This window comes from Gordionus sp. m RMFG-2023, chromosome 4 (assembly GCF_954871325.1).
Source record: "Gordionus sp. m RMFG-2023 chromosome 4, tfGorSpeb1-WG-v2, whole genome shotgun sequence".
Lineage (NCBI taxonomy): Eukaryota > Metazoa > Nematomorpha > Gordioida > Chordodea > Parachordodidae > Gordionus > Gordionus sp. m RMFG-2023.
Genome location: NC_088778.1, coordinates 26,066,753 through 26,138,841, shown reverse-complemented (window position 1 = coordinate 26,138,841; position 72,089 = coordinate 26,066,753). Strand labels below are relative to the sequence as shown.

The 72,089-nt window shown below is 25.9% G+C and overlaps 1 protein-coding gene across 1 annotated transcript; it reads right to left on the bottom strand.

Moving 5' to 3' along the window:
• Positions 1 to 21,265: 21,265 nt before the first annotated feature.
• On the bottom strand, positions 21,266 to 35,781 carry LOC135929097 (uncharacterized). Its single transcript, XM_065465602.1, has 14 exons — positions 35,595 to 35,781; positions 35,204 to 35,355; positions 34,971 to 35,084; positions 33,486 to 33,544; positions 29,980 to 30,202; positions 27,769 to 28,066; positions 27,595 to 27,647; positions 27,328 to 27,379; positions 27,067 to 27,252; positions 26,217 to 26,836; positions 25,848 to 25,901; positions 25,257 to 25,367; positions 22,498 to 22,632; positions 21,266 to 22,125 (listed from the first exon to the last, which is right to left on the bottom strand). The coding sequence occupies exons 1-14, from the start codon at positions 35,729 to 35,731 to the stop codon at positions 21,395 to 21,397; spliced, it is 2,925 nt and encodes a 974-aa protein (XP_065321674.1). The 5' UTR covers positions 35,732 to 35,781; the 3' UTR covers positions 21,266 to 21,394.
• Positions 35,782 to 72,089: the final 36,308 nt, after the last annotated feature.

Below are 72,089 nucleotides of genomic sequence, written 5' to 3'. Positions count from 1 at the left end.
TAGAGGGTTCGAACCCTGATTCTGGTTAAAGAAAGTTTAACTCTATTTAGTGGAAATTTTGCTAACGCAAACTTAGTCGAAACAGATTTTCTGGAAGGGGTCCAAATTGATCTCTGTTCTCCTCCACCAGACAATTTTAAATTTCTGAACCCGAATCAGGGTTTAGAAAAAAGAATTCCCCAATGTTAAAAAAAGTTAATAAAATGGAAATTCAACATACGAGAAAATATGATGCGCATAAATATATGATTAAATAGACTATACGGAAATATCGATATTTTTCAGTTTAATTAAAAATTTGAATAATTTTTTATCTGAAATATAAAATATTTGTTACCTCTATCAAGTAATAATTGGCATCCAATTTTGACTAATACTAAATCATCTTTTGAGCATGATCCGACGAAGTTATTTCTTTGATTTGTTAATTTTAAGTCATTTATCACCTTTTCCACCTAATGAAAGTCGGCAGAATGAGGTTTTGTTGAATAAAAAAATATATTGGGAGAAGGGAAAAGGGGGGGGGGGGGTATAATGTTTCCAGAGCTATGTCTTGTAAATTAAATATCTTAACCTATTATTAATTTGAAAATCATGTTACAGTTACAAAAAAAAGGTTAAATTTAAAGTTAATATAATTTAGATACATTTGATATACACATACACACCCTCCTACTAAAATTAGCTTTACTTATTTAAAATTTTTATACAAGCAATTAAAAGTCAAAAACGAACCGACGACATTTTGTTTAGCCGATACAGATGCCAAAATCGATACCACCCTCATGGGGCTCAAAAAAAATTATTTTTTAAATTTTCTGAATTGCTTTTTTCTTCTCAAAAGTGTCCTAAATTTAAATTTGAATCCGTTATTTTAAAGAGAATCTGGTGTCTATAATTTTTAAAAGAGGGTTAGGGTTTCAAACTTCTTGACATATTATTATAAAAGGGAGAAATGTATGTATATAACTTTCTCCTTCTTTTCTAAGGGATCCCTGATATTGTGCAGAGTGGCGAAATAAATGAACATTTCCTCGACCGTCAAAAAGTCTATCAAATTGGGATCATTCTTTATATGCGCGGCCAGATATTTGATCTTACTACGGGATACTAAAGTTCCCGACCAAGAAAACTTTCCGAAAATATCCAAATTATTGACTGTGTTGCAATCCATCAACACTTTGAATAGTAGGGAGATGCCACAACCTAATTTGCATAATTAATTAAAAGGTCTTTTTTATTAAAAAAATTTAAACAATATTTCTCTATTCGTTTTAATATAATTTTTATTTTTTAAATTTAACCCCACCAGTCACTATTCATAAGCAAAATGTATAAAAATTAGTGTTGACTAGTAAGGCGTTACTTAATATATTTTTTTTCAAAGTATAACCTTATAAAAATTTTGTGTAATGCGTTACATTTGTTCGCTAAGGCAACGTAAACGCAACGACGTTACTTTTTTTTGAGTAACGTAAACAGTTTTAATTAAAATATGACTATTCTTATTTTTTTTTGTTGGACAATTCATTATTGCTTACGAAAAATAAAAGGCCTTTGAATTAAACGTAAATTTCATGATATTTGACTATCACAAAATGAGTATAAGTTTATATTTTTAATAAAAGAATACTTTTATTTCCTAATAACAATAACATTTCGCCCTCGAATACCTCCAACGATATGTTATCGAGCAATGTTTTGCGCCACCTATTTTTCTCGTACGAATTCGATCTAAAGGATTTGCGGGAAAAGGGTAAAAATGAGGACAATAATTTATTCATCCTAAAGTTCATGGAACACTCCACCACTAGTCTATGGACAGAAAAGATTTTTTTGTTCGCCCTAGAAAATTCCTCCTTAAATTCGGACCTCTTCAGATTGGTGATATCTGTATCAATAGAGGATCCTGAAATTATTTCTATATCATCCTTATAATCGGGAACTGATCCTTTGGAGTTCGCGGTTGTGGATATGTGCTGAAAAATTTTTGCATTTCTGAATGACTTATTTTTCTTGGAATCTCTTAAGCTGTAATCGCTACGATCCGAGGTGTGAGCAAATATTTCCCTATTTTTAACGTAATTAGAATTCGGCGGATTTTCATTTTTAGATATTTTAGACGGTAATTTTTTTGAGGGGCCTTGGTTATCTTTGAAACTATCCTCGTTGTCCTCCCTAGAATTTTTTTCGTTATGCAGAATCCCAGGATGCTGATATCTTTTGAGTTTACAGGCGTAACCTCTTTCATCCACCAGGGTAGGTTGGCATATAGAACTCCCGCAGTCTGACGTCATTTCATTTGATAACGAATTTTTGTACAAATTGAGGTTTGTAAATAAAGTTTTTTGCTGCCGGTTAAGCATCGCGCGTTGCTTCTTGGTATTGATGTGACCTTTGATTTTCGAATAATGATGGGTGAAGATTCGTTTGACGCTGTTGTTAACCGCCCTCTCCGACAAGGATGCGCACAATTCTTGTAGCGAGTTTGTTGTGGTAGTCGGCGTCGATCCCCCTAGATACTTGAGCGAACTATCGGAATAATTTCTATTTTTTTTCTTGCCCTTAGGATTATTCCTACAATACTGAAAAGTTTTGGAGCGAACGAATTTTTGGTCGTTATTGGTGCTGATAATATTGCCAACCCTTTTTTTATCGAAGGAAGAAAATCGGCGCTTTATCACGGATAGGTCGAATTTCCTGGGATTGAAAAGATATAATTTATCGGCAAAATCGTTGGGATCGCTCTGTGGAATATACACGTGACGTCCCGTTTTAAAATATTTTTGGGATGATGATGACACCGGGTCATTGGTAGAATTTAAACTAGAAAGGGAATAAGTTTTGTAGGACAGCTGGCACGCGTCAATCGCTTTGGAGAAATAATTTTTTTCGTATTGGGCATTGTTAATCGTATTTTGTTGGTGGGGTTGGTACACAGAATTTATCATTTGCTTAGGGGTTTCAATTTTTTCAAACCCATTTTTTTAAAAATTAAAATTTCATTATTCGCTTTCTTCTTCTTTTTTTCCGTGAAATACATTTATTATCCTTTTCTCTCTCTAAAATATATGTGACGAAGGTGTTGTAAAGGTAAGGAATATTTAATTAACAATCGGGATCTTATTTCATAAAAAATATACTTGATAATTTGAAGAGAATTGTGATCGCCGCCTCAAAAAAAAAAATAGGTGAATATTTGTCATTTCATCCTAATTGTCGTTCCAGCAGGGGATTTTTTTTCGATCTCTTTTTCCTTTTTTCAATTTGGGGAAAAAGACGTGAAATGTATAGATCTCTCTATTTTTGTCACTGTCATATATAATAAATGGTTTAACTTTACATTAATTGCTAAAATGAAGAAGACAATTATTATTTTTTTTTTTATATATATAATATGAAAATGATGATTTTTTATAAAAGTATATTTTTTTTTAAATATTAAATATGTACAATATTATGAAGAAAAAAAAATAATTGCCTCTTTTAATCATACAACCCCCCCCCCCCCCTCCTTCCTCCAATAATTGAGACCGATTTTATTTGTTTGAAAGTTGTACTATATACATAAAATTATCTACTAAACTTACAACCATGATGAATGGCAAAGATCAAATTATAATTATCTTTTTCTTTCTCCCAACTTCTTTATTGTCATATATTTTTATTTTTAACTTTTTTTTTGTGACGAATGTGGTATAAAGGTCAAATTTATTTTTCATTTGTTTGAAATAAAAATTTAAAAAAAAAACATTATTTCGATTTCGTAATGGTTTAATTTACCATTCGTAATTGAATTTGAAATGAAAAAGAAAAATATAAATTGACACAATAAAATTTCACTTTATATAATATATTTTTATATACACTAATAAACTACATATTCTCTATTTTTTATCATTATTTTATTTATTTATATATATTTGTTTTCAAATAAATTTATTATATATTTATAAAAAACTAGAAAAAAAAACTTATAAAACAAATCATGAAACCGAACCTTTAAACCGGTATAGTTGAGCCTGAACCGTTAAATCATTATTTATTCGAACCTGAACAGAACCGCTAAAAATGCTAGTGAACATAAAACATTGTGAGATTTATTAACATCTAATTATATCCTATGGTTAAAAATTATTTTTATTCAATTTTGATTTGATCGATAAGTATTAGCATGGATTTTATAAATTTTTGTGTATTGCTCTATTCCACGAATAAAAAATGACTAAAATTACAAATATATATATATATATAACTTGTTATAACATTTACATACTGTCATCCTCAAGTCTAGAGCGACGGTCAGAAAGTATAAGCTATGACTAAATGTTGTTCAACACTAGCCCGCAAATGTAATATTAATTTAATATTCATATGTTTTATATAAAAAAAATTAACAAAAATATTCATTTGAGTGTTTGTAAATTTAAAAAAACACATCTAAGTATTAATATTTATTTCAAAAATATTATCTATAATAGGTGGCGTTTTGATCTGCCTAGGGCCAGTCTAAAATATAACAGTTAGTAGTTGGAATAAAAATTATTTAGGGGATAAGTGGCATAAATGGCCATGCTTGGACTGGCCAGGCCACCACTCTTTAACTTTTTATCGATTGAATCAAAATCTCTCAAAATTGGTCAAAATGTGTAAGGATTTCAATAGGTTTTTTTATCATGTTATGATGAAATATATAAATTAGATGAGTGGTTAATTTTAAGCATTTTTAAGATCCAGATAACAATTTATAAAATATTATCATTAAATAGATGAATCTGATAATAAAATGAAATGGTAATATTAACTATTTATTATAATTTATAATATAATTCTTGAATAATATCTTATCGCCAGTTGAAACATACCATGCTTAGACTGGGTCAGAAAATAAACTTTCATATAAGCTCATCTAACCCCATAAACGATTATATAGATAAACAGCTTTGATTCAAATTTTATTTTAAAGATTAAAAATTGAGCTACTCATTGATATTAAAATATTTCTTCGTTGAAGCTACTAATCTTGTTTAATGATAAAACCTTTCGGCACATCTCACAATGAAATATATATTCTGTGTTAACATTCGAGACTAAAATATTTTGCGAATCCAGGAAACGGAATTTCCATATTTTCATCATATTCCAGGGAAGTTACTCTGTCGATATGATCTATACCAAAATTATCTTCAATAATAATATCTTCGTCGACATTTTAAATTTTTTTAATTAGATTTATAATGCAGATTTTTTAAATACAAATTTTAATATTTCAAAATTAAATAAAATAAAAAGATTCTTAGAATTATTATAACTATATTTTAACAGTTTTTATGCTCATTTATATAATTGAATTCTAAATTAGTAGCGAGCTACCGCTATCGATATTTTTTTAAAGTAGTGGGCTAAAGCTACCGCTACTGAAAAAAGCAGCGGACTAAACCTATCGCTATTGAAAAAAGTAGCGCGCTATTTTAACAACACTGCCAATTAAATAATATGTCCGAATTTATTTCATTAATAAAAAACATAGAAGATAAATTTTTATTTTATGCAATCGATGATGATAACATGATAAATTTTAAATTGAAATTTATAAAAAAAATATATATGATTTATCATAATTTTGATCAATATTTCTAGACTTGAAAAGAAATCAAATAATTTAGTATTAGATTTATATTGATATAAGTTTGACACTCATCAAATTTTTGAACAATTTTTTTAAAAAATTTACTGTCGGTATTTTAAAATTTAATATTAATGATTATACCAATATAAAATGTTATTATTCATTAAATATAACAATACTGCTGTTAAGTGCCCCAGTAGTAAGTGATTAGTATGGCTAAAATGTCTTTACACAGAGAAAAGGAGGGTGCATGAATTTTTAATGTTTTTTATCATTTCCATAATATATTTTATATATGAATTATTAAAATCTAATAACCATTTTTTAATTATATATTTGGAACCCCAAATTAAGCATTATGCACACCTAACTTAAGTATAACGAATATTGTATCAAGATACGTCGTTTAAAAAGGTATATATATACATCTTTTAAGTAATGTACAAATATATAAATCTATTTAAAAAGTATCTCATGAAAAATTTCTAATAAAATTGATATTATTTCCCATGATATAGAATTGTTTTTTCAGTCGCATCACTTACCTCATATATCCTCAGAGCATATTCAGGAGGCAGACTCCCCATAAAAACCTATACCTACTTCCGAAATCTCCTTAGTTTACCATATATGATTTGATTTATAAGATGATTTTTTAAAAAAAAATAACTGTTGTCATAATTTTTGCTTATTATCGTTTAAATTATTATTTTTTAAATATCAAATCCAATTGAAATCATAAATAAATTGTATATGTTACAAGTCAATTCAGCACCAAATATTCGTTTTTTCTATAATTCCAATTCGTTTCTCATAAGAATATTTTATAAACCTATTATTTAATGATAAAACCATTTTATTTTTAAAGAAATGAAATTTAAAATAATTTTAACTATTTTGTTATAAAAATAATATAATATCTGTTTTAAATCTCAATGGTTAATCTTGCTTTAGGTGATTATGAAAAAGATGTTTTCTTATATTGAAATTCATATTTAACATCACCTCATAAATATATAAATGATCATCTTAGCGCTGCATTTATAGCTAAAATAGAAATAATAATTTTATATAATATTTAAAAAAATATATATACCTTTTTATCAAATTCGCTATTATTTTTATAAACGTATTGTATATTTTTTTTATCAAAGCATCGCAACATAATGTTTTGCAAATTTTATCGTAGTGTTATCATCATAACGCTTCATATTTATAAATTTACACTTAACTATTGCTTTATTTTGTAATAACGCAACGCTTGAACATAACGCGTTTATTATAAATGAGTCCTTTAAAGAATGGTTTTTTAATTTTCAAAGGTATAAATATAAATCTGCCTATTAATATAATTAGAAATAAAATTAGCTCTTTTATACGCGTTGTTGATCGTTCTGCACCATGAAACCGATCATATTTTTAGCCGGAACGTCACACGCACGGAAAAATGACTTTGCCCCAGATCTGGTTTTAATCAGTTTTTCTTTTATAAATCTAAAATTGATAAGCTTTAAATTTTTTTAGTTGACAATTTAAATGATATTATAGAGAAAAAATTAAATATGCCGTTTCGCAAAATAAATAGTAACGATTTTTATATTTTCTTATTATTAATATATCATTTTTTTAAAAAATCGCCTATCTGATCAAATACAATGTAACGAACAATTTTCAATTATTTTATTATTGAATTTATGTAGTAATTTAACATTAAGGACTTGACTTGACAATGTTACGAAAAATATTTTTAAAAAACCTGGCTTAATTTAATTATTAAAGAGTAACTAAAATTGATAGAAATTCAATTTATTAAAGAAACAAAACAGAAAGAGAAGAAAATTTTTTCTTAATGAGGACAAAAACAATATAATTAATAATTTTTAACGCCGATGATACCTAAAAGGAACGGAATCAGAAACCCAATTATTTTTTATTAAAAGGCAAAATTTTGCATATGATGTATATTAAAAGTCAAAATTTAAGATAAATCTCTAGTAAATTTAAATTATATCATACGGATAAAAGAAACTACTTTCCCCAATGTCCGAATGTTATACAGGAATAAAATCCCCAGTAAGTATTTTTACGCTTGATTATATTCCTTTCTTTTATATTTTACCATGAAAATAAAGTAAAAGATAAATATGTTACCCAAATTCTTTTTAAATTACCTTGATTAGAACTATAAAACCAGTCTCTGACTGAGGAAGAAACCTTCTCGAAGATTGCTAGTATGCTTGCGGATGTGAGATCCTAAATTCTTGAAGAAAGATGTATGATGAGGAATCTTCCTTTACAGGATCTACAATGTATAATGGCTCTTCCTTTGCTGTCTATGTTAATTCGTCTACCAGAGCAGATAGAAGGTTATTGCACAATTTCGGGTTAACTTTAGAGCTGAAAGGGCCCGGATCCATTAAGCAATAAGTGAATAAAGAACGGCCTTTAATAACGTGCTAGAGAATTCAATTCAGTAGCATGCTACAACACCCCTGTCCCATTCTGTCTGTTGAATTCCGTCAATGGGACATCATCTTGAGTGTGGGAAATGATTGGGTTTGGAAAAACTGCTCGAAATAGACAGTGATAGCAAAATCGCTGGAAGATCTAATCCCCAAACCACCACTATTAGTTGGTAGTGAAGCATGAACCTATGTTGTTGTATTGAATTTATGTTTCAAGATATCTTCAAGTGTATCTTTAATTACCTCTTCATAAATGCTGAGAAGAATTGGAAATTTAAAAATATTAGGCGCAGAGCATAATGGATCCCTGGAATATTATAGATGTTTTCAATGAGGAAGTATGGCAAGGGAGCAACTCAAGAAGATCACCACTCCTATGGAACATATCTAGAGTAGTATGGAGGAAGACACTGATGGTCGAGATATTTAACTAATGTGGAACCTAGATGTATTAGCTCCTCATAAGAGGATATATGAGACCAACCGATCATCCTATTTCCTTGATAATGTGTACGCCTTTATTGATTTTCAATCGAAATCCACTTATAATTCCGTTATCTAAATACAGAGGTGAAGTGAAAGTGAGCATTTTGAACTAATGGTATGAATCATTTTATTGATAGGCAAAATAAAAGGTATCCTAGTGGATCACCTTGTTTTCTCGGTTGAAAGTATTTATTGAGAAATGAATTAGAAAATAGATGGAAATTTGGTGTAGCATGGGAATGATGTGCTCACTGATTGTAAGAATGAGCTACGGGAGAGGGTGTTAAAACATTAGCAAAATCAATCTTGATAAGTATTCCATATGCTCTCTATATGAAGACGAATAACATGATGAGCGGTTTACATTCGACAATGATTCTATCCCCAATCAAAATGGTGTTGAAAGTGAGAGGCCTTCAGTGGATTATATCATTTTAACCACAAGGCTACGGAAAGTTGAACCAATGGCTATTGGTGTGATTTCTTTACTAGGCTTCTGTAAGGCAATAGGAGACAAAGCTGAGGACATAATATAAGATTTAAAATTTATATTTTTGTGATTTTAGGAAGAATTAAAGTTTGTGAGCTGATCAATGAAGAAATTTTACAATAGTGGAACATGGGCCTGATCCCATCAAGGCCGTGCAAGGCCGTAAGAACGGTCCTGGTGGAAAGATTAGATTGTCTTCTATACTTCGTCTGAAATGAAATCGGAAGCACATTGAGAATAAAGTTAAGTGATTAATGTTGAAATGGAAGAAGATTGTTTTAAAAAGAGTTTTATGTATATCTCATCTGCCTGGTGGCCAGTGAATCATAAGAAGAGACCAATTTGAAAGCATCTTAAAAATTTAAACAATCCATTTTCTTTTAAATCAGTTTTACTTTAGACTCAAGAGGCGAACCTTTTTTTGTTATAAATAATTGTGGAATCTTAAACTCTTGGAGCTGGGAACAAGCGTTGCAGTCGCCATCTTTAATTTGTTAAGTTAAAGAAATTCTTGAGTATTTTGTCAAGTAAGCTAATAGTGTTTTTAACCAATAAATAGGGATTTAAGTCATTCCGCCTCATATTAGGGTTAGGTAGTAAAGAGGAAATGCAATCAGAAGGAGATTTAGCTGTATCCGCTTTGCGAATTCTAGATAGAGATCTGATTTGAAGGGGGTTCTTGAATGTGCTGCGAAGCGGGCAAGCATTCTGGGAGAGATGTGTATTTAATTTTTTATTTAGAAAGAAAGCAAAATAAAGGGTATATGGTTGTAGGGTTTACCTTAGAAGTCTGCAAACCCCGCCCTCCCATACTTCGGGATTGATCGGGTTTTCTAAAATATTTTAAACATTTGGCAGGATGTGGGAAGGTATAAACTTTTTAAGTAATGGACGGACGTGGGGGATGGGGGGGGGAGGGTGGATAAAAAATTTTTCAAGCGAAATGAAGATAACAGAATTCAATTTTTTATGGTTTTAGTTTATATTATTAAATATAATATATGTTTAATTAAAAATGCATTAAAATAAATAAATAAAGATCTAAACCAGCTATTAAAATAATTTTAAACATTAGGCGGATGGGTAATTTTTTTTAAAAAAAATTATAAATAGATGTGTGGGTTAAAAATATTTCAAAATAATAAGTGAGTCAGCAGTAATCATAGATCATTGTAAAGTCTATATTTCTCAGTAATTATTGATATGAATAAATGTAATTCTGACTTAAAGCTATCCATAACCTCCCAGTAATGATGATGTTCTAATCATTTTATCCCCTTCTGAATGAAGTTTAACAACATGAGCTAACTAAGAGTTACTCGAAAATTTTATAATTCATATTTATTCTGAAATAATTTGAGCGTAGTGTTACTATTATGAAGGGAATCAATCTTGATTATGAGTGTATACGATTATTTGTAGTTTCTACTTAATATAAATTTAATTTAAATTTATATTAAGTACAGATATTATTTAGATTCAATGATCTAAGGTTAACTAATTAAAGTTGTAGTATCCTTACCATGTATATTTGATTTCAATATTATGTTCAAAAATTGTTGTAATGTCTTAAGAGCAAATATATTATGTATTATATACATAAGGAATTTACTTTACTAGCACTATTGCAGAATATAATTAAATCCTCTATTCGATCATTTGTAATAATTTTAAAATAAATTTAACATTCTTTTAATATTTATTTAATAGGAAAATGATATGACACAACATATTAAATCGATATTAGAATCTATCCAAGCATTCCTAGCCACAATTAGGCTCTGATAAAAACTATTTTGATGACACTGCGATTTACTTACAGAGAACATCTCCTGCGCATTTCTAAGTCCAGTCTACGAGATTAATTATGCGATAATAAAAAAAATAACACTTACTATTCTCATCTCCTATTGAACTTTTGCTAATTTGATTAATAGATTTAAAAAAAGATTAAATTATTTTTTAATTGAAAAATTAGTTTTTATCAAATAAATTATGTTATTTCATTGTTAATACAAATATCGATTAAAAATATAAATAAACTACCTTATTTATAATATATAATATATAATAACTACTTACTGAATAACCCTCTAAATTTTTTAGTACCAAATAAAATTTAAGCATCATGAAATTCAATTGGATAATTATAAAATGGTAAAGTATTTCCTAAAGTTTTAATTTAATTAAATTTAATTTAATAAAAGACAGTTGATTTGAAATTTTTAAACAGCATTTCTATTTCTTTTCTTTTTATCTCTTATTTTATATCTTATCTTTTCGCATCTTTCTTTTCTCTCTACTAAATCAAATTATTTACTAAAACGGTATGGGTAAGTTCCACTCACTTATATTGTTTCATCTGGGTACAAGGTTTTTTGGTATACTTGAGAAAAAATCGTTTATATGAAGGGTAGGCCTTTATATAATTCAAGCTCGCTCATTTTGGGCAGGTCTATGGCCAACATGCTAGATTAGATCATTTATTATTTTAATGACTATCAGCAAAATGAATGATTAATATATATTTTATAATGAAACGATTAGCTCTTATAACTGTCACATGTTCTGAATAACGATAACGTAAATAGACTATCTTAAATTTCTCTCTAAATCAACAGAAATCATTTACAGAGGAACATGCCTAAACCCTGCTGAGTAGAAATAAGAGATAACACAAAAGCTGTTTTAATATTTGTTCAAAGTTATAAGTATTCATCACGTTAATTTTCTTATTTTCAAGAAAATTTTAATATTCTTTTTTATCATCATGTTTAAAATTTGATTGAAATATTTTTTTTACTATTTTTTGATTGTTGATATTCTTATTATCATCTTTACAAAAATCATTATAATAAATTTGATAATAATAATGAACGAATATGTCAAAACATTACGCTATAAGGAGTATTTCCCTACTAAGTCGATCCTAAAAACGCGTGATAATTCGGATTATAGTAGTGATAATAGTAACGAGTCTGTAGATAATAAAAATAATGATAATATAGCAATAAAATTCGCACTCAATAACAGAGTGCGATTTTATGATAAGGATAAATCTTCATCAAATATTTTAAAATGCAGGTCGGATACTGAGATCTGCAAAATGGATCCATCAAAGGCTGCTGAGAAATTCTATTTTAATAGGATATCCAGTAACCCCAACATTCCTAGATCTGATTATCTGGAGGAAAATGAAGTAATTAATGTTACATTTGAATATCGTATATATTTCAATAATTGTATATTGTATTATTATAACACTCCTACATTTAATATTATTTTATAGAGGTTAATCAAATTGCATATTATTAGAAGTTAAATTGGATAATTATATAAATGTATATATACAAAAGAATTACAAATAAAATTCATTATTGTTTTTAATCGATATAATAATTAAGGCAATCGATAAGTATCAAGAGGATTCATCCGCTTCCTCCCAAGAGGAAACATCTTTTTCTTCCCATCCTATCCCTCTCTCGGATACACGACATTTACGTATCTGGAATCGAATCAAAAGATTCTTCACTCCATTCTGTTGCTGTTGCCCAAATACCGGCGACTGAGGACAATAGTATATTTATTATTATATTATATAATATATTTTAGGTTGATAGGGGAGCTATAGGCTCATGTTTGTAGGTAGTAGGGATGGGATTTGGGAGAGGTTGGGTGTTAATGTGTTATAGTATTAATGTTTACAATATAAGGTTTGGGGTTTTATTAGGGGAATGGGGTTGGGGTGGGGTGGTATTTTGGTGAGATTGAAATAAATATATATTGTTTAAAGTTAGAATAGGGGGTAGGGTTGGGGTGGGGTTTAAATTTAGATATTTTCTCGCCTATTATTTTCTTTTTTATTCTTATCTATTCATTTTAGTTTCATTTTTACTTTTCTTACATTTCTCTATTATTTATAATTTTCCCTTTTCCTTCCTTCAATTTTCTTATTTCATTTTACTTTTTTTTCTATTTCCTTTAATTTTCTTTTTTCTTTTATTTTTCCTCTCTTTTCTATTTCTTTTTATTTTACTTTTAATTTTTCCTTTATTTTTCTTTTCACTTTTTTTAAACTTTTTTCTTTGCTTTTTTACTTTTCTTTTCTCTTTTTTAGCCTTTCCCTTTTCTCTTTACTATTCTCTTCACTTTTTATTTAACTATACTTTTCTTTTTTCTTTTATTTCTATTTTTTTTATTCAGAAATTTTTTTATTTTTCTGTTCTTTTCTGTACTCTTCTTTTAGATTCTTTTTTCTTTTATTTATGATTTTATTTTATTTTTGTTTTTAATTTTGTTATTTTATATTTTTGTGTTAATTTTGTTATTAGATTTTTATTTTGTTTTTATTTTTGCTTTTTTTTATTTTTGCTTTTTTTTATTTTTGCTTTTTTATTTTTCTTTTTTTCTTTTTTTTTGTTTTTTATTTTTGCTTTTTTGTTTTTATAATTGTATGTGATTTTGATATTTTTATTTCTTTTTTTATGTTCTTGATATTTTTTTGTTACTTGTGATTTTTTAGTTATTTTTGATTTTTTTTAATTTTCATTTTTTTTTGTTTTATTTTTTGTTTTTATTATTCATTTTGTTTTTCTTTTTGTAATTATATGTTTTTGTTTTAATTTTGTTTGTGTTTTTAGATTTTTTTTGTTTTTATCATTGTATTTGATTATAATATTTATATATTGATTTCTTTTTTTTGTTTTTTATTTTAATCTTGTTATTATATTTGCTTTTTTTTGTTTTTTTTTGTATTTGACTTTGATTGTTATTTTTAATTTTTATTTTGTTTTTGTTTTTGATTTTGTTTTTATTTTTTTTGTTTTTAATTTTGATTTTTTTGTTATGTTTGTTTTATTTTTGATTTATATTATTAGTTTTAATTTTTGGTATGTGTTTAATTTATTAATTTTTTTTTAGTTTTTTTTTTTCATTTTATTTTGTTTTATGTTTTTCATTTTTTGTCATTATAATAGATTTAATTTTTGCTTTTATTATTATATATTTGATATTGTTTTTATTTTTATATTTAATTTATATTTTGTTTTTGTTTTGTATTAATTTTTTTATTTTGATTAATTTTATGTTTTATTTTGTTTTTTTGTATTTTTGTTTATTATTATTAATTTTTATTTTCTTTTGCTTTACATTTTAATTATTTTTGGTTTTTATTTTTGATTTATATTTATATTTTTATTATTTATTTATATTTTATTTATGTAATTTATGTTTATGATTTTAATTTTGTTTACTTTTTTTTTGTTTTTCATTTTAAATTTTTGATAAGATTCTTATTGGTTAATTTTTGAGAGGATTTTTTTAAAGTTTAGTTTTTGAAAGATTTTTTTTTTTAAATTTAGTTTTTGAGAGAATTTTTTGAAATTAATTTTTAGACAGGATTTTTTTTAGTTTAGTTTTTGACAGTATTTTTTTAGAGTTTAGTTTTTGAGAGGATTTTTTTAAAGTTTAGTTTTTGAAAGGATTTTTTTTTTTAAATTTAGTTTTTGAGACATTTTTTAAAAATTAATCTTTAGTAGTTTAGTTTTTGACAGTATTTTTTTTAAAGTTTAGTTTTTGAGAGGATTTTATTTTTAAAGGCTTGTTTTTGATTAGATTTATTTTAAAGGTTAGTTTTTGAGAGGTTTTTTTATAGGTTACTTTTTGGGATAATTTTTTTTAAAGTTTAGTTTTTGAGTAAATCTTTATTTTTTTTATAGGTTAGATTTTGAGAGGATTTTTTTTGTAAGTTTATTTTTTGACAGGATTATTTTTAAATGTTAGTTTTTGATAAGATTTTATTTAGAGAGGTTTTTTTATAGGTTAATTTTTGAGAGAATTTTTTTTTAAGTTTAGTTTTTGAGAGGATTTTTTTTTAAAGTTTGGTTTTTGAGATGATTTTTTTATAGGTTACTTTTTGAGAGGGTTTCTTTTAATGTTTAGTTTTTGAGAGGTTTTTTTAAAGTTTAGTTTTTGACAGTATTTTTTTTAAAGGCTTGTTTTTGATTAGATTTATTTTAAAGGTTAGTTATTGAGAGGTTTATTTTTAAATGTTAGTTTTTGATAATATATTTTTTAAAGTTTAGTATTTGAGAGGTTTTTTTATAGGTTACTTTTTGGGAGAATTTTTTTTTAAAGTTTAGTTTTTGAGATGATTTTATAGGTTACTTTTTGAGAGGGTTTCTTTTAATGTTTAGTTTTTGAGAGGATTTTTTTAAAGTTTAGTTTTAGTCAGTATTTTTTTTAAAGGTTTGTTTTTGATAAGATTTTTTTTAAAGTTTAGTATTTGAGAGGTTTTTTTTACTTTTTGAGAGAATTTTTTTTAAAGTTTAGTTTTTAAGATAATTTTTTTATAGGTTAGTTTTTGAAAGGATTTTTTTTTAAGTTTAGTTTTTGAGAGGATATTTTTATAGGTTATGTTTTTTTACAGGATTTTTTTTAAAGGTTAGTTTTGGATAAGATTTTATTTAAAGTTTAGTTTTTAAGAGGATTTTTTTTTAATTTAGTTTTTGAAAGGATTTTTTTAAAAGTTTTGTTTTTGAGATAATTTTTTTATAGGTTACTTTTTGAGAGGAATTTTTTTAAAGTTTAGTTTTTGAGAGGATTTTTTTATAGGTAACTTTTTGTGAGGATTTTATTTAAATATGATTTTTTATTACTTTTTGAGAGGATTTTAAAGTTTAGTTTTGAGAGCATTTTTTTAAAGTTTAGTTTTTGAGAGGATTTTTTTATAGGTTACATTTTGAGATGATTTTTTAAAAAGTTTAGTTTTTGAGATGATTTTTTTATAGGTTACTTTTTGAGAGGATTTTTTTTAAAGTTTAGTTTTTGAGATAATTTTTTTATAGGTTACTTTTTGAGAGGATTTTTTTTAAAGTTTAGTTTTTGGGAGGATTTTTTTAAACGTTTAGTTTTTGAGATGATTTTTTTATAGGGTAGTTTTTGAGATTTTTTTTTACGTTACTTTTTGAGAGATTATTTAAAGTTTAGTTTTTGAGAGAATTTTTTTTATAGGTTAGTTTTTAAGATAATTTTTTTATAGGTTTCTTTTGAGAGTTTTTTTAAAGTTTAGTTTTTGAGAGAATTTTTTTTATAGGTTAGTTTTTAAGATAATTTTTTTTATAGGTTACTATTGAGAGTTTTTTTAAAGTTTAGTTTTTGAGATAATTTTTTATAAGTTAGTTTTTTTAAGATAATTTTTTTATAGGTTACTTTTGAGAGATTTTTTAAAGTTTAGTTTTTGAGAGGCTTTTTTATAGGTTAATTTTTGAGAGGATTTTTTTTATAGTTTTTTGAGAGAATTTATTTATAGAAAATACTGTCTAAAACTAAACTTTAAAAAAATCCTCTCAAAAACTAAACTTTAAAAAACCTCTCTCAAAATTTTATTACTTTTTGAGAAGATTTATTTAAAAGTTTAGTTTTTAAGATGATTTTTTTACAGGGTAGTTTTAGAGATAATTTTTTATAGGATACTTTTAGAGAATTTTTTTATAGTGAAAATTTTTTTTTAAGTTTTTTTTTTGGGAGGATTTTTTTAAAGTTTTGTTTTTGGGAGGATTTTTTTAAAGTTTAGTTTTTGAGATGATTTTTTTATAGGGTAATTTTTGAGATAATTTTTTTATAGGTTACTTTTTGAGAGGATTTTTTATAAAGTTTAGTTTTTGGGAGAATTTTTTTAAAAGTTTAGTTTTTGAGATGATTTTTTTATATGTTACTTTTGAGAATTTTTTTAAAGTTTAGTTTTTGAGAGGATTTTTTTTAAAGTTTAGTTTTTGTAAGAATTTTTTTAATTGTTACTTTTTGAGATAATTTTTTTATAGGTAACCTTTGGTGAGGATTTTATTTAAATATGATTTTTTATTACCTTTTGAGAGGATTTTTTATAAAGTTTAGTTTTTGAGAGGATTTTTTTAAAGTTTAGTTTTTGAGTGGATATTTTTATAGGTTATATTTATGAGAGAATTTTCTAAAAGTTTAGTTTTTGAGATGATTTTTTATTGAGTAGTTTTTGAGATAATTTTTTTATAGGTTACTTTTTGAGATGATTTTTTATTAAAGTTTAGTTTTTGGGAGGATTTTTTTAAAAGTTTAGTTTTTGAGATAATTATTTTACAGGGTAGTTTTTGAGATAATTTTTTTATAGGTTACTTTTTGAGAGTTTTTTTAAAGTTTAGTTTTTGAGAGGATTTTTTTATAGGTTAGTTTTTAAGATAATTTTTTTATAGGGTAGTTTTTAAGATAATTTTTTTATAGGTTAGTTTTTGAGAGTTTTTTTAAAGTTTAGTTTTTGAGAGGATTTTTTTATAGTTTAGGTTTTAAGATAATTTTTTTATAGGTTACTTTTTAGAATTTTTTTAAAGTTTAGTTTTTGAGAGGATTTTTTATAGGTTACTTTTTGAGATAATATTTTTATAGGTTAGTTTTTGAGAGTTTTTTTAAAGTTTAGTTTTTGAGATGATTTTTTATTGAGTAGTTTTTGAGATAATTTTTTTAAAGTTTAGTTTTTGAGAGGATTTTTTTATAGGTTACTTTTTGAGAGGATTTTTTAAAAGTTTAGTTTTGGAGATGATTTTTTATTGGGTAGTTTTTGAGATAATTTTTTTATAGGTTACTTTTTGAGAGGATTTTTAAAGTTTAGTTTTTGAGAGGATTTTTTTATAGGTTAGATTTTAGGATAATTTTTTTATAGGTTACTTTTGAGAGTTTTTTTAAAGTTTAGTTTTTGAGAGAATTTTTTTATAGGTTACTTTTTGAGAGGATTTTTTAAAAGTTTAGTTTTTAAGATGATTTTTTATTGAGTAGTTTTTGAGATAATTTTATTATAGGATACTTTTTGATAGGATTTTTTATTAAAGTTTAGTTTTTGGGAGGATTTTTTTTAAAGTTTAGTTTTTGAGATGATTTTTTTACAGAGTAGTTTTTAAGATAATTTTTTTAAGGTTACTTTTTGAGAGTTTTTTTAAAATTTAGTTTTTGAGAGGATTTTTTTATAGGTTAGTTTTTAAGATAATTTTTTTATAGGTTACTTTTTAGAGTTTTTTTTAAAGTTTAGTTTTTTAGAGGATTTTTTATAGGTTACTTTTTGAAAGCATTTTTTTTAAAGTTTAGTTTTTGTAAGGATTTTTTTAATGGTTATTTTTTGAGATAATTTTTTTATAGGTTAGTTTTTGAGAGGATTTTAGGTTTTTTTAAATCTTTCACATCTATGTTTCCTCTTTTTTTCTTTCTATGCTCCCCTAAAATCCATCTCCCACCTTCACGTGGTGGGGAGCGAACAGCAATAGCTGACTAACGGGAGCTCTGGTGATCAGGTAAAGTTAGAGAAGAGTTATTTGACTAAACCAGCCTTAAGATATTAAATATAAGTTTAAATATTTTAAAATGTCTTGTGTTACTATATTCGTTAGGTAAAAATCCGTAATAACATCTACCTAAAACTTTTAATAGCTAACTGAAATTTTCCTATGTAATAGTAGAAATAACAATAAATATCGGCTTGTACGAGTCTTGGAATTTATTTGTTCTATCATGAGTAATTTAGATTAACGTCACTTTTGCTAGAAACTAATGATTTCTGCAACATTATATGTAAAGTGGTATCATAAGATAACCTAATCCTGGTAATGTCATCAGAGTAAAAATATAAATTTCAGAGGATGATGGATCGAAACTAACAAAGATAATTATTTTAATATATATAATATTAAAATGTTTTAATCAACATTAATTCAAGGATTTAATATTTATTCAAAAGAATGGAAATATAATACTTTATGAAAGATACCATTAGACGAAAAAAAAATAATAAAGATGTTTAGAAAAATTAAAAGATGTTTGGGTGTTTGATAGAACTTTCAATGATGTTATTTGAAGAGATCTGAAACTTTTAAACTGGGTATAAAAACAAGTTAATGTTCATTGCAGAGTTAAATGAAAAAGTAAATAAATTATCACACATTAGGTTATTTTCAGTGTTTCATTTTAATAGTTGTAAAGAATATTTTTAGAAAGATGCGTTAGATGATTATATAATTTTTTACCTCGATAATATAATGGATTAAAAATATTTTTTAAATATTTAAAAGAAATTGAGTAGTGATCTGCATCGGGCCTATTTTTTTAAGCCCGGCCTAAATTTTTTTTAAAAATGTTTGCCGGCCCGGCTGGAAATTTTTTTAAAAAGTTTTCCGGCCCGGCCCGAAATTTATTTTAAAAAAATTTATCGGCCCGGCCAGGCCCGAATTTATTTAAATAATTTTTATAATTACTTAAAATAAAAGACATATGTCAATAAATTAAATCAAAAATTCTATATAAAATAGATAAATTTAATAAAATTTCCAAGGTCCCACCTGGCCTAAAATTTTTTAAAAAATATTAGGGCCCGGCCCGAACCCGATTATTTTTAATAGAATTGAGCCCGAGCCCGGCCCGAAGACCGTTCGAGCCGGTCCGGACTCGGGTCGGGTACGGTCCGGGCCTAACTTTGCAGATCTAATTGATTATAATTTTGTTATTAGGAGATATAATTAAATATTAAACAAAAAACTAATATTATATAAAATGCAATTATAAAATATTTTAGTTCAATTTAAGTTATATTGAGAAAAAGAATTCAAATCTTTTTTTTTGTTTAATATGCGGCATGAATATATCAAAAATTCAATACGGAAACTTTCTTAACTTTAATGTAAAAAAAAGAAATAAGCTTTTTTTAATGTAAAAATAAAAACATGTGCCTAAATATAATTCTCGATAATAAATTTCAAAAGTTTTAACATAAGATTTGATTAAAATTTATAGACTTCTATAGTTTTTTTCAGGGTTGGCAAGTTGGTAAATTGACCGGAGGAGTATTTGACCTGTCAAATACGGTAAACTCTAAAAAATTTAAAGGTAAAATAAATTAAAAAAATGTTTAAAAAAGGGAAAAACGATGTAAATACATGTGATCGCAATGTTTGCTTATTTATTGTGTCCACAATATCAAGAGGAGAACTCACTAGTAGTGAAATTAATGAAGTATGTGATATAATTCAAGAATTAGCTATTTTACAAGGTAGTGATGACCAAAATATTTTAAGTGATATAATTAATCAGAAGCAAAAACAGCATGTTTAATATAGCAAATTAAGTAGTAATTTCCAGAAACAATCAATTCCGACCTCTAGTTAATAGATTAAACTTTGTCCACCCTGACCATTAAGAACAATTCCTAGTTCTACTTCTTCTTTAGAAAGAAATAGGTCGATTTGGGTTAATATTCTTATGAAAATAGAAATCGATTGAAGATCTAAGACATCAGGAAAATTGATTAAAAAATATTAAAGAAAATGATAATATTGAATATGAATCAGAACAAAACTCTGCTACAGATAGCTGATATTTGACCGGTCAAATGCACAACCCTGGTTTTTTTTATTTTGCGAATTTTTAAACCAGATCTAGGACTCAGTCTTAAATAAAAAAAATGTGGGGAAAATAGAATAATTTTTTTTACACTTGTTCCGACTTATTTATAAAATGGAATTTAGGAAATATATCGCAAAACTCTATAGGTTATTTTATTATTCTCTATTTCAATTAATATCCTTAAATTTATAACTAATCAGATTCTTTTTTTTCTTTCTTTCTTTTTATTGAAATGATTCTCATACCCTTAACTTTAAAAAAAATCCTTTTATTTAACAGCGCTCAGGCCAGCTTTGAAAAACTAATGTAATTTATCTTTAAAAAATATAAAGAGAAGCAAATATGAAGAAAATGTTCTTGATAGTGATAATACAAATTTTCCATTTTAAAAATTGAAAATATTTTCCAATTAATATAAAAACAAAAAGTGGCTACAAATTTATTTGTTCGATCTGTAAAAAAATATACCCTCAAATAAATCTAGTAGCGATAACTTCAAAAACACCTAAAGGTAATTGTCATTTTTAAAATTGTAATAGTATTTTTATTTTGCAAGAATGTTCATGCCAACAGTTTTAACGAGATAGAAAAGCATCTTAATAATTTTGGTATAGGGGAGACTACATCCAAAAAGACCAATTCAATTCAAGCTAAATTGATTAATAATATTGCACATGCCAATATTTCTCAGAACCTGGCTGATAAAGTAATTGTCGAATCGTTTATTCTAAAATTATATTCTAAATTTTCCCCCAAATAAAATAAAAAATAATAATTCATTTTATTATTATTTAAATCTGTACAGAGAAGCTAATTTACAAATAAATATAGTACAAAATACATTAAATAAATAGTTATGCATCGTAATTATCATTTTTTATCAAGTGTCAATTATAAAATTAAATCACATTATTATTTCCTTAACTTCCTTTTCTTAATTGAACCGTGGCCAGAGTCATTCGTTCTTTTCCTACGTTTGCTAGACGATTTCGATTTTTTGACCCTTTTATGTATGCTACGATTAACAGTCGTCGGCTCATCGTCACCGCTTAAAACTATAATTTCCCCCTCTTCCATCTCAATTTTTTTTAATGAATTTTGTGTTACGATGCCTTCTTCAATTTTTTTAATCTCGATTTGTTCGCATACCAAATTAACACAGTTACCCATTATAGTACTATTGCTATTATTATTATAAATATTGGACGAGGAGCTCTCATCTGCCTTGGGAGATTCATCCCGAACTTCTTCAAAAATGTCCATGGATTGTCGGGCTCTGATTTCAATCAAATCTCGCGCTTCTTCCGTGGTTTCCTTGATAAGAGGATCGAGCGAAATATTTGAATTATCATCTGTGTTAGGTGGTTTCTTAACGGCGGGGATGGTCATCTGCTTGTTTTTGAGCATTTTGACGAAAAGAGCCGCTTTTTTCTTGCGCTCAGCCCTGACACTAGTAGATACGTCAATAGAGGCGTGCATTTTGGAACTGTCTATATGGGGTCGAGCCATTATAGGAGCCCTCCGGGACTTGCTAGAATGGTGTTGGGAAGAGGTTTTGTAATGAGAGTGGGATAGTGAGTTAAGGATATGTTCTGGATCATTTTCGATTATCAACTCGATGTCGATAGAGGAGTCTGGGTTTTCTAATTGAATGATAAATTTGTGTTTTTTTATCACAAATTGTTATAATCAAGTTGATAAGAAGTTATTCATGCAATAATATTTAACAAAAATCACAATTCTAAAATATAGTCAACTGAAAAATGATATAAACTTTAAAAAAAGGGGGCATGTTAGTCAAATTACAAAAAAATCATAATATTTAAAGAGATCTATCGTCAATTCAATTATAGCTCCCGATGGTTAAAAATTTAAATTAAGTTCAAGGCGAATAAAGCAAGGATGCAGTTTCAAAAAGCATGTTCATTTAATCGAGTTACGACTATGAATACCGAATATAAAAGATCGAGATAATTATGGTTAATAAAAATTTTGAAGAATATTATTTTTCTTACTAATAGAAATGGTTGCATTGTTAGATTTCTTGATATCCTTGATATCTATGTAGTCTTCAATTGTTGGTACTCCATTTAATTTCAACGTTTCCCCATCCAAATCGTGGGCATCCTCCTTAATTTCTTCTGTTTTTGCTAAATAACAACATTTTACATATTATTTTTGATCAAATATAATGGCTAGTTAGCAATGTTAATTAATCGTAATCCCAAAAAAATAATAGCAAACTCTGCGGGAAAGACAAACAAATATTAATAGTATACAATTTTATTTATACCTAACAATTCAATCACAATTTATGTTAAATATCAAGTACTTTTCAAATCCTATGGGGTATATAAATAAGCCGTGACTAAAAACAGGAAATTATGTATTATATAATGAAAATAAAATTATTGGCCTAAAACTATTATAATTTTAAGCTTTTTTCTCTCAAAATGATGAAATAAAATGTTTTTATATCTAGGAAATATGAGTTTAATATTTACAAATTACTAACGTATCCTAATTCCTGATCTAGAATATGATGTTTAAAATTAACTGCATGAACCCACTTATTTTTTTTATTATTAAATAGAAACCTAGATGATTTTAAAAAAAATGATAATCATTTTTATTCAAAGCCACATCATATTCTATATTATAATAAGTGAGCCGGAATAAAAATATAGAAAAAAAAGTCAGATATTAACATATGCCTGAAAATTAAAAAATAGTAACAAATTATATTAATTAAAATTATTAAGAATTATATTTTTACTCTGGATATTATATATTAAAATTCAGATTTAACTTAATTTTATATACAAATTGTTTAAGAAAATTTCAGAATGTGCATATGGAAAAGATATATCCTTATTTTTGCCGAACAAAAAAAAATTTTTCCGTGAATTTTTAGATTTATGTCATTCTATATTATAAAATATATATTCATATGTTGTAAATTAAACCACTATTTTTGTTATATAAAAAAATATACAAATCAAATTTTTTAAAAATGCTCCATCTTGCAGTAATTTTTCTGTTACTTTATTTTCTTATTATAAAAATTGTTTAAATATTGAATTTTATACATTAATTAAAATATATATTTTTAAAAATAATATATATTATATCTATTAGAAAAATGTTAGATCTTACAATTTATATTTATATGCGATTTAAATATAAAAAAATTCATTAATACATGAAATATTTAATATAATAAAATAATTATAAACATAAACTTATTAAAATAAAGGTTGTTCCATTGCAAATGGTTGCCAAATGAAAGATGATTTTATAACATTATAAAATTGGGCGTAGAGCACTCTATGTTATAATGTAAGTTTATGTTTGCAATTCACTATAAGCATGTCAAAATAATACTAATAGCTTGTCAAAGTTAAACCATTCCAAATAGCGTTTAAGCTATTCATTTTTCTTAATCATTATCTCAATATTACTTATTGAAAAATTATTAACAACTTTGATGAGCTACTAGTAGATAGATTGACAGCCTGCTGTGGTGAACTATTGGTAGGATATAAGAATCATTACTTTTGTTTCCAAAGATTAGTTAAAAAAATTAAATATATTTAGAAATATTAATATTGAGATAATAATTAATAAAAATTATTGCTTTTCTGGTTCTTTTTCATGTTGGTTACAAATTATTATGATAAAAGGCAAATACAAATCATAATTTTTAAAAAATAGTAGTATTTAAAACACATTTAGGGAAACTCTGGTAGTAATAACACTAGAGGAGACATGATTAGAGGATAAGATTAAGTGAATCTTAAAAGAATCAACTAGAGGTCTGCAATAAGCGGATTTTAACCTTAACGTCCTCCCGCCCATTGTTCTAAAACATTTAACACGCCCCCCCCCCACATAATTTTCTTAAATCACCCACTTGCCCATTTATTTAAAAATTTTGTTTGACCAACTCGCCAAATGTTTTAAAATTATTTCATTGGCTAGGTCATTTTATTAATTTTAATGTATTTTTATTACTTATAAAAAATGATATAATCTGTAATGCTTATTTTGGCTTAAAAATATTTCAAATTCACTTGCCCATTGTTTTAAAAATATTTTTTAACCTGCCTGTTCTCTCGCCCAATGTTTAAAATGGGGAGGGGGGGGCAGGCTAAACGTCACCCATTGCATACCTCTAAGACGCAATAGAATTTGGAAGATAACAATATTTATTGGGTTAGATATAGATAGATATTAATGTTGGGGATTTCAGTGCCACTATCGGTTTAGAAAAAAAGGATCAAAACTTCAAAGGATAAATGCAGATATGAAAAGAAATAAAGACGGCAGTGTGGAAATGATGAGTTATTAAAGGAAAGATAAACGAGTGTCAGATTTACAAACTACAGGACATATAAAAATGGGTTGCAATAAGAAATTACTACTGTATGGAGAGGGGGTAATAATTACAAGGAATAATAAGACGACAAATGGGACAGGACATCTATCAATATAAATCCTACACAGATATGTGGTTATGTGGAGAGAGTCGGGGGCAAATGTTGATGGAGCATGGTAGAAGGATAAAAGAAACAAAGATCTAAGAGCATACTTTAATGCACATTTGATCCTCTTTAAGTCAATCAATCATTCCCTGCCAAAATCTCATTTAAAAATGCATATTAACAAAACTAAAACCCAACCTCAATTAGGTGATCATTTCACTATATTATATGTCAAAAAATTGTTTTCTGCTATATATTTCTTTAGAAAATATATATTTAAAAAAAAAAACGTGTAGATTCATCCTCTTCCGATGAAGGGGATTCATATAAAAGCATGGTCAGCTGTTTGAAAGGTAGAGATTGTTCGCCTTTTCTGGATCGAATACTAAAGCATATAGGATCTATAAAAATAATGATAATTTTAAATTAGTATATAATATAAAGTTCCGGGTTATAATATTTTCTACTTTTTGGCGCCTTTCAATTTCAGGCCCATGAAATTTTATCATTTAAATGTTTCCGTTTTTTTAACTTTCTAGTTCCTCGAGAAAAAAATAATTAAAAGTGGGTTATTGGGGTCTGAGTATAAAATAAATCAATGTCAATCATGGATTTTATAATTCACAAATCAATACTTACATAAATTACTATTTAGAATTTATAATCATTAATAAGTTTGAATAGAATGTAAAATTAAACAACAAAGTGAGAAACATTAGTATTTTTAAACCTTCATGGTTGAAATATTTTTTTTGATCTTCTTAAAAAGGGGTCTTGGATTTTATGATCTTCAAATATCTTTGACTCAAAATTTTTGGCAAATAAATCATCCAATTTCATTACATAAATTATAACAAGTAAAAGTGTAAATAATAAATTACCTGACGAATTGAGAATATCAACCTTTTTCAATTCTTCCCTTTCTTCCTCTTCTTCTAGAAATTAGAAAAAATTAATTTGATCAGCTAGTAGTTTTTATATAATTGGTTTTTTAAGTTCATTCAATATTACTTTATCAGCCAATGTTATAGCTCATAAAGATAATTAAAAAAACTTTTAATAACCTTGATAAATAGGTCTTTTAATAAAATGGCAAATAAATTCAAATATAAATTTTTTTCTCCACTTATAAAAATTGTTTTTAAAATAGTTTTCTAAAGTTTAAAGGTTGTTAATTATTAACCTTATGAAATAAAGAAAACGATCTTAAAAATTAATAGCTATCTTAAATATAATTTTACAAATCATACTTTTTCTTTGAACTTCTATTAAAACTGGTTTAAAATGCAGATGCCAACATAGTCTTTCCTTGTCCCTCAAGTCACTTTCTTCAAACTTGATTCCGGGAATATCAGTAATATTATCTGCTACATCAGCTCTAGGGTTTTCGGCCTCATCATTGATTTTTATCTCACTAATAATAACAGTGTCAATAAGGTTTTCTGGGATTTGGACTGAATTCTTAATCATTTGCTCATCATCGTTAACGTCTGTATCGTGAGAAATCTCTTTCAGATCACTATTAACATCCTGTCCATCTATTTCACCCAAATTTACTTTATTGTTAACATCATCGATCTTAGATTCTGAATGATCATGGGAATCTTCAGTATTGGGTTGAGGGAGACCCTGGTTTTCATCAATCACATTTTGTTCTGCAATTTGAGTGGTTTCAAGATTGTCGGCATTATAACCCTCGGATGGATGAGAAGGATTATCGATTATTGTATCAGTAGTCGGAATTGGTTGGAATTGTGATTGCAGTTGTTTCTGTTCAACATACGAGGATTTAATGGATTCAAAGAGACGCTTTATCTCAAAAACGTAATAAGGGAAATGAACGTGGGAAGGGTTAGTAAGGAAAGCGAATCTATATTGATATTTCAAAAAAAAAATGGGGGATATATTTTATAATAGGCTTGCAAAAAAATTTATTTAATGTATATTTGATCAAATGTATGGTGTTAATATTACCAAAAACAAATATTAATGGGTGATTAAATAAAATGTATATATAGTTTGTATTATGCATTAAATATTACTTTTTAAACCTAATTTCATATTAATTTATATTTATAAATGAATTGAGATTAATAAAACCGAAAATCCTGAGTTTTGGAGGCGATTTCTCTTTCGAACACCGCTCCGTTTCTCACGACGTATTCGACGAGTTTATTGATGACCATTTTAGTGTGAACTTGAATGAAGCATGGTCTAATCTCCAGGAATTGAGAATATGCCTCGTAAAAATTCAGTCTAATAGCATCGCGATCTTTCTTTTTGATTCTGATGATAAATGTGGATTTTTTTTTAAAAAAAAGAATATATCATTTTAAATATTTCTAAAATAAATTAAATTACTTTTTTTTGGGCTCTGACGTTTCGGTTTTAGCATTCAAATATATTACGAAATCTAAAAAAAAATAAAGATTTAGATAATCAAATTTGGTAGGAAATAAAAAAACTGATCTAAAAAAGTCAATAAGAAGGTGATCATATTCGGAGGTTTGATTTTGTGAAAGCTATTTTTATAACTCAAAATAAATTTTAAAAAAAATAAAATTTCGGCTAAAATAATCTATATTCGTATTATTTTTTTTCTTAAAAAAATAATTAGAGAAAACATACCTTCATCATTTGACAGATCTTCCTCTTCTCTCGAAGCCTCTTCGTCTTTAGACCTAATTTAAAATATAAAAAAACGGTAATTGGAACTAATTTATTCATGATGGTATTTGTAATTTTTTTCATTGGTCACGTTACATCCAATAAAAAAATAAATTCTAGTTATGTGCACTTTACTTAAAGAGTTGGTCTTGTTGCTTGATTTGTGACACGAGTTTAGAGTAAGGGTCATCTCCGGTTCTAGACGAGAGTATAATTTTATCCAAAAGCGACTTTTGAAATTTTTCGATTTCTAGTTGATCATTAGCGGAGACTATTTGGGATGGCATAACGCTTTTGGTGGAAGAAGTAGTTAAAGTAGCGGATTGACTATTTGTCTGGGAGAGGTTTGATTTAAACAAACTAGGGTGAAGATATCCCGTGTCGGAGTCGCTGTCAGAATCGGATGTATCAACTTTTTTACTCGGATGAAGGACTAATCAAAATAATATTACGTAATACAAGAGTTAAAAGCCTGAATCAGAACTTTAAGAACCGGAAATGCAAACCAACAGGAATCAAAACCTATTTTTAAAAAATTTTCTGTTAACGAATGTTTTAAACATTGCGTGATTCATTTTAGAAAAATTTAATTTATTATTTAATTTTTTTTTGATTACTTAAAACAGTTTGGAACCGTAAAGAACCGCATCCAGATTTAAAGATGGAGCTCACTTTATAAAATTTTGGGAACTATAATATAAAGAATGGAAAACACTTATTTTTTTTTGTCAGGTTCTAAATTGTGAATATAATACGTATTGTATTGGCGTTTTATTTTTAAATTTAAATAAGTCGAATAAAAATATCAGTCTTTAAAATGCATCGTTATCTAAACTTTCAACACCTCCAGGTGATCCTACTATAAAAATGTTCTTTGTAGAGCAAGATAAAATGAGATAAAAAGAGGCTGAAAATATTTTTATGTAAAAAAATTAGAAATGAGTGCTAATTTTTTGAAACACTGCATTCACATTTAGCATGAATTCGCTGAAGTATACAAAATAGGATATAAATAAGACAATTTTACATTCATTTTTGCATACTAATGCAGGGCCAAACCTGAAAATAGCGAATGAAAAAAATCAATAAGTTTTTTTTAAAAATGAAATGGTAACTAAGAGGAGAGCATCCAGCCGATGTTTAGTTGATTTGAGATTTTTAAAAAAGAAGTTTGATATAGCTCTCGAATAAAGATTGCAAGTGGAAAGTGTCGAACTAAAACTGGTTTAGTAGCAGAACTTAAGCTAAGAGGATCATTAAAATATTTGTTGGGTGACAAAAAAGATTAGCAAGCTAGTATAAATGGAACCAAGGATTTTACAATTAAAGTTATAATATGTTTATTTTTTGGAAATTGAGGGATACACTTTTCCCTAAACTTAACTTTTATTATTAACTAGGTTATGGTACAAGGATTCTCATGATTAATGGTCTTCGATACCTCATCGTGTGATTACGATAATGAATAATATTTATTCTGGCACATTATTGGTCAAGAAAATAATCAATTTAATATTTAATTAATGCTTTTATTCTATATCGGTCCAGACAACAACAAAAAAATTCGTATTTTCAGGGATCCAAACCAAATTTGAACCGAACCTTTAAACCGATCCCTAATTATATTCATAACCCGATGATATTCCCTGTTGATCTCTCTTATTAGATTATCAGTAACAATAAATATCCTCAATTCGACTTAATCAATCGTGGCCACCAAATATGTTCGAAAAGGATGCATGTCTGCCATTGTTTTAGAAGAAGAAATAAAACAATCAAAATAATACGGAGCGTTTATATCGCCGTCTGAGTATTATAATGTTCTATATCCACTCTATGCAAAATGCATATTTTCCCAATAAATCAATCCAGATTTATTATTCCAAATCACCAATAAAAATGTTAAAAGAGTAGTCCTTTATTTCCATTATTGTTGTTAATGAAGCAAAATGAATACATTTGAGCCGATTTTTAAAAACGGCTAACTCAATATTTTAGATAGATGTATATTGCTTATACCTCGAGATTTAGTTAGTAGATGTCCAAACCTTTGCACCAATTTATAAACAATATCTTTATACTTAAATAATATATTCCTGGATAAAATACTTAGTTAGAGCGATTTTCCATCGCCAATTATTGTGATATTTATAACCACTATAACATTCAGCTGACGGTATGTCGCAGGACATTAGCCCAGGCCATGGTTTATTCCTATTACATTTGATAATTTAAGTATATATATATATATATATATATATATATTTCCTCTAATTTATATTTTTTAAATAAGGAGCTTTTCTGATTCTATTTAAAGAAGATATATATTTAAATCAATTTATTTACCCTTTTTGGGGGGTGGTATAATTTTCTGAGGGGTGTATTTATTATCCTTGATCATTTTAATGACATGTTTATAATAAGGAAATAATTTGTGATCATAGTTCATGAACGAAAATTGAGGATTTCTAGCTTGTTTTGCTTTCATAACGATTTCCATCTGCGGACCTTGTTTGCTGACAAAGCTAGCGGTCATTTCAATTATATAATTTTCTTTTATTGTAGAGGGCTAAATTCAGTAATGAAAAGTAGTAAAAAAAAGTATTTTTTAATTAAATTTAGTTTTGATTGATAATTTGTATAAATTAATTATTATGCCCCCCCCCTCCCCCGAATGATAAGGTGAAGAAATCGAGCAGAATCGTGGGGTTACCCCGCTTTTTAAAACTGAAAATATCTCATTCAAATTATTAAATATTTATTATAATTAACCTTAGATGTTTTTAAATACCTACTAGGGCTAAGGCTATATACCAAAATGTTCAAGTGTTTAAGAAAATTGAGAATTTAGTAGTCATTATTAAAATAAATAAAAACTATTAAATATATATTTATAAAGTATACAGGATAGTTTTAATATTAATAAGAGATGATAACATTAAACCCGAAAAACATTTAAATGTTATGGAAACAATATTTCGCGAAGCTCAATTTTTTATTACCTTTTAAAATTATGTGCTAGAACACTTTGATATGGTGGTAGCCCAGTTAAGGTGAATTCATTGTTATCTAACTAAATTTTTGGTGATCATTATTTTCATGCCAGAATTACATATAGAGCCAATTCATAACCCCCGCCTCCCAATAAGTTAAAGAATGCACCGCGTATTTTTATTAAATATAAAACTGCCTAGAGACACTTTATCCCGAAGTCACTTTATCACTCAGTCATTAGATACTGCAACATTTTATCACCACTTTATCGAGTGATTTTATTCATTTATTTATCCTATTCAAAAAATTTGCATTTTATTCTAAATTTTTTATTTAAATTAAAAAAATATATATATAAAGTAAAATAAAATAGCAATATATAAACTGCTATGTAAGCGAAAATTAAAATATATGAAAAGCTAAAAAAATATTGAAAAGCTATAAGATCTAAATATATAAAAATATTATAGGGACATAGATCCGTGAATGGATATGCAATTGGATCTACATATATCAAGAGATATTCTCTGCCAGAGATAAAGATTTTCTTTTGGATTGCTGAAAATATAAGAATTACCCCCCACCCCCACCCCAAAGCTTTTAGGAAAAGTGATGCTTCCTAGAGTGTAAGTGGCAAAAGATAAAATTAGAAGTTTCGAGAGCCATGATTGATAAGATGTGTTGATTTAATATGACCAGCAGCCTTTTTCAGGAAGATACTGATGGATTTTGAACAGGAACTGATAATGCTATTTCCATCTAAAATAGAGCCTATAGAATAATATGATAAGTATAATGATGGCTTCAAATTGTATAGTTGTCTATCGGCCCTTGCATATGTCCTAGAGGATGATGTAATTCGTTGAAAGCCTTGGCCAAAATATTTGGAGAAATAAATGCACCTCTGAGCTTGTTTCATAGAAATCTTAGTAAAAAATATTTTTTTGTTATAAATTATTGGGCAAAGAAAAAATTTTGCAGCTACTCACTAAAATGTAAAATTGTGGAGCAAATACTATTATACGATAGATGGTGTCAAAATTCTGGCCATTTAAATCCCTATGGCAATGTTATCAGCCAACGTTTTAGAAATCTTTAAAGAGGGTCTTTAGGATATGCACTAGAGATCTGCAAATCCTGGGTCTATTTTAAAAAAATAATTTTCGGGCTATACTTAAAAAATTCGGTTTAGGCTTAAATTTTTAAATATATATCATCCAATTTTGTTTCTTGCAAGACAAGGCTACAATATTTTATATTTATACAATATTTTCTCGATTAAAAAAAATTAAATTTTTCTATATTTAAAATATATTAGGGCAGTGCGGACAAAGAATTTTTTTATTTCGGGTCAGCTTTTTGGTATAAATAAGTAAAAAATTCCGTCTGTGATAGGGTCGGCAGGATTGAAACATTGAGGTACGATGCAGATTACTAATATGCACAAACATAAGGCTCTATATCTTCGCGTAGTAATGGGGAAAACACTGTACTTTTCAGATATTAAACGAGTTCGTTGATGTGTTATAAATGATGGAATTTCGGATTTTTTCATATTTTTACAAGCGTTTGCACCTATTTCATGCAATTATATATTTAATTTATAATTTGTGATATATCGTGATTTCTTACTAATTAGAATATACATTAAATTGTCTTTTTGCTTATGTTATAAGATAAGATGATAATTAAGTAAAAGTCTGGCCCTTTTATATCCCCTAAATAACTACAAATCTCAATTATCCACCATCTCAATATAAAAATAGTCACTCCACACATCTGAAGATTATGCAAGATCCAGATCGATAGTTAAGGACACCATTGATGATATAACATATATTCAAAAGGCAGACATCATCTTGAAATTATTGCTCTAATAAAGATTCAATCAACGCTAGAACCTTTAGACAAAAAACGTCGAGATGGAATACCATGCACTGGGATGAAGAACTATCTTTAGCTTATGACTATACCTGTATCTCATTTGCTAAATATAATCAGTCACGGCCGCCAAAATGCCTCAAACATTCTTTCCTAGAAAATGCCATATTTTTACCTTTTCTCACTTCCCCTCTATGTAACTTAGGCAATGGAGCATCGCTTTTCCTAAAACCTTTAGGGGAAAAAACTCTTATATCTTCGGCAAACCCCAAGGAAAATTTATAGATAGCTGACCTCCAGCCTCGCATAAACGAAAGGATTATAATAAACCGATGACTATACGGTTAGTTGATTATCTCTATTCTCTTCTATCTGAACTAGTAAACAAAGTATCTGGCTATGAATACTTGGAAGCTATTCCATCCAAAAATATCTTGAGTTGACAAATCAGGAATTCAGCCTAACATTGGCCATTCACCAAAATTAACTGTCTCTAGAAGCACGTCAAGGTGCCAAAAACTTGTAAGCTAATCTGCTTCCACTGCTTTCAATGCATTTTTAGTACGGGACGTTCAATCAATCTGATGCTTAATTAATTTATAAGATCAAATTAAATTAAAAGAGAAATAGAAAATAAAAAATTAACAGTGCATTTTTTCTATCTTTTTTATCAGTCTAAAATATTTATGAGTTTATATCATAATGTAGACCCAATATTTTTCCTGATATTATGACATGAGTATTGGCCCAATTCCATAACCTAGCATTGATTTTTGAAAACAATCAAATTATACATTCTATTATGTTATTTTGCTAATCTTCACCTTAAATTCAAGGGCAATTTTTTTCTTGAAATAAAAATAAATTAAATTTATTATATATTGCAGTTATTTTTGTTATTTCTTATAAAAACTTGTTTATTAACTTATATATGATTAATTGATTTATTAAATTTAATAATCAAAATAGTTTATAACCATATCCATATTATGAGGTATTTGTAAATTTGTTGATGGAATATATTTTTCTTCGTCATCTAGAGTTCAAATAAATACATTATAGATAGTTATAAGAGAATATTTGATAAATAAATAAACAAACATCCAAGGCTTGATCAAACTATGTATTCACAAATTCACTCAACATTCAAAAATTTAAAATGCATCAGACAAATCAGAATCAGGAAATTGTATTTTATTATATTTATAATTTTTTATTGTAATTTTTAACTTTTTGCTACTATTCATATTTTGAATAATACTAAAATGAAAATTAAAGAATCAATTTTATAGTATTATTGGCTTAAATAACTTACTTTAAAATAATTATTAGTGTTGTTAAACGGCTTGTTTTGAGCCCATTTTTGATAAAAGGTTAACTTAATATTTCATCCAGAAAAATATTACGCAAGCCTGAAGATTTTGTTCATAGAAGGAACAAAGGTCTAGAAATATATTATCGAAATTTCGAGGCTTAGATAATATTTTTCTGCTAAAATATTGAGTAAGCCATTTTTAAAAATCGGCTCAAATCCAGACATTTAACAACACTAAAAAATGGCCTTAAAATGAGCCGTTTAACAATACTAATATTATATATAAAATTATCCATCCCCTTGAATTCTTATTAAGATTTGTGCAAAGCCCTATCAAAAATTATTTATTATGAATATAAATAAAATAATTATTCAATTGAAAAAATTTAAATCAAATACAAATAATAAATTTTTGATGAAAAATAAATATAAATTAGTTATAAATTTGAAATATTTTATTAATTTAAGAAATACATGTAACTATTGTAACTCAACCTTATATTAAGTCACACTAACCAAATATTTTATTTTCTTCTGACATTTGAAATATATTTTTTGATTGTGATAATGATTTTTGTTAAAAAATTATCTAAAATCAGTTTAAAGTATATATTCACAAATCATAGTATTATGAAATCAGAAGAAAGAAATAATAGGGTTCTTCTACATCTTGTGATAATCCATTTTTATAAGTTTAAATATGATTAGCAAAAATGGTATGATAATTCATTATTTATATTATGAATTTTATATTATTCAAATCTTAAAATGCAATATAATTAATGTTGTAAAATGGCTCAATTTTAAAAAGCCAATCCAATATTAAAACCACAAAAAAATTAAGCAGCTTTGAGATTTCATAAATAGATAATCACCATCTATAAGAAAAATATCCAGGCTTGCATAATATTTTTGGCTAAAATATTGGGTTAGCTATTTTTATAAATCGAGCCATTCAAAAATGAAATTTTTCTACAAATATTTCATTATTTAATTTAGTTTTCTGGAGGACTGTGTGTAATTTACCAAATTATAATATTTTCTATATCACACATACTGATATGCCTATTCTATTTTAATTTTTGATTAAGAACAAATTTGTAAAATGTACATAACCTCATATATACAATAATTAAAATGATAAAACCTTCTTCATTATTATTCGAAACTACCTTATTGCTACCATCTTCATATTTAAAATTTATTTGACTATATTTGGATTCATCTAAAGCAATTTCCTGGTGCAATCGTTTAAGTTCTTCTGTTTATTAAAAAATAATATTATATATTTTTATTAAGATATAAAAAAAATATGTTCAAAATTATTTTTCTTTAAATAAATGCTAGGCTTAGTGAACAAAATAACAAAAAAAAGCATACCTGTGTGATGTTCCTCTTCTTGAGATATATTTTTAAAAAGAGCTAAATATCTTTCTTCTTCACAAAGTTTTTCAATGTGTGCTTCTTCCCCATTATATTGCCAATCATTTTTAAAAACATTTATTTCAGGAAGATAACCTCTGCAATCATATCTGTTAATATATTAAAAATATATATTATAACATGGTATAATATAAATGATATTTTTATAATAATTATATTATAAAATGTAGCACCTGACTTTATATATTAACATTAATTATATTTTACCACTAATGAATTTATTTTTCCAGTCTGAGATTTAGCATAAGGAAGGTGTCCATCTGAATGGATTAGAGATATGATAATAAAATGCAAAATATTCTCATAACTATAAAACAATTAAACACACCTGTCAATAAGTATATTATTATCTCCCATCCAAGGTATTAGCTGATGTCCTTTATGAATATATAATGCTTTTTCATCGTCCCTATATATTTTAGAGGCATAACCAAACACCAACAATGGTTCATCGTTTTCTGCCATAAATATATGCGATATTCTACTTAATCATATAAATCTATCATGAAAATGTAACGCAACTCTGTTGATAGTCACGTGTCCTGTCAATTTTGCCCAATATGGCAATAATAATTTATCAATTGAATATCAAAAATAAATTTATAAATTTTCTTGGGTTTATAATTAGCTTTCAACCAACAAGTTTTATTTCCATTTTTTCAAGAAAAACGTTTATTTTATCTATATATTTAGAGATATTTTAATGTGCGCAAATTTCATTTTAATAAAATATCACAGTATTTTTTTCTCAAGAAAATTAAAACACAACTAAAAAAAACAACTATCTTTAATTAAAATCTTCTTGAGTTGCCACATAACTGGCTATTTTACTAATACCGTTGATTATTGCCTTTACAATCTCAGGGGGCTCAACTAAAAAATGTTCTATGAGGTGCTTCGCCCCCCCCCCCCCAATGCCCCAAATTTTTTATATTAATATATTATACTTTTTTAAATTTGTTAACTGAAAAGGTTGCAGAAATCAAAGGCAGAAAATAAATGTTATAGACGTATATTACGTAAATTTATTGATATTTAAATTAAAAAAATATAATGATCACATAATTCAAAATAGTTTCCTATATATATTGACAATTTAATTTAATGTAATTTATAATAAATTGATCTTTTTTTTAAAAGTTAAAAATAAAAAAATTGAACATTAGTTTATTAAGTAAATTGATTTATAAAATATAAAATTTAATATTAGTTTATAAACAAATTGATTTAAAATATAAAAGTTGTTTTTATAAAATTTAAAGTTTAATATTAGTTTATAAACAAATTGATTTAAAATATAAAAGTTGTTTTTAAAATTTAAAGTTTAATATTAGTTTATAAACAAATTGATTTAAAATATAAAAGTTGTTTTTAACAAAAAGAAAGAAACAATTCTTATTACATTTGAAATATTTTAAGTTACGCCATAAATGGCTTAAGGATGTAAAAAAAAACAATTTTTTAAAGTTAATACTGTTTAACATTAACTCTGACTGAACAATTATTCTGAATTTCATATTTGTTATTTATTATATTATGCATACAAAATAAACTGGCATATAAATAATTAAAACAATACAAGACATTTATAAAAATAATAATTTTTCTAATACAAAATTTATTTATTACAGTAAAAAATATTTTCGATTCCTGATATAAAAAAACTTGCTTCTAAAGAAATACAAATGAATGCCACAATTGACAATAGTTTTTAAAAACCACATATTGCAAAAATATAATTCTTAGCAACTTACATTGACAAAAGGTTATCAAACTAATATAACTCTCTGCTACCATTTTATACATTTATAGAATGGACTAATAAGGAAAAATTTATAGGCCTAAACCAAATCAACAATTCTTGAAGAAGAGAATATAAACAACAAATCCAAATCATAAAACTATATGGTGGTTAGAGCTTCCTTTTAGTTGACATGATGAAAGCTAGATAAGTAATCGGTGAGATATTAAATTTCCAAAAGATTATCTTCCATTTTAAATGTTATATAAACGACTACACATTGACCATTATTGTTTATCTAAAATATGCTATCATATGCTCTCAGCAGCTGTAGTAATAATCTTAAATTACATAGCAACACAAATAATAGATGCTAATTAATTTGCGTAATAGCCATGACACTCACGATGTAAACTAGTATTGGAATTTATTATGTTGGATAAATTGATAAAAAAAATACTCTAAAAATTTTTGGAAGAAATAATTGTGCAAATATATTGAAACCATGAGTTATTTACACAGCAAGGATGCTATATTAGAAATGAAATATTTTATAACTATAAAAAAAGGATCAGAATGATATGATAAAACAATTAAGATTTTATATATTGTCGCATCACCTCTAGTTGGTATATTATAAATTATTGTGGACGCTTTTGCTTGGAAATGGGTGATATAATATAATATCTTTGCTAAGGTAGCGATATCAGTTTCAATGAAATTAAGGATAGAACAATGAGCTGATCTTGTGCCATAGAGGATCTTATATATTTTAAATGATCTAAATTTTAAAGCTAAAACCCTAATTCAGATGGTGATAGAGATTTAGATAAAATGAAAGTTAGGAAGGGCTTATGCTAGGAAATTTATTTATTGCATGTGTGAGGGGCGTCGCTAGCCTTTACAATTTCAGGTGGCTCAACTAAAAAAAATAATTTTATTGGGGGCGTAGCCCCCAAACCCTTTAATATGCGGGCCTACGGTCTGCTATTGCCCAGCCTAGGCCGGGTTTTATATTAATATATTATACTTTTTTAAAATTTGCTAACTCTGAACAGATTCTGAATTTTATATTTTGTCATTATTATATTATGCATAAAAGATAAACTAGCATAAAAATGATTAAAACAATACAAGACATTTCTAAAAATTATTTTTTAATACAACATTTATTTATTACAATATAAAGTATTTTCGATTGCTGGTATAAAAAAAATGCGTCTAAAGAATTAAAGTGATAAAAAAGGTTAAGTTCTTACATATGCTTCAATTAATAATGGTTTCTAAAAACCACATAATATAATATAATTCTTAACAACTTACATTGACAAAAGGCCATGAAGCTAATATAACTCTCGGTTACCATTTTAGACAATATTTTATAGGAAAAATTTATATGCCTAACCAAATCAACAATTTTGAAGAAGAGAATATAAACAACCAATCCAAATCAAAAAACTATATAGTAGTTAGAGCTCATTTTAGATAACATGATGGAATAGATAAGTAATGGAGAGAATTATTGTGAGATATTAAATTTCTATAAGCTTCCATTTTTAATGATATATAAACGACTACACATTTGATCATTATTGCTTATCTAAAATATGTAATCATATGTTTTTAGCAGCTGTAATAATTATCTTAACTTATATAGCTACACAAATAATATATGCTGGTTAATTGGCAGTCATTGACGCACACGATGTTAACACATATCAGAATATATTATGTTAGATAAATTGTTAAGACAAAAACACTAGAAATCTTTAGAAGAAACTATGCAAATATATTAAAGCCATAAGTTATTTACACGGCAATGCCATATTAGAAATGAAACATTTTGTAAGCATAAAATAAGAACCAGAGTGATATGATGAAAACAATTAAAATTTTATATATTATTGACATACCATCTCAAGTTGGTATATTATATCTTAAAATAATAGCAGTTTGTAATAATATCTAAAATATACTCATATTAAAAATTTAACTCAAAACTGTTTTTCTTAGAAGAAAAAAATGATTTCCTAAAAACGCGTAAAAAAAGAGAAGAAAATATATCTAATTTTTTACATCTATTGTATGAATAATAAGATGTTTATTTGTAATAATATTTTTATTAAATAGATGGCGTTAAATAATTAATTGCATATTGTTGCTTATATTTATTATCAAAAGCATTTATTAGTAAAAACTGTCAAATATGTCTTTAAAAGTGGCATTTTACCTAATATTTTATAACCAATTATATATAATAGAGGATTATAAACTATATGTCTACTACTTATTTTTTTTTATAAAGAAATCTCTTATACTTTTTTGCACCTTAAAAATATTTTTAGGAAGAGGCATGGTAATTAAATTTAAAAATGAATAATAATAACATAAAAATTGCATTTGACAAGTTATTAAAATATTGGTCTACACCAAATTATACAAAAAGCCTATTTTTAAAGAAAAGACTACGGTTCTTAGAACACGATATAGACGACAAAGGAATACATCCGAATGCAGATACATTCCGGGACCTAAGACAAAAGAGGAATTGTCAACTTTTTTGGGGATGTCGAGCTGTTATCGTAAATTTCTATGTAATTTTGCGGACATAGCTGATCCCTTATACAAAATAGTTAATAAAGACAAGTGGTTAGGATAGCACACATCAAGTAAGCATGGATGACCTAAAAAACTGATAAGTACTCCGCCTACGTTAAATTTTTATAACCCGGATCAACCAGTAGGCATTGCAACTGATGCTTCAAATAAAGGTCTAGGCGCAGTCTTATTTCATATTGAGGGTGATGGTAAAGAGAAAATTGTTTTGGCGTCAAGAGCATTATTAAAATCAGAATTAAACTATACAAATATTGAAAGAGAAGCTTTATCTGTTATATACGTGTTAAAAAAGTTTAAAGAATATTTAATTGGTACGAGAATTATAATAATCACAGATCACAAGCCACCCATTTATATATTTACGAAGGGACTCAAGGATAATTCTTCAATATCAATGCGACTCCAAAAATGAAGTTTGGCTATGGGAGCTTATGACTTTGCGATAATTCATAAACGAAATGTAGTATCGGATTGTTGGTCAAGATAAACACAAATGAACACAGAAGAGATGGTACAAAAGATAGATTGTGAAAAAATGATGATAAATTTCGAGAGGTACCAATAAATTTTAAAAGAATAGTTACAAGTTACAGAAACTAGTATTGATATAGAATTAATGGAAGTAAATAACAATATAAAAAATCATTAATAGATAAAGAATAAAACATATAATAATATGGAAATGGAACTGAGATTAATTAAAGATTGTCTTTAAAGAATATAGGATCATAATACCGAAAAATATGAGAAAGGATATATTGCATGCATAAAGGGCATCTAGGTGCTGGGAAAACGAAATCATTAGCGAGAGATTATTTGTGGTGGCCTGGTTAATATGCAGAAATAGATTAGGAGGTTAAAAATTGTGATGCATGTAATAAATATGCAGCCTCATAATATACAAAACCCACGGGAAACAACAACAAAAATATTCGAAAGCGTGTCCATACACTTTGCGCAATTTGAAGATAGCAATTTTATTGTATGTATTGACGCATTTAGCAAATTCCCTATTATTAGAAGAATGAGACACATAACCACTGAGTCAACAATTAAAGAATGGATAAAAATAATTAGCTTAATAACTGTTAAATATGTCTGTAAAAGTGATACATGAAAAAATAGTCAGGGATAATGGTACTAACTTTACTAGTATCTTATTCAAGAAATTAAGCAAAGATCATGGAATTGAACACATACTCTACGCACCTCACTACCAACAGTTCAATGGTCAGTGTGAGCGAATGATAAGATCAATGAAAATGAGCATGAAAAGGAATATGGAAAGTAATAATAAAATAGACTTAGATATAGAAAAGTTCTGATTTTATTATCATCACACACCAAACGCAACAACCAACAAGATACAAAGCGAAGTGATGTTTTCCAGAACTATAAGAACCAGATGGGATTTAATTAGACCCAAATAAGATAAAGTGAATGAAATTAATCAAATAGAAATATCGTGATGGGTGACAAAGTTTGGTATAAAACTTTAAAGGAAAACATTTGGGACAAAGGTACGGTAACACGTAATGATGGAAATTTATCATATGAAATAGATCTGGAAACAAAATTATAAAAAGACATTTGGACCAGATTAAAAAAATGTCAACGAATATTATACCTCTTAATAATGGTACAATAGATTTGAAAACAAATGTTAATAATACAATACCTTATACTTTAAATTTTATAAGGGGAGGAAGTGATGATGAACCAGCACGGAATCAAAGTATACAGGTACAAGATCAGAGTCATAACAGTCAAAGACAAATCATAAATATAATATTGCCTAATAAATTTAAAAATTTCATAATGAATATAAAAAAAGATTAAAAGAAAGATATATAATATATAATAAAATATTCTTCCTTTTAATAAACTTTCAGTAGCTTATACTATATAAACAAGATTTTTTTTGTGGATTAAAACTAACGAAATATACTAGTGATGTCTAACGATAACTATATTAACAAAGGACAAACGAACAATAAATGATGAAGAAACCGGTGACAAACGATAAGATATTAGAAAGAAACTTTTTTAAAAAAAGTGTGAAATGTTAAGTAGTTGTAATTTATAATTCTCCTTTAAACTACTAGTTTTGTTTTGGTCACGACATTCAAAATTTAAATATTTTTCCTTTTTTTGAACAATTCTAATTAGATGAAATTTGATTTTATATTTCTTGAGTATAAGAATTAAATTGATTCGTAATATTTCGCAATTTTCAGAAGTTCTAATTTTCAGAATTCAACAGTCTTTTTTAAATTTTATTTGAAATTTTTTTGGTGGTATATTTTTAAATAAAACCTTAAGTTGTAGGATATCTATAAATATACACCTAAATGATTATAAATATGTAAACTTGTTTCTAATAATTTTTTTTTTAAAAAAAAAATAATATTTCAATTCTAAAATATGTTTATTTTTTAGTTAAATTATTACATTCAAGATATATTAAAAATATATCTTTAAAATTATATTAAATAAAATATATTTAAAAAAAAGGTGGAGGGGGATTAAAAATATTGTGTTGTCGGGCTTAAGGCCGAGAACGGAGATAAAGTTAAATCTACATATCTCAGAAATTCTTTGTCTGTGATATAAATTTTTTTTAGAATCTCCAGTTATTGTTGTTAACTATGAACTTTTTCAAAATACTAAAGTTCCCTAATGTGGTAACAACGGGTAGAAAAAGTACATTTTTTAATTGCGAATAGTATAATTTATATTTAAAATAGATCATTTGTATATTCATTTAAGTTGCTGATGTTTATTTATTTAATTTGCTAATATAGAAAGTATTTTCCTTTGAAATCCCTGACCCAAACAAATTTCTATAAGCCTTATTTAAAATAATAAATTGAGCCGTTAATTGTGAACAAATTGTGTCGTTCGTTCAAACTTTGTAATGATTATATTTAATTAATTCTTGACATGGATAAGACATTTTCAGCATGGGTTACACGCGTAGCCAGAAACAATAAACAATGCAAATTCGATGGCATTCAACGCATTATCGAGAAGGTAAAAGTTGCTTCGATTTCCAAAGATGTCAGGAAAGCGGTCAGGAGCTCTATGACGATAGATGATATTTATAATCTAGGTCTAGAGGAAGATATCACGGAGCCAAACGATCAAGGGAGTAGTGAAATTAGATGCCATACATTCGGCTGAATCATCTGGAACACAAGAAAAGATAAACTATATGGGCCGAGCTAAAAATAACCACGAGACCGTGAAGCCCAAGCAGGACTCCAATGCATTTCTTAAATCTCTTGTGAATTTTCACGAAATTTAATGCATATGATATGAATCTTGAATATTTCTATTTTATAACAACTACCGCAACTGGAGGATGAATGACTTTTTTTCTTTACCTTGTCTTTATTTTCAAATAGATTTGTAACCTTAATTGGCTTTGAAATTTTTTAGCGTCTAGTATTTTTCAATTAATTGGGACATCATTTTAAAATACAAGTTCTTTCGTTGGTTCTATATTAGTTATAAATGGTTTTCTTAGGCATGGGTTTCTGATATCTTCCGATATCTATCTATTGATTCATTCAAAACGAATAAGCATACTTTGTTCCGATTTATGTGATAAAAATAAATCCAATAATATAAATTTTGTTTTCATCAAACTTATCTGTCTTATACTTTATTGCCTAATTATAAGTCAGTTTCTGACACACTCACATGACTCACATGTGTAATCATATAAAAAAATAAAAACATTATAATAAAACTTTTATCGAAAATATATATATCAGATTTTTTAATAGTGAGAAAAGCAAGATTATATTTTTTTATTTTTATATCTTACTTGCTTTATACATCCTCTTTGATTTTCATAAAATATGACAAAATGCAATTAAATATGACGATTTTTGTTATTTACATATTACATATAATGTGCAATATAGCGTATAGATATAGTCAGCATTTTTTCTAAAATATGAAGTAATTAATATGATGATGGATATGGAGTATGATCATATACTGACAGCAATGGATTTATATAACCATGCAAGAAATAATATCTGGGAAAAATTATATATTTTCCAGCATAAGTGTGATTAAAACAGGTTTTGACTCCTCTGGAAGAAAATAAAATAAAAGTAAAAATTTATTCAAATTATTTGGGTCAATTAATATATGATATATTTTAAAATTATATATTATAAATTTTTGATTGAATTACATGTGATTATAGAAATTATTTCTCAAATAAAGTTAAAAATATGTTTAGAATTATTTTGCCATATAATTTTAAGAGAAAATTACCATGGTCCACTCAAGGACCTTTCATTTAGTTATAATTTTTAAATATTAATCATTATAATTATTCATTAAATTTAAATATGATAATATTTTGCTAAATTTTGATAAATTAAGATAGAGTACAAATATAAAACAATCAGGATACATGCAGATTAAAAAAATATTTGAAATGAATACTATTTTACATATCCATTTCGGTTTTGTACTTCAGTGTTTGGTATTAATAGGCTATTTAACACATTCATTTATATGTTATATTAAAGATCTATTATAATCTATATAATAAATTTTAAATTATTATTCTCACTGATATTTGAAAATAAGGCAAGTGCTTAATTCAAAAATATACCACTTTCCCGCTTTTTAAAAGCCCACATCACCTGGAGTAAGTGATGTATGGAGGTAAATACTTTTTTTAGTTCTAGGAGACTTATTTTGCTTATCTAATATAGATTTCATCATAGATAGGTTAAAAGAACTAACTGGAGATAATGGAACCTCAAAATATTCTAATGGACTTTGAGTATGCCGCTCAAAATGCTTTCAGTGCCTATGATAAAACGATGCTAACATATTGCGACACGGCTATGGGCCAAATAAAATGCAAATCAAAGAATATTATAGACATAGAGAGATAACAAATAGAGATCCGCAGTGAAAAAAATCTATAATCTATCATAAAAAATATTATTTTCATAATTATATAGATAAATTATTGCAGCTACTATATGACATTGTTAAATATTTAGTAATAAAATTATTATTCGTTTCTTGCTATCAGACTCTTTTACAATTTAAAGAACTTAGAAAAAAAATATGAGAAAATCCAAATTATTTAAAAAAAATATAAAATATCCAAAGACCTATTAAATAGTTGATCTAAAGACTTCTAATAAAATTTGTTGGGGGAAATTCCAAATAAAATAGTGTATACGCCTATGTTTGAGTTTACTACATATTTTTTTAAGAATATCTATTTAATTATATCTCCTAATAACAAAATTATAATCAATTAGATCTGCAAAGTTAGGCCCGGACCGTACCCGACTCCGGGCCGGGCTCGGGCCTAATTTTATTTAAAATAAACGGGTTCGGGCCGGGCCTAATATTTTAAAAAAATTTAGGGTTCGGACCGGGCTTAAAAAAATAGGCCCGATGCAGATCACTAATATATTTCTTTTAAATATTTAATAAATATTTTTAATCCATTATATTATCGAGGTAAAAAATTATATAATCATCTAAAGCATCTTTCTAAAAATATTCTTTACAACTATTAAAATGAAACACTGAAATTATACCCTAATGTGTGATAATTTATTTCCTTTTTCATTTAACTCTGCAGTGAACATTAACTTGTTTATACCCAGTTTAAAAGTTTCAGAATCTCTTCAAATAACATCATTAAAAGTTCTATCAAACACCCAAACATCTTTTAATTTTTCTAAACATCTTTATTATTTTTTTTTCGTCATATGGTATCTTTCCTAAAGTATTATATTTCCATTCTTTTGAATAAATATATCTAAATTCTTGAATTAATGTTGATTAAAACATTTTAATATTATATATATTATAATAATTATCTTTGTTAGTTTCGATCCATCATCCTCTGAAATTTATATTTTTACTCTGATGACATTACCAGGATTAGGTTATCTTATGATACCACTTTACATATAATGTTGCAGAAATCATTAGTTTCTAGCAAAAGTGACGTTAATCTAAATTACTCATGATAGAACAAATAAATTCCAAGACTCGTACAAGCCGATATTTATTGTTATTTCTACTATTACATAGGAAAATTTCAGTTAGCTATTAAAAGTTTTAGGTAGATGTTATTACGGATTTTTACCTAACGAATATAGTAACATAAGACATTTTAAAATATTTAAACTATATTTAATATCTTAAGGCTGGGATAGTCAAATAACTCTTCTCTAACTTTACCTGATCACCAGAGCTCCCGTTAGTCAGCTATTGCTGTTCGCTCCCCACCACGTGAAGGTGGGAGATGGATTTTAGGGGAGCATAGAAAGAAAAAAAAGAGGAAACATAGATGTGAAAGATTTTAAAAAACCTAAAATCCTCTCAAAAACTAACCTATAAAAAAAACCTCTCAAAAACTAACCTTTAAAATAAATCTAATCAAAAACAAGCCTTTAAAAAATATACTGTCAAAAATTAACCTTTAAAAAAAATCCTCTCGAAAACTAAACTTAAAAAAAATCCTCTCAAAAACTAAAATTTAAAAAAACCATCTCAACAAGTAAGCTATAAAAAAATCGTCACAAAAACCAACCTATAAAAAATCCTCTCAAGAAATAACCTTTAAAAATCAAAAACTAAACCTTAAAAAAACCCTATGAAAAAGTAAGCTATAAAAAAATTCTCAAAAACTAAACTTAAAAAAATCCTCTCAAAAACTAACCTATAAAATAATCATCTCAATAATTAAACTTTAAAAAAAATCCTCTCAAAAACTAAACCTAAATTCTCTCAAAAAGTAACCTATAAAATAACCTCTCAAATACTAACCTTTAAAAAAAATCTTATAAAAAACTAACCTTAAAAAAACCTCTCAAAAACTAAACTTAAAAAAAAATCCTCTCAAAAACTAAACTTTAAAAAAAAACCTCTCAAAAACTAACCTTTAAAAAAAATCTTATCAAAAACAAACCTTTAAAAAAAATACTGTCTTAAACTATACTTTAAAAAAATCCTTTCAAAAACTAAACTTTAAAAAAATCCTCTCTAAAAGTAAGCTATAAAAAAATCCTCTCAAAAACTAAACTTAAAAAAATATCCTCTCAAAAACTAACCTATAAAAAAATCATCTCAAAAACTAAACTTTAAAAAAAATCTTATCAAAAACAAAAAAATACTGTCTAAAACTAAACTTTAAAAAAATCCTCTCAAAAACTAAACTTTAAAAAAACCGTCTCTAAAAGCTAAAAAAAATCATCTCAAAAACTAAACTTTAAAAAAATTCTCTCAAAAAGTAACGTATAAATAAAAACCTCTCAAAAACTAAACTTTAAAAAAAATCTTATCAAAAACTAACCTTTAAAAAAGATCCTCACAAAAACTAGAATTTGAAAAAACCATCTCAACAAGTAAGCTATAAAAAAATCCTCACAAAAACCAGCCTATAAAAAATGCTCCAAAACTAACTTATAAAAAAATCATCTCAAATACTAAACTTTAAAAAAAATAATCTCAAAAACTAAACCTTAAAAAAACCCTTCAAAAAGTAAGCTATAAAAAAATCCTCTCAAAAACTAAACTTTAAAAATATACTGTCAAAAACTAAACTAAAAAAAATCCTCTCAAAAACTAAACTTAAATTCTCTCAAAAAGTAACCTATAAAATACTCTCAAATACTAACCTTAAAAACAATCTTATAAAAAACTAACCTTAAAAAACCACTCAAAAACTAAACTTAAAAAAAAATCCTCTCAAAAACTAAACTCTAAAAAAACCCTCTCAAAAAGTAAGCTATAAAAAAATACTCTCAAAAGCTAAACTTAAAAAAAATACTGTCAAAAACTAAACTAAAAAAAATCCTGTCAAAAAATTAATTTTAAAAAATCCTCTCAAAAACTAAATTTAAAAAAAAATCCTTTCAATAACTAAACTGTAAAAAAATCCTCTCAAAAACCAACCTATAAAAAGAATCTTATCAAAAACTAACCTTTAAAAAAAAATCCTCTCAATAACAAACCTTTAAAAAAAATCTTATTAAAAATTTAAAATCAAAAAAAAAAAAGTATACAAAATTAAAATCATAAACATAAAATACATAAATAAAATATAAATAAATAACAAAAATAAAACCTAAAAATAAATCAAAAATAAAAACCAAAAATAATTTAAATGTAAAGCAAAAAAAGAAAATAAAAATTAATAATAATAAACAAAAATACAAAATAAAACATAAAATTAATCAAAATAAAAAAATTAGTACAAAACAAAAACAAAATAAAAAATATAAATTAAATATAAAAATAAAAACAATATCAAATATCAAATATATAATAATAAAAGCAAAAATTAAATCTATTATAATGACAAAAAATCAAAAACATAAACAAAATCAAAATGAAAAACAAAAAAAAATAAAATAAAAAACATAAAAAAAATTATAATCAAAAATTATAATCAAAAATAAAAAAAAATAAATTAAAATCATATACCAAAAACTAAAACTAATAATATAAATCAAAAATAAAACAAACATAATAAAAAAATCAAAATAAAAAACAAAAAAATGGAAACAAAATCAAAAACAAAATAAAAAAAGTCAAATACAAAAAAAACAAAAAATAGTCAATATAATAACAAAATTAAAATAAAAAACATTAAAAAAAAGAAATCAAAATATAAATAATATAATCAAATACAATGATAAAAACAAAATAAATCTAAAAACACAAACAAAATTAAAACAAAAACATATAATTACAAAAAGAAAAACAAATTGAATAATAAAAACAAAAAATAAATGAAAAATAATAAAGACAAAAATGAAAAATAATAAAGACAAAAATGAAAATTAAAAAAAATCAAAAATAACTAAAAAATCAAAAGTAACAAAAAAATATCAAGAACATAAAAAAAGAAATAAAAATATCAAAATCACATACAATTATAAAAACAAAAAAGCAAAAATAAAAAACAAAAAAAAGCAAAAATAAAAACAAAATAAAAATCTAATAACAAAATTAACACAAAAACATAAAATAACAAAATTAAAAACAAAAATAAAATAAAATCATAAATAACAGAAAAATAAAATAATTTCTGAATAAAAAAAATAGAAATAAAAGAAAAAAGAAAAGTATAGTTAAATAAAAAGTGAAGAGAATAGTAAAGAGAAAAGGGAAAGGCTAAAAAAGAGAAAAGAAAATAGAAAGAAAAAAGAAAAGTAAAAAAGCAAAGAAAAAAGTTTAAAAAAAGTGAAAAGAAAAATAAAGGAAAAATTAAAAGTAAAATAAAAAGAAATAGAAAAGAGAGGAAAAATAAAAGAAAAAAGAAAATTAAAGGAAATAGAAAAAAAAAGTACAATGAAATAAGAAAATTTAAGGATGGAAAAGGGAAAATTATAAATAATAGAGAAATATAAGAATAAAAATGAAACTAAAATGAATAGATAAGAATAAAAAAGAAAATAATAGGCGAGAAAATATCTAAATTTAAACCCCACCCCAACCCTACCCCCTATTCTAACCCTAAACAATATATATTTATTCCAATCTCACCAAAATACCACCCCACCCCAACCCCATTCCCCTAATAAAACCCAAAACCTTATATTGTAAAACATTAATACTATAACACATTAACACCCAACCTCTCCCAAATCCCATCCCTACTACCTACAAACATGAGCCTATAGCTCCCCTATCAACCTAAAATATATTATATAATATAATAATAAATATACTATTGTCCTCAGTCGCCGGTATTTGGGCAACAGCAACAGAATGGAGTGAAGAATCTTTTGATTCGATTCCAGATACGTAAATGTCGTGTATCCGAGAGAGGGATAGGATGGGAAGAAAAAGATGTTTCCTCTTGGGAGGAAGCGGATGAATCCTCTTGATACTTATCGATTGCCTTAATTATTATATCGATTAAAAACAATAATGAATTTTATTTGTAATTCTTTTGTATATATACATTTATATAATTATCCAATTTAACTTCTAATAATATGCAATTTGATTAACCTCGATAAAATAATATTAAATGTAGGAGTGTTATAATAATACAATATACAATTATTGAAATATATACGATATTCAAATGTAACATTATTTACTTCATTTTCCTCCAGATAATCAGATCTAGGAATGTTGGGGTTACTGGATATCCTATTAAAATAGAATTTCTCAGCAGCCTTTGATGGATCCATTTTGCAGATCTCAGTATCCGACCTGCATTTTAAAATATTTGATGAAGATTTATTCTTATCATAAAATCGCACTCTGTTATTGAGTGCGAATTTTATTGCTATATTATCATTATTTTTATTATCTACAGACTCGTTACTATTATCACTACTATAATCCGAATTATCACGGGTTCTTAGGATCGACTTAGTAGGGAAATACTCCTTATAGCGTAATGTTTTGACATATTCGTTCATTATTATTATCAAATTTATTATAATGATTTTTGTAAAGATGATAATAAGAATATCAACAATCAAAAAATAGTAAAAAAAATATTTCAATCAAATTTTAAACATGATGATAAAAAAGAATATTAAAATTTTCTTGAAAATAAGAAAATTAACGTGATGAATACTTATAACTTTGAACAAATATTAAAACAGCTTTTGTGTTATCTCTTATTTCTACTCAGCAGGGTTTAGGCATGTTACTCTGTAAATGATTTCTGTTGATTTAGAGAGAAATTTAAGATAGTCTATTTACGTTATCGTTATTCAGAACATGTGACAGTTATAAGAGCTAATCGTTTTATTATAAAATATATATTAATCATTCATTTTGCTGATAGTCATTAAAATAATAAATGATCTAATCTAGCATGTTGGCCATAGACCTGCCCAAAATGAGCGAGCTTGAATTATATAAAGGCCTACCCTTCATATAAACGATTTTTTTCTCAAGTATACCAAAAAACCTTGTACCCAGATGAAACAATATAAGTGAGTGGAACTTACCCATACCGTTTTAGTAAATAATTTGATTTAGTAGAGGGGTGGGTCTATTTATCGCTCGGCTAGAAAATATCGCTCGGCTAACCACATAATAAATCATTTATAACTAAATATCGCTCGGCTAGTAAATGTCGCTCGACAAACCACATGATAAATTATTTATTACTAAATATCGCTCGACTGGGAAATATCGCTCGGCTAACCACATAATAAATCATTTATTACTAAATATCGCTCGGCTAGTAAATATCGCTCGATTGGGAAATGTGGCTCGGTTAACCACATAATAAATCATTTATTATTTAAATTACGCTCGGCTAAACTAAATATCCCTCGGCTTATATTTATGTATTAAATTTCCAAACATTTTCCAGGGGTTTTCACTTTCCTAATATTAATTGAGAATTAATTAGTTTATAAATAAGATAAAGGTTTGGACAGGTGTAAAAAATTATCTATTAGATATTTTAGCTTCAATACTTTTATAAAATTAAAATTGCTCATAACATTTTTTATTTATTAAAGTAAAAGAAATAATATTCTAGTTTTAATTTTAGCCCTAGTTGTCCGCTAGATGGCGTCTTTAAATTTTTTATTATGAAATTTAAAAATAATATTTTTGAATGTGTTTAATAAATTTCGCCATATTCTATTAAATATTTTTAATTTTTTTATTATAAAATATAAAAAATTATTTTTGAATGTGTTTAATAAATTTCGCCATATTCTATTAAATATTTTTAATTTTTTTATTATAAAATATATAAATAATATTTTTGAATGCGTTTAAATTTTGCCTTATTGTATTAATAAATTATATAGATAATCATAATTATCCAATATTTCTAGAATATCGAATATATTTCATCAATATATATCAGAGTTGTAAACCCCCCTTCTAAAAAAATGGGTTCGGGTGAGAGTTCAGTGAAAAATCTCTGAATCCGGTTCAGGGTAGTATAGTTAAATAGTCGAGTTTTATTAACCCTGAACTCGAGCCGTAGTCGTAAAAAACGGCTCAGACTAGTGCGGCTCAATAAGCCGTTTGAGCCGATTCTATATTTAAAAATATTTTATATATTATCAAATTTATAAAGAATTATACAAACTATTATTTTATATATATGATCCCCAGAGTTGTTAAAATACACTTTTCAAATGGATCTAGATGCAAATACACCCATTTTTTAAGTTTTAAATTAAATATAGGGGAAAATAAATCCTTGAAAAAAAACCGGAAAAAAATTTCCAAATAATTTTTGTTTAAATTTTCAAAAATAATTCTGCCGCTAAAATAACGGAAATATTTCTAAAAAATTATATTCAGTATTTTCTGAAAGTTGAGTATTTATTCTCGACGTTTGAGGATTTTTTTAGCATTATTTCTGTTTTAATTCTAAGCGATATAGGGCAATCTCAAAATATGGGAATTGATAAATCGGTTGGTAGATTTGATACTTTATAATTTAGTAGATAACATAAAAAGTATAGATTTGTGACATCTTGGAAAGAAAACATGATAGATTTTTATAGAAATAGATGAAAATTATGATTTCAACAGAGTTGTTAAACGCTATTTTTAAAAGTAGCGCGCTACCGTAATAGCTATTTGTCAAAAAAAGTAGCGCGCTACCGCTTTCGCTATTTGTCAAAAAAAGTAGCGCGCTATTAGCTACTTTTTTTCAAAAGTAGCTTTAGCTACTTTTAAGCTACTTTTATAAAAAAAAATTTAGAAACAAATGAAACAAATTTTTTTTATTTTTTTTTGCTTATAATGTAAATGTATAATAAATAATATATAAAAATCAACATTTAATAGTTAGTTTAGATTATAAAAAAATAAGCAATATAAATAAATATTTATTTTAATTTGTTGCATTTTAATAATAATATCATTTCAATATTATCATCCCCAAGTCTAGAGCGACGATCAGAAAGTATAAGCTTTGCTTTACTAAATAATCTCTCGACACTAGCACTTGAGGGCAAGGGGGTATTAAATTTCATATATAAATTTTTAATATATGAAAAATTATCAAAAATATTCATCTCAATATTTTTTGATTGAAAAAAAAGATCAATTGGATTTTCTATTAAATCATCTTTAATTTCAAAAAAATTATTTGAGGATGTCTTCGTGGTAGATACTCGGCAATCTCTGTTTGTTGGAGTAAGATTATTCAGCTTCGCCATTAGCCTATCTTATTTATAATTTGATATAAATTATGATAATCATAATATTACTAAAATATGTGTGTATTTAGTTAATAAAAATTCTATAAATAATGTGAAATATTAAAATACTAAATATTTTATAGATTAAATAATAACCATTCCATTCTGATAAAAATCATAACTTAAAATAAATATTATAAATAAATTTGTGATATAACCTAAATGCCTTCAGGTAGTTAGACCCATTATCAGTAACCATCTTGCAAACTTTATTATGAATCCTAAAAGACTTGTGGATGTCAATAATTTTATTTACAAGTACGTCATATGTCTGGCATCCTATAATCCTTTTAAGGGCTAAGGCTACAGATCTTCTTTTTAAAGTCCTAGGGTCTAACCAATGGCCTGTGATTCCCAAATAAGCTCTAAAAATATTTAATCAGATCAATTTATAAATATAAATAAGTTTTTACCTTCTGTTATGTGTCCAACTATCTGCCGTGGTACATACATAAGATATATATGATAACTCTACTATTAGAGCATCTTTCATCACTTTGAAGTTGTCGGCTATTTTATTCATAAGTGTCTGGCGACATAAAACTGTTGTGCCAGGGGATAAAGTTTTAATCATCAGAGTAAATGATGAATTATCAACCAAAGACACTGGCTGAACTGTGTCAATAATAAAATCAACAATAACTTTATCAACCAATTTTTGTGAAATATTGGCATGTTTATTATCAGTTAATTTGGTTTGGATAGTATGTCTTTTTGAATGAAGATTCTCCTATACCAAATTTTTTTATATGTTTCTCTATTTCCTTATAGCAATTGGCGTGAACAGTCTAATAAAATAAATAATATTATAATGTAAAAATAACAATTTACCTTTAGGTGTTTCTTCAGGTTATAGCTACTCGATTGATTTGATGATATATTTTTTTTACATTTTAAGCACATGAATTTGAATCCAGATTTTGTTTAATATTTATTTTAAAAAATTTTTCAAATTTAGGGAATGGAAAAACGTTATTAGAGCTATTAAGTACATTTTCTTCCATTGAATCTTCCATATCTGAATCACTTTCAAGGATTTGGATATCCATGGACGATGCCATTTTAGATTATTAACACAGATTGAAAATATAAATTAAAAATTGAAAATATATTTAAATTTCAAAATTAAATAATAAATTATAAAAATTATAATTAATTATGATATTATATTTAAATTTTCATGTTTATACTTACATTCATTATATTTTTTAAAAGTAGCGAAGTAGCGCGCTACTTAGCTACTTTTAAAAAAAGTAGCGCGCTAAAAAATTAAATAATTTTAAAAAAGTAGCGGCTATTAGCTATAGCCACCAAAAAAGATAGCGCGCTAATTAACAACTCTGGATTTCAACTTTTGAAAAAAAAGATGGAAACAAATAATATTTTTATTATTTAATTTCTTTTGGGGAAAAAAAGGAAAGGGAGGGAAATACAATTGAAAGTTATGCTATTATGAGAAAAAAAAATATGTAAAAAACGGAAGTTATTAATATTAAAAAAAATAAAACTCAAATTTTAAGATGCCAGCCAGGCGGCAAAAGGATTCAAAAAGTATTAATAGTTAAAAATTAAAATAACATAATATCAATCACAATTCACTTCAAAATAATCATTTATTACACATCATAAATTTTTTTTTCGAATTCATATTCACTATCACAATTCACTTCAAAATATAATCATTTATTTATTACATATCATCAATTTTTTTTCGAATTCATATTCACAATGGAGGATGCTATATTAAGGTTAATATTCATTTACTCTTCATATTTTCTTTACCTATGAAATGATTCACAAAATATAGTCAATTATTTTATTATGGTTTTTACTTTTTATTCAAATAAAGATACATAGGTTGTTACATACTGTGACCCTATTAAAAAAGGGTTCGAGTTTATTTGCAAAAAATATCTGAACCAGGTTGGGATTCAGGTTCGGTGCCCAGAAAAAACTTAATTTAGTTAAAATAACAGATACAAATTTTTTATTAAAATTAATCTTATATTTAGTTTAAGAATTCACCGTAAAAATATTTATCATTTGGAGTTCTGGTGCATTTAAAAAAACAATATGGAACTATATAATATCATTCTAGGGCCATAATTTAATAAAATTTGGCAAATCGCTGTTTTTATTAGGAAATTAGACTGGTAGGGTAGTTTTTGAATTGTTTTAAAAAATATTAATATAAATATTAATTTTACCCAATGTTGTGTGCCGACTCTGAATATTCGCATAAGGGTTCAGACAGCACTCACATTTTCATACATCCAAATTGGAAATCAAAGATTTTGGCAATTTTATTTGATATCAAGAAATTTTATTTAGTCAATTTTAATAAAACCTTGATATGGTTACATTTTATAAAAATCTTATTTGATTTAGGGTTATCTTCGTTCTTTTTATTTACTCAAGATTCATCACTTGAAAAAAAATTAATTTTTGCAGATTAAAAAGAGATCCAGCTATGGCCTTAATAGAAAAAAATAAATTAAGAGAGCCACAACCAATAATGTTAAAGAAAATATCAAAAGATTCTATAAGTGAAAAAATTATACAAATGGCGCAATCTCCAATCTTAGAAAATTATATTTCGCAGGAAATTGAATCTTATGGTGATTGCTTTTACCGGGCGGTTTCAATGTCGTTATATAAACCACAAACACATCATAATTTTTTAAGACTGATAACGGCAATAGAAATAATTATAAATCCTCAATATTATGATAAAAACCATCCTGATTTTTTCCAAAACTATAAAATTAATCCAAATATATGGGTGAATGAGTATTATGAGATACTCGATTCGGCTCTAAATATAAATGTTTGGGCTGAGCAAATTCATATATGCGCATTAAGTGCTGCTCTTGGCAAACCAATGCCCATCAAATTCATTAAAGGCTTTTACCGATATCCTTTATGGCAGGGGTGTAAGCCAGAGTTTAAAGCCTCATATTTTAATCATGTGGACATCTACCATATGTCCAAATGATATATTTAATATTAGAATCAATCACTTTGTATCTCTCATACCAAATAATTATATTAATACATTAACAAAAAAACCCCAACTGTCCAACAATATCATAAAAGATTTATCATTTTCGATATAAAATATTCTAAAAAAACCATGTAGCGAAGATATCCGATTAAAATCTTTACCTTTTTTTTTAAACAATATTATAGCCGAAGGAGGTCATCCAAACTATGGGTTTTTTTTAACATTGTAAAATCCATAAAAATTTTGCTTTCTCCCAATAATATATTGCACGAAATACCTTTAGGTATAAAATATAATATGTATTTTTTAATTTCTAATAATAATTTTACAAATTATAAGAATAAAAATTTATATATAGATGATTGTGGGCCATGGACAGGCTCAAAATCAAGCTCAAGAAAATTATATTATAATATATATAATGATATTGTTCAAGGTCCGTATATTTTTAAAGATGGCCTATTTAGGCAGGACACTCATCTAGGTGGTTCTAGAATTTTTAAAAAAATAGAACCTCAACCTTTAACCAAAAATATAATTGTTCTTTATAAATACTATAGTATTTTAAAGAGAAGTAAAGAGTATAAACGCCGAATTTTAAAAATTAATTTTATTGAAAAGCCTAATTACGATTTCAAAGATATATATTTAGTTGAATATATAGGACAATGGCCAGGTCCCGCTTGCCATAGGAATTCCAAAAAGATTGTAAATCCTTATGTACGGACTTCAATTCAGTTATTATCAAACATTAGAAATCAAATAAAGGACAATCAAACATGTCGCAATATTTATAATAATTATATATTTCAAAAAGACCCAATTAAACCAAAAAATTTAAAACAAATTTATAACTTAAATTATAAACTTAAAAAAGATACAAAAGTACCTCTAAATTTTGCGATTAATATTTTACAAATTACTAATGATCTACATATTTCGCCATTTATCCAATCAATAATTAACATCAAAGAGAAAACACCATCGATAATTTGTTATACTCATTTTATTATTAAAACTATTAAGTTTTTGTCAAACCAATCTGACTTCTGTATATTAGGCGTTGATAAAACATTTAATTTGGGTGATATACCTAACTGCTATAGTATTTAAACATATAGCAGTTAAGAGATATAAAACAGATGAATCCCCTATATTTTTAGGACCAATATATTTGCATGGAGATTCTGATATGACCACTTATCATACTTTTTTCTCTCATTTGCATTCTGTATTTTTAAAAAATAAAATAAATATTAAAAATATCATATTTGGTAGTGACCAAGAAAAGGCTATAGTAAAACCTATTCAGGAAATATTTAAATTTAATACTCATTTAATATGCAAACGTCATTTAAAAGACAATATAAGAAAATATTTGTCGGAAAAACAAGGTGTAAATGCTGTTATGTCTAAAAAAATTATACAGGATATTTTTTCTTTTAATGGGATTTTTTTTCTCGGAATGACCAAATATATAATGAAAAATTAAACGATTTATACAATTATTGTAATAATGAAAATTTAAATATTTTTTTGCTATATATAAAAAATAAATTTCAAAAAGTAATTTATGAACATGTTTACATTCCCCTAAAAAATAAAATAATAAATTGTTTATGGATAAATAACAACTGCGAATCTATGAACCATGTTTTAAAATTATATATAAACTGGAAACAACGTCCTTTAAAAGAATTAATCGAAAAAATTAAGGATATCACAATGTTACAAGAAAAAGAATTTAAAAGATCCTTCTCAGGAAAAGGAGAATATTTTTTAAATAATGAATATCGCAATTATTTAATACCCGAATCGATAGATTGTCATGATACATTAAATAATTTACTTAATAGTCAAAGCAAAGATAAATTACATTCATTAGATAAAACTTTATCTGTTTTAAAACCAAAAGGCTCAAAAAACCACATCAGCGACGTAGAATTAAAGCAGAAAGGACTCGATAAAATATTTTTTATAAATTTTAATTCCTTATTTTTCCCCAATTTTCCCCTGCTCATAATCTATTTCATCAATATATATAATTTTATTATCCTAAATGTATATTTAAATCTTCTCTGCCGAACAAATTATATTTTATGAACGCAATAATTATATTATATTAACATTATATATCAATTTGGTAAAAATAATTATGATTTATATATGAATGAATAAAATGAATTACCATCGTTATTAATTTATCTGATTAATAAAAATTGCAAAATTTAAAAAAGACTACTAATTTTTTACCAAAATATAGATAATGCTATAAAAAAAATCATAAATATTTTAGTCATCATGATAGAATATGGCGAAATTTATTAAACACATTCAAAAATATTATTTTTAAATTTCATAATAAAAAATTTAAAGACGCCATCTAGCGGATGGAATATTATTTTTTTTACTTTAATAAATAAAAAATGTTATGAGCAATTTTAATTTTATAAAAGTATTGAAGCTAAAATATCTAATAGATAATTTTTTACACCTGTCCAAACCTTTATCTTATTTATAAACTAATTAATTCTCAAATAATATTAGGAAAGTGAAAACCCACTGGAAAATGTTTAGAAATTTAATACATAAATATAAGCCGAGCGATATTTAGTAATAAAAAATTTATTATGTAATTAGCCGAGCGTAATTTAAATAAATGATTTATTATGTGGTTAGCCACATTTCCCAATCGAGCGATATTTAGTAATAAATAATTTATCATGTGGTTTGTCGAGCGACATTTACTAGCCGAGCGATATTTAGTAATAAATGATTTATTATGTGGTTAGCCGAGCGATATTTTCTAGCCGAGCGATATTTTCAGCCGAGCGATAAATAGACCCACCGTTTAAAAATTTCAAATCAACTGTCTTTTATTAAATTAAATTTAATTAAATTAAAACTTTAGGAAATACTTTACCATTTTATAATTATCCAATTGAATTTCATGATGCTTAAATTTTATTTGGTACTAAAAAATTTAGAGGGTTATTCAGTAAGTAGTTATTATTTATTATATATTATAAATAAGGTAGTTTATTTATATTTTTAATCGATATTTGTATATTAACAATGAAATAACATAATTTATTTGATAAAAACTAATTTTTCAATTAAAAAATAATTTAATCTTTTTTTAAATCTATTAATCAAATTAGCAAAAGTTCAATAGGAGATGAAAATAGTAAGTGTTATTTTTTTTTATTATCGCATAATTAATCTCGTAGACTGGAATTAGAAATGCGCAGGAGATGTTCTCTGTAAGTAAATCGCAGTATCATCAAAATATTTTTTATCAGAGCATAATTGTGGCTAGGAATGCTTGGATAGATTCTAATATCGATTTTATATGTTGTGTCATATCATTTTCCTATTAAATAAATATTAAAAGAATGTTAAATTTATTTAAGAATTATTACAAATTATCGAATAGAGGATTTAATTTTATTCTGCAATAGTGCTAGTAAAGTAAATTCCTTATGTATATAATACATAATATATTTGCTCTTAAGACATTACAACAATTTTTGAACATAAAATTGAAATCAAATATACATGGTAAAAATACTACAACTTTAATTAGTTAACCTTAGATCATTGAATCTAAATAATATCTGTACTTAATATAAATTTAAATTAAATTTATATTAAGTAGAAACTACAAATAATCGTATACACTCATAATCAAGATTGATTCCCTTCATAATAGTAACACTACGCTCAAATTATTTCAGAATAAATATGAATTATAAAATTTTCGAGTAACTCTTAGTTAGCTCATGTTGTTAAACTTCATTCAGAAGGGGATAAAATGATTAGAACATCATCATTACTGGGAGGTTATGGATAGCTTTAAGTCAGAATTACATTTATTCATATCAATAATTACTGAGAAATATAGACTTTACAATGATCTATGATTACTGCTGACTCACTTATTATTTTGAAATATTTTTAACCCACACATCTATTTATAATTTTTTTTAAAAAAAATTACCCATCCGCCTAATGTTTAAAATTATTTTAATAGCTGGTTTAGATCTTTATTTATTTATTTTAATGCATTTTTAATTAAACATATATTATATTTAATAATATAAACTAAAACCATAAAAAATTGAATTCTGTTATCTTCATTTCGCTTGAAAAATTTTTTATCCACCCCCCCCCCATCCCCCACGTCCGTCCATTACTTAAAAAGTTTATACCTTCCCACATCCTGCCAAATGTTTAAAATATTTTAGAAAACCCGATCAATCCCGAAGTATGGGAGGGCGGGGTTTGCAGACTTCTAAAGTAAACCCTACAACCATATACCCTTTATTTTGCTTTCTTTCTAAATAAAAAATTAAATACACATCTCTCCCAGAATGCTTGCCCGCTTCGCAGCACATTCAAGAACCCCCTTCAAATCAGATCTCTATCTAGAATTCGCAAAGCGGATACAGCTAAATCTCCTTCTGATTGCATTTCCTCTTTACTACCTAACCCTAATATGAGGCGGAATGACTTAAATCCCTATTTATTGGTTAAAAACACTATTAGCTTACTTGACAAAATACTCAAGAATTTCTTTAACTTAACAAATTAAAGATGGCGACTGCAACGCTTGTTCCCATCTCCTAGAGTTTAAGATTCCACAATTATTTATAACAAAAAAAGGTTCGCCTCTTGAGTCTAAAGTAAAACTGATTTAAAAGAAAATGGATTGTTTAAATTTTTAAGATGCTTTCAAATTGGTCTCTTCTTATGATTCACTGGCCACCAGGCAGATGAGATATACATAAAACTCTTTTTAAAACAATCTTCTTCCATTTCAACATTAATCACTTAACTTTATTCTCAATGTGCTTCCGATTTCATTTCAGACGAAGTATAGAAGACAATCTAATCTTTCCACCAGGACCGTTCTTACGGCCTTGCACGGCCTTGATGGGATCAGGCCCATGTTCCACTATTGTAAAATTTCTTCATTGATCAGCTCACAAACTTTAATTCTTCCTAAAATCACAAAAATATAAATTTTAAATCTTATATGGCCTGGAGACTTGGCAGGACTCAAAAAGTAACATAAACACAATTCAGACATTTATAAACAAATGCCTTAGACGAATCACCAAAACGTATTACCCATACAACACATCAAATACAACGCTCTGGAATAGATGCATCCTACCAATCAATCGTCTCATACCCTTGAGGAGACTAGAATTACTAGGCCATAGCTTAAGACACTCGCAGGAAAATATGATATTCTCGTCCTTGAAATGGTGCCCTGACGGTAGGAAGAAAACTCCTAAATACTATTGGTTGGCGAAATGTTTGAAAGATTTGGACCTGATTAACCTCTCGTTTGCAGATTTCATGGCACTCAGCAAAAACAAGAAACACCTAAAAGAACATTTACAATACATGTTAAAATATGGCCTAAATTAATATTGAAACCGTTCTTCTCCTTTACTTGTTTGATAATGATAATAACCTGAACAACAACAACATAATGTAACTTCCTTTATTAACCCACGACCTTTCTTTTCTGGACACACGATATCGGCGACGATAATGATAACAATTACGAGACTATTAGTTGTATAATGGACAATGAGAAGGTACACTGGTTATAATAATAACGCAATAACGCGGACGAACTCAAATATCATTGGCACAGCACATACAAAATCTACAGGACATAGGATATTTGGCACACCGAACAACGAACAAGGAAGAGACTCTTCATGCAAACTTAACATAAATTCTCAATACTTACCAAGATATCAGGATTATTATTTTTTGTTGCCTCACTAAATAAAACTTAAGGATGCAGGTACATTATTATATGACATTATTTTTTCTTTTATTTTTTATTTTTTTCTTAACACAATTCTGCCGGCAACGGAACTAATACATCACCATTATTGTACCTCTTCCTTCTTCACTTTGCTAACTGGCTACATAGTGGTATCGTCCACTATAATAAAACGGGTAGACATCATGTATGGGACTATATTATAGTGAAGATACATGATGCACGCTTCAACTCCTGGTGGGTGATGAAATTGCACTTCGTGCAATTTCTGGCGTGGTAATGAATGAATGAATGAATTTTTTGAAACAATTTTTTTACTTATAAAATAGTGCATAATTTTTATTATGAACTAATAAAAATAAGATAATTTATGTTCTATTAGCAACCAATATCCTAAATTCCACCCAACGAGTCAAAAATGGCTTGGGTTTGAAAATCGTGCTTATTTAATTTTTTTTAAATTATATCAATTAAGTTAGTTAAAAAATTTTGGAAAATCATAAAAATCTGATTCTGACCTCTACAGATATCAATTAATATCTTTTGCAGGGTAGGCATTTAATTTGGATTTAGATAATTTTTTTAATTTATCATGAAACACGCTAAAATATTTATTATTTTTTCAAGAACCTAGAATAAAGTCTGGGTCAAAATATAATATAGTTTGATCAGGGGATCATTAATAATAAAGCGATTTAAAGGCTGAGTTGCAGACGCAAATAATTCTTTTCAAATGACATCTATACCGTTTCGCAATAGAAAAACATTTTAAAAAAGCAAATTGGTTTCATTTTAATTTCTTTTGCTTGTTCATCTTTTTTTGCGCGTGAAAGCCGACAAAAGACTTGATATCTAGATAAGAATAATAAAGGGGAGGGAACTAAAAATCTCTTCCTAGTTGTTTAATTATATGTAAATTGAATTTAATATTACAGGGTTTGCTGTTATTTTCGCGCAAAAACTCTTATTCAAAATATGTATACTTCTATAGTATTTAATGGACGAGGTTGTTTAACAAGTTGTGATAGATGACTAGGCCTACAAAAAAACGAATCGAATAATTGCGCTATTCGTATTCGTACGAATAATAAAATAAATTTTTCTAAAGCTTATAAAATATTTTGCAAAAAAAATTTTACAGATGTTTAAAGATGACACTTTTAAGGATTCTCTAAACTAATTGTCATTACAATATAAAAATTTATAGAAAATAAACGAAATAAAACCCAATGATTTCATATAACTTTAACCAAACAAATTGACCAAAATATCCGATTTTTAGAATTAGAATTGCTTAAAAAAAATATTTAAACTATTTCTTCAATCTAATATTCAAATTTTATTAAAATTTTCTAAAAATGTACAATAATCTCATTTTATAAAAATATAATACACAAAAATATAAAATTATAGTAAATCCGAATTTGATAATATCCAATTTTTTAAGCATAAAGTCTTTCTAATAGTCCTCCTTCAAAGACATTCTATTTTTCATTATCATATATGTTCCTATTGAGAACAACCGCTTACATGAAGCCGAAGATCCCTGAATTGACAATATATCAGTTGCCATTTTCGACAACACAGGAAAACGATCCCCATGCAATCTCCACCATTCTAAGGGAACTGATTCTTATTTCGTTAAGATATGTCTCCACCTTAAATACTGATGCGATGTTATTTTGTTTAAAAATTCTATCCATGTTCGACTGTAATATTGGGTTAACTGATGTTGATTTGATATTATATTTTATTTTGTAATCATTATATACATCTTTAAATTTTTCTAATAGATTTGTCGTGTCTATGTTATATGTAGTTGATAGTTGCTCAAAAAATTCCATTTTTAGTCTAGGATCCAGTATTGTTGATATTATAGTGTGAATATTTGTTAAGTTATAATAAGTTTCTATTTTTTCAATCGCATTGATAGAGTTTATAAAATCGAGATTTATTTTACTTGCAATAAAATATTTGCGAATAATTACGAATATTTATATATAAATAATTTCGAATAATACGAATTCCTCATTATTCATATTCGATTCGAAATTTCGAATCGAATAATTGTGTTATTCGTATTCGTAAAATACGAATCGAATCGAATATCAAATAACAAATAATTCGTTTTAGGCCTATAGATGACATAACAATTTTGGAAAATATTTCGCTAGTAATCAAGATGCACATTTAATTAAGTATGAATGTCGGTTTATAAATATTTTATTCCCTAATAGTATTTATTTATCAATTTATTTAAGCCTATTATTTTATAAGCACTTTTCTTAACAATAAAACATTTTTTCTTACGCCATCTAGTTAGTTTCGCACCCGTTCGCTCTCTGAATGAAGTATCCTATTATTTTGTTTAGAGGCTATGATTTATTTCCTTCTTCTGTTTCAGGGTATCACATTTGTACTTTAGTCAAATTCTGTGACTCATAAGGTGATCTCATTCAGTGCTCAAAGTGGTCTTTAAAATTGCAAAACTTGGCAATTATATTTTTCTATATAAATTATCCAATTATAATTTCATTTCATATATAATTCTCGTGAATTCAATTTTAGAAGGATTGTTTATTTATTTTTACGAATTGTTTTTGCTAATTTTGTTAATCGATGTCGACCTAATTTGTCAAAGAAATTGACCAAAACTGACTAGTTGTAAACTAGTTCTTAAACTCAAGCTAAGAACGAGTTCGTTTTTTTAGAAATAAATAGAATAAAGAATAAGGGAAAGCTGTTTCTAACTAATTTTTTGGTAAATATCCGAATATTTTTATGTATAAGCCTCATTTTCATTTTTATCATGGACTTGAATCGTTTAATTCAATATTAAATCAAATAAAAATATCGAAATAATTTAATAATATCCTTTATTTAATCATGTTGCTTTGACCAAATTTACAAATAGTTACCCTATAAAATATTAGAAAATGGCGTTTACCCTCTTCTCATGTATATTTATTTTAAAAGTTTATAATAAAACCTAGAAAATTATCACTGATTTACCTTTCATCTTGCCTATATAACGCAGGGTTAGTTTTGTTAATATTCATAAGAAAATATACTATGAATTTCGTCCAAGTCTCAACAACAGTAGGTTAGCCCTATATTTGTTAAACTTATAAATATTCAAATTTATTTCAAGAAATTTGAAATTTCATTTTGATATAATCTTATTCTTAATATATATTGAAATAGTATTTAAATATTATACTTTGAGTAAAAAATAATAATTTTATTTAAAAGTATTCATTTTTTATATATCAATTTATTTAAAATTTGATTCAAATTATCTTATTAATTTTTTATTGTTAATATAATTATCTTCTTTATATAAATCATTATTATATTATTTGAAAAAAAACGTTAAAATATACAAGTAAACTCAAATTTGATAATTATTTTACAACAAATCCAATCTTAAAAATAAGTATTAATCATGTCTATTCTGACTCTAAAACTGATCAGAGTTCAAAAGGCAACAAATTAATTAAAAAAAATAATACTAATAACCAAAATTTTCCTTAAATTTTCACTCAAAAACAGAGTGCGATTTTTTGATAAAAATAAATCTTCAACAAACATTTTAAAATGTAAGTCAGATTCCGAAATCTGCAAAATTAGGTCACCCAAGGTTGCTGAGAATTTCTATTTTAATAGGAACAGGAACCTTAATATTCCAAGATCCGATTATATAAAGGAAAAGGATGTAACAAAGACCATCCGCAAATGTCAAGAGGATTCACCTTCTTCCCCCCAAGTAAAAACAACTTGTTCCTCCAATTTTATCACTCTCCCACAAACAAGAAAGTTACCTATCTGGAAACCAAAATAGAAAAAAAAGAGCATAAAAGAAAACAGACCATATAAATTTTGGAATAAATGAGTATAAAAGTAGAAGAGAAGATAATAAATAACAACAAGGAACAACCCAGATAGAAATGAAAGTTGATACTAGAGTACAGAAATGTTTATAAGATCATAATAGAAAATTACTAGACAAAGAGAGTGGTAAAATTGGAGGAACAAGATGTTTTCACTTGGGAGGAAGAGGGTGAATTCTCTTGACATTTGCCGATGGTCTTTGTTACATCCTTTTCCATTATATAATCGGATCTTGGAATGTTGAGTTTGCTGGATATCCTCTTTCAGCAGCCTTTGGTGAATCCATTTTGCAGATTTCAGTACCTGACTTAGATTTTAAAATATTAGATAAAGATTTATTTTTATCGTAAAATTGCACTCTTTTGTTGAGTGCAAATTTTATTGGAAAATTTTGGCTATTATTTTTTTTAAAACTAATTTATTGCTTTTTAAACTCTGATCAGTATAAGAGTCAGAATAGTCATAACTAATACTTATTTTTATGATTGGATTTGTTGGAAAATAATTATCAAATTTGAGTGTACTTGAATATTTTAACATTTTTTTTCAAATTATATAATAATGATTTTGTAAAGAAGATAATTATTGTATTAACAATCAACAAATTATTAAGAAAATTTAAATAAAATTATAAACAAGATGATATAATTGAATATTATTAAATTTTATATCACTCATTTTTCATGAATGAAGAAAATTAACCAATTGAACATGAATAAAAATTGGACCATTAGCTCTTCTCTCATCTGTTATGAAAAGAAAGAAGGCGGATTTACCTGCGAGTATGTAAAAATATATTTTATTATTATTCACTAATTACTTTTTCTCTTTTTACACAAGCTATATATATACTATATAAAATTAGAATATATATGATTAAACAATAAACAAAAAGTAAGGTTACGAAAAATAATATAAGTTGAATTTGAATTCATAACAAAAAATAAAAGTATTATTTGAATAAATATAATGAATGTACGTTATATAAATTAAAATATATTACTATTCAATAACCAATATTTTAATTTATTAATTCCTATAGTGTAACATGTTATTTCAACTTACAAGTGTAATTTGCTTACATCTCATAACGGTTTAGAGCATATTACTCTAAAAATGTAACGGTTACTTAATAGAGAAATATAACCTCTCTACCTCAAAAAATAGTTTAGAGTTAGGTAAGCATTATTCAGAACAGGTAACGGTTACATTTAATACATCAAAAAATTTATCATTTATTTTGCTGCAAGCAATTTAAATAAGTAAAGGCAGTATAAACTAAAACTATACACATCACACACAATAACTTATTTATATTATTGATCTAAATTAGTGTGTGATCAAAAGATATACTATATAAAATCAATTTTTTTTTAAATTATGAACACAAATAAATCCTTTATTATCATTATATTTAATAAAAAAATATCACAAATTTAATACCACCAAAATATTTTCAAAATTAAATTTTAATACAGTGTTATAATTGATTTAGTGAAACATATTGACGATTAAATTAAAATCCATCCATATAAAATTATTTTCTTTGCAAAAATAATTAAAATATAGACAAAGCATTATTGAATATTCTTTTATTACTCCTTTTGTTATTTTAATTATTTCTGCAAAGAAAATAATTTTATATGGATTAGTTTTAATTTAATCGTCAATATGTTTGATTAAATCATCACAACACTGTATATGTTACAGATTAGTAACAAATTGTGCTTATAACAATGACATATCTAAAACCTAGACTGACGATTCATCCATTAAAATGCATTTTTAAGCGTCATTGAAAGCAAATCAGCTGAACGCGCCATTTTGGTAACACATATAGTAATTATTCTCATGTTAAAAACTACTATTAAATTGATAACTTGCTTCCTTATTATCTCGATGATCCGGTAATTCTTTAATAAAGTTTGCATCAGATATAGGAATTAGCTCTCTTTTAGAATTTAAATATTAGTATAACCAAGATGGCGTCTCCAGCTGATTTGCGTTGATGTACACTTTTAATGAATGAATCGTCAGTTTAGGTATTATATATGTCATTGGCTTACAATCAATTTCCGTAATATATTATTATATTACCTTTTCATTTTTATTATTATTTGTATTTACCGTATTATTTTTTAGAAAATGTTTTACTTGAGCCTGTAAATTAAAAATATATAATAATCACGGTGATAAAGTTAAATCTACATATCTCAGAAATTCTTTGTCTGTGATAAAAATTTTTTTAGAATCTCCAGTTATTGTTGTTAACTATGAACTTTTTCAAAATACTAAAGTTCCCTAATGTGGTAACAAAGGGTAGAAAAAGTACATTTTCTAATTGCGAATTGTATAATTTATATTTAAAATAGCTCATTTGTATATTCATTTAAGTTGCTGATGTTTATTTATTTAATTTGCTAATATAGAAAGTATTTTCCTTTGAAATCCCTGACCCAAACAAATTTCTGTAAGCCTTATTTAAAATAATAAATTGAGCCGTTAATTGTGAACAAATTGTGTCGTTCGTTCAAAGTTTGTAATGATGCATAAATTTAATTAATTCTTGACATGGAAGAGACGTTTTCGGCATGGGTTATGGGCGTAGCTAGATTCAATAAACAATGAAAATTCGATGGCATTCAACGCATTATCGAGAAGGTAAAAGTTGCTTCGATTCCCTAAGATGTCAGGAAAGCGGTCAGGAGCTCTATGACGATAGATGATATTTATAATCTAGGTCTAGAGGAAGACATCACGGAGCCCAACGACATCAAGTGAGTAGTGAAATTAGATGCCATACATTCGGCTGAATCATCTGGAACACAAGAAGAGATAAACTATATGGGCCGAGCTAAAAATAACCACGAGACCGTGAAGCCCAAGCAGGACTCCAATGCATTTCTTAAATCTCTTGTGAATTTTCACGAAATTTAATGCATATGATAGGAATCTTGAATATTTCTATTTTATAACAACTACCGCAACTGGAGGATGAATGACTTTTTTTCTTTACCTTGTCTTTATTTTCAAATAGATTTGTAACCTTAATTGGCTTTGAATTTTTTAGCGTCTCGTATTTTTCAATTAATTGGGACATCATTTTAAAATATAAGTTCTTTCGTTGGTTCTATATTCGTTATAAATGGTTTTCTTAGGCATGGGTTTCTGATATCTTCCGATATCTATCTATTGATTCATTCAAAACGAATAAGCATACTTTGTTCCGATTTATGAGATAAAAATAAATCCAATAATATAAATTTTGTTTTCATCAAACTTATCTGTCTTATAATTTATTGCCTAATTATAAGTCAGTTTTTGACACATTCACATGACTCACATGTGTAATCATATAAAAAAAATGAAAACATTATTTTTGTATTGCAATCGATGTTGATATACTCCCCTGTACTGACTTAAGAATGAAATGATGTTGATTTATTATTGGATAAAAATAAAACAGGATAGAAAGAAATTTACAAACTAGACATGTTTTTCGAATAAATATTTAAAATTTATTTAAAAAATATAAAAATAATCAATTAACGTCTCTCAAAATTATTATTTATATATTAAATACGTTAAAATACTATTTTAAAAAATTGCGGGAGAAATTAAAAAATGGCGCTAGATTTTTGCTGGAGATTTCTAATTGCGGTAGTTTTGCGGGAGAGAGATGTCTGCGTGTAAACTAAAAAATTGCGAAAGTCTCCCGCTGATGAGGGGAGACATGGCAACTCTGTTGAAACTACTGAAAACGTTCTTGTGAGTTGTAGAAAAAATCTTAAGAGATTTCGGAGTAAGATCACGCTCAAAAGTTTGACCAAGATCTTTGAAGATAGCAAAATTTGAATATTTATTATTTTTAAAAAATTTTGAGCAACAATAAAAATTGAAGTTTTTGAAGATCATAAAATTTGAAGATTTATTATTTTAAATAAATTTCGAACAACAATCTTGAAAGATCTAGATCTTTAGAGATTTTTTATTTAAAATATTTTTGATCAAAGATCTTTTATCTTTATATTATACGATGTTATAATATATTATTCTTTAAAGTATGGGTAAAAATGTATATCGTTAACATGTTTTATTAAAATTTCAATGGAGGTGTAATATAACATAGAAAAGTCAATTGTCATAATCGTTATTTTATAATATTTTAATTTTTATTACCTCTATAGTGAAAAATATATATTGTTGACATGTTAAATTAAAATTTAAATGAAAAAATGCTACAAAAAAGTGACAATTGTCATAATCGTTATTTTTTAATAAAATTTTTTAACTAAAAAGAAAAATATTTTTTTTAACATGTTTAATTAAAATTTCAATAAAGATGTAGTACAGTGATTATTGCCATAATCATTATTTTTTTAACTTTTATGACGTAAATGGGTAAAAATATATTGTTAACATGTGAAATTAAAATTTAAATGAAAATGTACCACAGAAAAGTGACAATTGTCATAATAGTTATTATTTAAATTTTTTTTAGCATTTAGGGATAAAAATATATTGTAAACATGTCATATTAAAATTACAAAAAAGATGTGCCATAAAAAAGTGATAGATAGTTATTTTTAAACTATTTTAATTTTTTTTTTGATTCAAATGGGTAAAAAATATATTGTAAACAGGTTAAATTAAAATTTCAATAAAGATGTACCATAAAATAGTTATAATTTTCATAATATATATATATTTTAAACTTTTTTGAAATATTAAAGATATAATACAGTAAACTGACAATTGTCATGTACATAATTTTAAATTTTTATAATCAACAAGGAATTAATATTGAAATTATTGGTACTTTGAAAATTATTAAAAATCGCTAAAAATATATATTGTTAACAAGGTTTGTTTTAAAAAATTAGCGTCCATCTATTTTTTTTAAGGAAAAATAGGGCATAGCATGTTTCTTAAATTTTTGATGGTTTTATAGATTGTGAAATATTTAAAAACGATGATTTTTAACTTTTATAATTTGAGCATTATTTAGGATTAAGTAAAAGTCATGTTTTTACTATTTACAACAATTTAAAATAGCAAGCCTTTCCAGGCAATATCATAAAAGTCAAATTTAAGTCACAAATCCCAATTCTTTAAATATTTGTATCGTTTGTTAAATTGTTTGGTTGGGTCGAATTAGCATCATTTTTGATAGGATTTTTGGTTAAAAAAATGAAAAAGATCCAACCCAGTGGGATCTGTTTGACCAAATCTATAAACAAGATCATCGTCCCAAAATCAACTTTATATAATATTTTACTGTGTATTTTTTGCTCAATTCGTCATTCATATTTTTATTACTTATTAACATTGAAATAATTATTTTGTATTAATAAATTAGAATATATTTACCTTTTAAAATATTTTAAACATTAATTTACCAACTCGAGTCGCGAAATGCAATTATAATTATGAACCTTTATTGTAAACTTGATGAAATAGTTCAGTACTAACATCGAAATAATTATCATTAGTAATAAATTCTCTTCTTAATTTGCAAAATTGTAAATTTTTTAGTTTACATTAGCAACTCAAGTCAGGTCCATGAAGTTCACGGACTTACTAAAGTCTCGATCATGTTAATTATGAAAGGAAGAGTAATTCAAATTTTAACATCGAATTCGCGTTAATTAACTTGTATTAATAATTAGCAGAGTTGTTAAAGTCTATCTTGATATAAAAATGTAGTATCTGTATCTGTATCTAGATAGATTTTTTAGAAAGATATCTGTATCTGTATCTAGATATTATTTTAGAGGTATCTGTATCTGTTTTTAGATACTTTTTCAGATACATTTTATATACCCCTTTTTTTTATTATAAATAAAAATATTTGACTGTAAAATTTATTTTATTTCATATGAGCTTATGAAATAAATATATATATATATATATATTATATATTAATATTTATTAATATTATAATAAAGAATTATATATACATAAAATATTAAAACTTATATATAAAAAATATATATAAATATTCATTAATTTAAATATTATGTCCGAGTTTATCAATAAACCATACAAATTTTAATATTACAATATGGAAATGGTAAATTTTATTTTATAACTAAATTTTTAAGTTTATATATTTATTTAGATCTATATCGATGAAGAAGAGGAAGCAACAACAAGTTCTATTGCTTTACCATGGCCAATTTATAGAGAATATTTTAAAATAATATCTCAAAACAAAGAAAACAATTCTCTAATGGTAAAATGTTTGCCGTGTCTACCTAAAAATACAAAAATATCCGTCAGTAAGACTTCAACGTGCAATATCTTGAAGCACATAAGGGTATAGATATTATATATTTAAAATTCTAATTTAAATTTTAAGAGAAAACATCCAACCTTGTTAACAAAAATACAAAAGGGGAAGGAAAATAAAACTACCAAAGAAAATACTGGACAAGGCTCATCCTCCATCAATATTTTTGCTAAAAGACCTTTGACTTTAACTCAAGGCACTTTAGATGATTTAATTATTGCTTTTATTATAGATGGCATGCAGCCATTTT

Excerpts from the sequence above, each read along its gene's own strand:
- LOC135929097 (XM_065465602.1), bottom strand. The coding sequence starts at position 35,731 with ATGGCAGAAAACGATGAACCATTGTTGGTGTTTGGTTATGCCTCTAAA. Across the intron at positions 28,067-29,979 it reads TATACCACCCCCCAAAAAGG|TCCTTCATCCGAGTAAAAAA; the intron begins GTAAATAAATTG and ends TATTTTGATTAG. Across the intron at positions 25,902-26,216 it reads AATAGAAGTTCAAAGAAAAA|AAGAAGAGGAAGAAAGGGAA; the intron begins GTATGATTTGTA and ends TCTAATTTCTAG.